The following is a 72,089-nucleotide window of genomic DNA, read 5'->3' as shown; positions in this document are numbered from 1 at the left end:
ACACTCACCAAAATTAGTCATATTACCCCACTTAGTCACAAAGTGCTTGAACGTAGTCTTCATGTGTGTCCAGGAGATAAATTAAATGATTTGGTGAATACTTAGCATTGTATCTGCCACACATTGCCCCTTCTCTCCAAACACACGTGACTCAGTTTGGGGAGGCATGATGACCACAGGAAATATGAACGAACAATGAAGAGTATTAACATTTGAAGAAGTTTTCTGGAGGAAGTAGAATTTGAGTTAGCCATTGAAGGACAAGAAAGATTTAGTAGGTGGTGGGAAATGAGGACGGCTTTCCTGGTGAAGTGTCCACACAGGCAAATGTATAGAGCAGTGAAAACATAGGACGCTTTCTTGTTGGATAATTGAATTTCTGGGGATACTTATACTTAAGACAGATTGATCTAGTACCAAGTACAGCACATAGTCCTCCTCACTAGATAGCAATTAACACATTAATTACCCCTTGCCAGAGGCCCTCTCAGAATTAGAATTAAGGCATACTGATGCCCGGGAGTTGGCATTACATTTAGTGTAACTACTTGTCATTTTAACATGTATTTTTCATGAAAATGCAGTATCTTCACATGCACAACCATTAAATAAGATGACTTTGCTTACCCCGCTTAATATAATTTTGGCAGGCAACTCCCTCCAAATACCTTTCTATGTTTCTGTCATTGCACCCCCTTCTGAATGCTGATTGCTTCATAATTTAAGCTTATCGTCTCCTTTAGATTTTACACTCTTTGAAAATGGAGTTTTGGATATCCTAAAGTCCTTAGCACAGTGCAAGAAACTTAATAACTGTTAGTGACTTAATAGTGGTTCAAACAAGAATTTTTTGCTATGTGATTTTTTGGATATTTAAACTCTGACATTGAAGTTCTTTTGCTTCTCTTTACTTGGGCTTTTATACCAGAAGAATAACAAAAACCCTGATTTTTTTCCTAAAAATCTTTCCATCATTTTCATCCTTATATTAGACAGTAAAGGAGCAAAGATCTAAGCTGAAGTGATTAGCACTAGATATAGTTCAGTTCTGGTCCCTATAATACATCTTCTGAGGTAAAGTGCAGAATTGAACATTAGCAAATGACTTGCTCATACCACACCAGCAACACATAAGCTAAATATTTTAAACTCTGATACTTTATTCATACATTACTCTGCCACATTTGACACTCTTGATTGACTTCTAGTTCTGTTACCATCCCTCTTTGCCCAAGCGTTGGGGGAAGTATGATTACTACTCAGGATCTTGTCTGCCAAGCAGGGAGCTTCAGTAAGCAAAAAGAAAGCAAAGGAACACCACCTCAAAGTCAATTCACGGCCAATCAGGGTGCTTCTTGGAAACATATTTTAATAAGTAATTTCAAATCTACATTAAATTACAGCTTAAATCGAATGATGGTGTAGAGGAATGGATCAATCTAAATTAGAAAAGAATGCAATTAAACTGATTCTTACTCCCTAACCTGAAATGTACCCTCTCTGATACTCAGAATTGTTCACCTTGCTTCCCCTTCATCTTCATAGGGTTTTATTATTAAGTATTTTGAGAAAATACAAAAAGTGCCAACTAGTTCTCTATCTTAGGTTGAGTCACCAAGGCATTCCACTGGAAGACCTTGTCTTGACTTCTGGGGTCAGTTTCTGAGAACCTATCATGTGGATTGGGGATCTATTTTTCCCTTCCTAATGAAGAGTGAAGATAGAAGTCCTAAGAATGAGATAAATAAGTGGTGGAAATGTCAGCCTTGCCAATTCAAAAACCAATTATTGTTCTAGGCAAGCGGAGATAATGAAAAGCCTGTAAAAATAGGGGCCCCTTGTGGGAGTAGAGTCCTTTTAAACACCACACTTTTTCCAGAAAACAAAGTTTTGAGACTGCTAGAAGAGTTTAGGGAAGGACTGTGCTTGAAACACTCCCAATGGTTTACCTGCTGTTTTTATCCCACTTCACACAGAATAGAAAAATATTCACCCAGCCCAGACATATGAAATCACATCTTAAAGTCTTAATGACTTCTTAAAGCTATTTCCTCTCTTCCCTAAGCTCAGCAGCTATATTCTTCAGTCAGTCAACTAAAACTCTTCAAAAAGGTCTGAACCTTACAGCAATGTTGCAGCCACGAGTCTCTGTCATTACTGCTTCTTGGCAGGCATTCCTGGGAGGTGAATATATGCATTAATTTTAGAATGTACATAATGGGTAGAATCAATTCTTTTAAGAGTTCAACTCCTCTCTGGGCATATTGAGCTGAACAATGAATTGACTGTCTACAAAGTCAAGGTCAGGAAAAACATGGCCATGATAAATAGAGGAAGATATAGGAGAAATAGATAAATTGAGGATAAGTGGAAGACTAAGGAAACAGCAAAGACACTTCCTGAAGCAAGGAACCTGAGGAGGGAGCAGAACATTGTAAGACCTGTAGGAACTATAATAGCCTGAAATTTAAAGGTAAAGAAACTGAGAATTAAAAGCTTATCAGGATGTCTAATTCAAAAAACATTCTAGCCAAGAAAATGATAAGGATAATAATACAAATGGTCAATATTGATAGAATGGTTAATTCAGAGAAGGCACGATTTTACATGTTTGCATACATTAACTAATTTAATCCTCACAATATATGTGTGAGGAGGATGCTGTTAACATATCTGTTTTACATACAAGGAAACCAAGTCTCAAGGAGGTGCAGTAACTTGTTCAAGGTTATCCAAGTAACAAATACATACAGAGCTGAGATTTGAACTCACAGTAGGTTAATTAAATACCTTACTTTTGGTGGCCAAAGAACCACTCAGTGCAATTCTGTGAGGGAAAGTGGGGAATCAGAAAAGCAAAAAAGCTAATGTAGCTATTAAGAAAGAAAGAGAAACAGTGGGATCAGCATATCACCTGGTCTGGTGTCATTCCCCTCCTCCAACAACATTTCTGTCCTCATCCAAGAAGTGGAAGTTAGAATACAATTCAGGGGAGATAAACTCTAGATTTTAAACCTAGGTCTTTCATTCTAGTACCAGCTCAGATCTTGTTATCCATAGATTTTGCTTTCACACAGATATTTCTCTTATCCACTTTCTTTCTCTAACTTTTATTATTTCATCCATATATGAAAACTCACGCAGTCCACAGATTGTTCTATCTCTAAATCAACCTCTGTCGTTCATTGAGTCTTGTCTTCATTCTGCTCATATCTCTAGAACTCATTTTAGCTGTGCAATTCTGCTTTCTTTTTAGTAGAGTTTTTCATCTTTTCTTCTTTTCTCTGATTAACACTCTGTCAGATTGTATTACTTTTAGCTAAAGCATATTATGACACATATATAACAGAAGAGATTAAATTTCAAAGAGTTTTTGAATAATTTTGAATATGAAAATATGCAAATATTCCCCAAAAATTTCAAAGAGGAAATTAAAAAACAAAACATTACATGTTGATTTAAATTTAGTCCCTAAAATAAATTTAGTATATTTTAAGTCATCGTTTCAAAGGAAGGAGATTTATATTCACTTCTCTGTGTAAGATAATACATAACTCACTTTTCCAAAAACTGATCTTGCATGGATGTCATTTTTAAATACTACACAAAATATCTGACATAGACTAGGGTACATAGGGCAGCAAAAAAATTGTGTGGTAAAGAATTCAGTTCAGAAGGTCCACAATTCAGATTAACTGGGCTCTCAGAGTGAGATGGAGTATCTTGTTTAGTCAACAGAAAAGACAGGCTGGTGGAGAGTTATGAGTCAGTAGTTAAGTCACAGGAGGCAGAATCTGCCATGGTTTTCTAAAAGGTCATGTGTAGAACACCTATATGAAAATTATCTGTATGCTTTTAAAAATTGGAATCCAGAGCCCCATCTCAGATTAACTCTTTCTTACTACTTGGGGTGAGTTTTTTGCACAGCTGGATACAGAAGCTCAAAAGATGTTTTCTGGGTCTGTTTTTTCTCCCTCTCCACTTTTCAGCATTAACTCAGTTAACATCTTCTCCAGTTAACTCTGTCTAGAACACTCTGCCTCTTTGTCACAAATTGGCTGCCAGGCATGCCTAAAGCTATAGTCTCTTGAATTCATATCCAGCAGAAAAAGTGAGTCTGCTCCCTCCACAGCTCAAATAAAAGTCCAGGCCTTTAAAAAGTCAGTGCAATGAGCAATGGGGAACCCTGCATCTCTTTTAGCTATATCATTGACTTCATTATATTTTGTGATATAGAAAGATGACTGATGAGAATTTGAAGGATGGGCTTGGAAGAAGGAGAAAATACTGGAAATTTGTGACTATTGAAATAACTGGGTGAGAAGTGATGGAAGCCTGACCTAATAAGTGGAAGTGAGAAGAGAGAGCAGACAAAGGAGTCAAGTTCAGAGGAATAGTTGACACCATTTTGTGGCTGATTGATTGGATTTAGGTGCAGCAGTAAAGGGACATTTCTAGATTCGGCAATTGGTGGATTTAATTTCTGGGTCCAATAGTTCAGATTATTTCATCAGACTTTGTCTCTTACATCTCCCAGCTCTGCTTTCCAATCTTTTTCCTTCTAGAGATGGTTCCCTATCCAACAGCAACCATAGCACTCCTGGAGATTAGATTCCTTAAACTAATGATTCTGGTGTAAATTGTTTATGTCCTAAACTAATCCTTCAGTGAAAATTGTTTATGTCTATTATGTCGGTTCCCCAAAATGAGTCTAATACCATCTTTGAATAAAACACTGTGCTGAGGGAGAGGGTGGTTATAGTGTACTCTTCATCAGTAAGTGGGACCATATGATTGAGACATCCACCAAAATTACAAAGAACAGAGGGAGCTAACTTCAGTAAAGAGATTATAAATTCCAGAGCAAATCCATTCCAGACTTTTATTCTAATAATTGTCTTTGTGCTAGAGCTGGAGAACTAGAGTATAGGAAGTGTGGGTCAATGAACCAGGAATATAGAATGGAAAGGATAGATATAATCAAGGCTTCTCAATGAAATATGGAAGCCAAAAGGGGATGCTGAAATTAGATATCGGGATAACCTTAGAAATAAAGATTTATGTCAGATAGCAGTCAGGATTTTCAAGGAATAGACATACATAGATGATCTCCAGTAATGGGGAAAGAGCTATGTTAAAGTGTGCAGAAATATGTGGTATAAAAATCATTTTAACAGGAAATCTGGGTTCCTGTGCTCTCAGGAATGGATTCTATCGAGACCTAAAGAGAACTAGTAAAGATACAATATCATTTGGAATAGGACTCAAGCTCAAGTAACCGTCCTTCTCATTGGTTTCTTCAATGAGTTTATTTTCTGACAGAGAATTTTTGATTGAATGTTTGATACCACTTAAAATTGAGCACTAACATTGGTCAGATTTTCACACCAAGCCACCTTGAGTGTGGCTGGCTACCCTCATATCCAATCCATGTATGATGTCCTTCAGTTCATGTTTCAGTCCTGGTTCAACTGTTTGGCTAGAGTGGCAAGATTGGCTTCATTCTTTGGAAATAAGCTGTGTATACTGTAGGAACTCACTCAGGAAAGATTAAGTTAGGGCTAATTTCCTGAGGCATCGAGGACTTATCCTATAGAAAAATCAATCCTAGGTCAATGGGAAACCAAGGTCAGTGATTAATGATGATCATGAAGTGAACGTTAACATTTGCATTTCACTTTCTATCCATCAATGCTCTGTGTTAAGAGTTTTACAAGTTTTATCTTAAGAAACATTCACAACAGCCCTACAAAGTAAATGCTACTATTATCTCCACCTTATAGATGATGTACTTGAGACACTGAGAGATTTAAAAAGTAGCCCAAGGGTATAAACTGAGACAGTACCAAGGGTAACAAAGTTGTGCTGAGGTAAAAAGTCTAGTTCTAAAGTTGAAGCAACTGAAGATTTCCGAGTTGAATAGCAGCAACATGACTTACAAATCACAGAAGTAGTTTGCCCAAAAAGTAGTTCATATCCTCGCAGGTGATCATTTTAAGATGGCTGACTGTCACAAATCCAAAAGGGATTACATCCTGTATGGCAATGGGACTCTGAGGAATCCCATCGCCTATGGCTATGTGTGATACCAGCACTCTTTTGCTGTAGTTGAGTGACATTCAGGAGTAGCTCAAAGATGAAACGTTTCAAAGATGAAATATAAATCTTATTAAATTCCTTTAAATGGTGGTGTTAATTGGAATTTGTATTATCTGATTGAAGTGTCACGTATTTTCCAATTTTGCTAAGAATGGCTTAGAACCTCTCCCCACCTTACATGCTCCATCTTTAAATGGCATATTTGATAATATTGTAGTATTTAGGGTGCTCATAAAGGCACCCAGGGAAGTTAAAGTTTTCTAGCTTTTATCTGAGCTTCCATTCCTCCAAAACCACAAGATACAAGCTTCTGAGAAGCGGCATCCTTCGGGTGACATGTAGCTCAAAATTATATTCCAAAATATTTATATTTCTGTGGAAAAAGCTTTTAATCAAATATATATATAACACTCTGTGTGCCTAAGTGAACTCAGGATTTGACTTCTCCATAGACAATTTTAGCTGTGATTTTTGTAGTTTTGGCTTTTCTAAAATATTTCATCCTGTTTTTTGTTTTTTTTTTACATTTAAATTTAAACGTACTATTTTATTTCTTAGCCTTTTTATTTTAAGGTAATTGAAAATTCACATGCATTGGTAAGAAATAATAGACAGAGACCCCAAGCACTTTGCTCAGTTTTACAAATGGTAACATCCTGCAAAACCATACCACACTATCACAACCAGGATACTGACCTTGATACAAAGTGTGGAACATTTCCATCAACAGAAGGATTTCTCATGTGGACATTTTATAGCCACAGGCACATCCCTCCCACTTTCACCATCTCCTTAAAACCTGGCAACCACTAATCTGTTCTCCATTTCTATAATTTTGTCATTTCAAGAATGCTATACAAATGGAATCATACAGTATATAACATTTGGTTATATTGGCATTTTTCACTCAGCGTAAATCTCTGGACATTCACTCATGTTGTTGCATTCATCAATAGTCCATCCCTTTTTATTGCTGAGTAGTATTTCATGGTATAGATATACCACATTCACCCATTGAAGGACCGCTGGGCTTTTCCCAGCTTTTGGCTATCACAAATAAAATTGGTTTGTTTTAAAAACTCACTCTGGTGTTGAGTGGAGAATGGATTACAGCGAGCAAGAGTGGAAGCAGAGAGACCAGGAAGGAGGCCATGGCACTCGACTCTATGATAACTCCTAGCCACCACAGTAGGGAGATTCTTTAGTCTGGATCTGGTGGACACAGGTGATCAGCCAGGCTATGTGGGATGTATAATCTCTCCCCAGCCTACTGTAATTAACCACTCCTTTTCATAATTTCCTTTGTGCAACTATTTTCCTCGAGGGGGAAAAACACAGGCAAAGAGGTCTCTTAAGTTTCCTTATTCAAGGCAGACAGGAAACTGAAAATCAAAATGTCTTATGTTTAATGGCCAAGATTAATGTTAAAGACAATAGCATAAAATTTGTAGCAATAAAAATAATTCCCCAAAATCAAGGACATGAAAATGCCAGCTGGCTTTCATAAATATGTTTTGGATCATGTATATCATGCTAAAAAATGAAATTAGATTTGGGGTCTTTCTGAAGGAAGGCTGGAGTAATTACCAGTCACAGAAAATTATTTTCTCTCTCGAGCTCTAGGCAACTATTGCTGGAAACTGTAGTTAGTCTCTCCTGTATTACATCTGAGAAGTGTTAGGTCAATGTCTTAGCGAAATAAATTTTAGGAGAGGCCATCTCTTCTGCCTAATACATGTCTTTTGTTAGCAATATTATGCTGGAATAGTTTAATAGCAGTTATTATGGAGATAATTCTACACCTCTTTTCTGGTTGCTAGAAAATTGGAGTCTACTGTCTTTGGAAAATTATTTTCTGATATAATTTTTTTCTTTATCCCTGCTATGGGGCTTTTAAAGTATATTTGCAGCTACATTCATCATGGGATATGAAAAGTCCGTATTTTAGAGTTATTTTCACCCTCCCCGTAGGATTTCTCGTCATTCTTTATTGTAATCCTTTGAGTTTAATATTATACATAAAATAACTCTGAAACAACTTAAACAGCTTCTTAAGATTCCATTTGGTGTTTTGATGGAGATAAAAGTCTTTGCTATGTTTTCTTCTTACATGTCATCCCAAGGTCAAAGCAAGACATCCCAAGCATGAACATTAATTGATTAATTAAATGTTGAAAATCTGTATGTCAGGCATAGTGCTATATTCCAGACAGACAGTGATGAACAAAACTGACTTCTTTTAAAATCTCTATTACTTTTATTTACTTATACTGCTTTCAATCTCAGAGCAAGTTTTGAATATTTTACCGGTGGATATGATGCTTGTTATAGACCCTTCCTTTGTAGTTTCCTTTATCACATGAAGGAAGTTTCCACTATTCTTAGTATGTCAAGCATTTTCATACAAGTGAGCATTGAATTTCACCAAGTAAATTTTTGTATTTATTGTGATAATTCTACATTTTATCCTTAATTTTGTTAATGCAGTTAACTAAACTGATTGACTTTTCAAATGGGATAACAATCTTAAATAACTGGAATAAAATCTACTTGATCATAATGCTATATGAATTACTGTTATTAATTGGTATTATTTAATTTAGCACTTTTGCATGTGAATTTGTGGGAGATATTGGCTTCAAAGTTCCATTTTCAAATAACATTGAAAGATTTTTAAATCAATAGTATGTTGGTCTCATAAGATCACTTGAGATGTATTTTGTCTTTTTCTACTCTAGAAGAGTAAGTGTAAAATTGGTATTATTTCTTCTTTAAATATTGGTGAAAATTGTCCTGTGAATCCATCTTGACTAAGAGTTTTAGGTTTTGTTGTTGCTGTTGATGTTATGTTTTTAAGTTTTTTAATTATGAATTTACTTCTTTTAACAGACATATAGAGCTATTCCATTTTTTAAAATTTCTTCATTTGTCAATTTTGTTCCTTAAGAAATTTGACCATTTCATATAGGGTGTCAACTTTATTGGCACAAAGCTGTTCATAATATTCTTACATATCTTTTTAATGTCAGTAGAATCTATGCTGATGTAGCCTTTCATTCATTGGTTCTACATGCTTCTTATACTTTTTTCCATTATTACATTATTTTTTCATTATTTTTCTGTGTTTCCATGTGCAAATTTTATGTTCATCTGACTTTGTTTGCTAATCCCATCTTCTATTTTCCTATCGAATCTAACCAAGGAGTTTTATTTTCCAATCTTTTATTTTTTCAGTTCTAAAATGTTCATTTAATTCTTCTTTATGGACAGTGATTCTCTATGTAAATTTTCTACCTTTTATCCATTTGGTCCAACCATCCTCTATTTTTTTCAACACATTACTCATAGTTATTTTAAATTCCTCATATGCTAACTCTAATATTTGAGTTATCTGTAAGTCTTCTTCTATTATGCTTTTTCTTTGTCTTTATAATCAGTCACATGTTTTCTGCCTCTTCTGCATCTAGAAATATATGTATTTTTTTATTTTAAGGCAAAGATTGTGTATAATAAAAATGTAGAGGCTCTAATGATGTCTTCCTGCAGAGATAGCACCCCTCTCCTCTGTTAGCTAACATGAGAGTCTACTCCCCCTAATCAATGTGGAATATATTGCAATTGTCGTAAGATTCAGTACACGTCCCGTTTGTCAGTATTCCTTATGCACATCCCTCCTATCTTTTTGACTGATAACCTGATGAGTCTCAGTCTTCTCATTCCTGAAAGGCTGAAGGAGTTTCAGGTATGCTCTTCTGATGTTTTGACATTAGCTCTTATTTTCTATCCCCCGTAACTTCAACTCTGGTTAATATCCCAATGACAATATCAGATGCATGTCTGAGGCAGACATCTTCCTCACAGTGAGAATTTGCCTATGACGTTGGCAAGATTACGGGAGACTTACTCTGCTTTTAATGTGGCTCCACAGTATTCCATGCACAGACCCAGGGTGGAGCAATGGTTGCTGACTCAGCTTCCTCCAGATTTTAGATTGTCACCTCAGATGTACATGACAACCAAATATTTGCTGGTTTCTCGTTCCTTGCATGCAATATGTCTCTTTGGGCTGGATCTGATCCTCAGTCCATGCATAGGATCAGTAAATGCCTTCAGGAAAGAAATCAGCCAGAAATGTTCAGCTGTCTTTGACAAGGGTCTCTCTTGGATTCCAATTCATTTAATCTATGTTTCTTTCATCATTGTCTATTTTTTAATTATGATTTTTATAAGTTACCCAGCGTATATTTGTTGCACAATGAATATTCAATGACTTCAGTGACCTGCTATACCATACCTAGAGGAAAAGTCCTCTACTTGGACTTGAGGGCTGATATTTCTTAGAGCTTAAACTAATGCCGTCTTTATATTCATTAGTTTTTTTGTGTTATCTCTTCTTCAGACTCCCAAATTTATATTTCCAACCCAAGTCCCTTTTGTAAGTTATAGATTTTTATAGAAAACAGTTTATTTTGCCTTTGGACTTGGATGTTATAAAAGCACCTCAAATTTTCTAAGTCCAGAACTGACCTCATGGGTATTACCACTCAAACATGTCTTCTTCAGTTGTCTGGGGAATGATACCAACATTAAGTTGTGTGAATTAGAATCATAGGAGTTATCCTTGCTGTCACTTTGTACACAGTTCTCTATATCTCGTGAACCGCCAATTGCTGATTATTTTACCGTCTAACTATCTTTTGAATCTATTCAGTTCACTATATCTGTATTGCTGTCACTATTATCACTCACCTGGAGTGTTGCAGTAGCCTCTTCGTTCTTGCTTTCCTTCAATTCATTCTTAAGAGATTGACTATTTTTCACAAAACTAAATCTAATTTTGTCACTTCCCTGCTTAAAACTTTTGGATGACTTCCCATTTATTATGAGTATGCCTCAAATCCTTAATAAGATTTTTACATTCCCATCTATATATCCAGCTTCTTCTTGAAAGTCCCCTCTCCTTCATCCTCTTATTTTCCATCCACAGTGGAACCGAGATTCTTAGTTCCAAAAGAGATTAGAGTAATTATCCCAGACTGTTTTGAAACAAATACCAGACGTCATATCATTTCCTCGATAAATATGTCAGTATGAATCTCTAATTTATGTCTCTTTTAAAAAAATCACAAAATTTTTTTCAAACCTCAAATTATTAACAATACTCAATATTTTCTTAGTAGAATCAAATATGTACTCAGTCTCTCTCTCTTATTTGAATTAGGATCAAGATAAAGTCCATGCATCTATTGAGACCCTTTTAATATATTATTCCCTATACTATTTTTGTCATTAATTTTTTAAAGAAATCTAGCTTATTTTCCCTGTAAATATACTATATTTAGTTATAGAGGCTTTTTCAGATTCACCTTCAATTTCTGGCAAGAAATGTATTATAGCTGGTTTTATGTACTTCCATTGGGAGATATGTAATTTCTAGTTGTCTCTATTGTCAGAAGAACAATATCTTTTAATTCTATATGTGATTATTGCTTTAATGCTAGTTTCACCCGTTAGATTAAAATTCAACATGTGCATGAAATAGTTCTGTACCATTTACCACTGTAACTAATGCGACTAGCATAGTATCAGGCACAAATGATATTTTCAATACATATTTAATAAATGAATAAATGAACCTGTATCCTATAGCTTGCATTGTTATGTATTTAGGACTCCAAAAGGTGTGCTGCCTTAAGAGCTCTGTGCCTGTCACTTCATTAGCTGGGTGTGAACTGCAGAATCTTTGGCATACAACATCTCTGTTCAAACCTCTGCATCAAGAGAGGACCAAACGCTAGCATGGCTTCTAGAAGCATAAGGCAGTGTCCCAAGGATGACCCCAGCCTCCCATTAAAATGCCTGCCTGAGAAAGCTCAGTGCTGCCAAGAGAGTTTACTGTTTGTTCTGGCCAACACTGGACAGTATGCCCTTGACCCCCCTTTCTTAGAACATTTACTAAAAAGAGCTTACTGTTATGACTACTTCTTCTGTCTCTTTGAGATATACATGTATCTCCTACGGTTCGGGAGTGTCTTTCTCAAGGATCTGAAAGTCATTCCTTTGAAATATAATCATCAGGAAGGATAGGGCCTCTGTCTCCCAGTCTCTGTGGGAGGACAGGCTCCTAACTTTGATAACTGCCAGCCAGCAGAGTCACATTTACACTGATCAACCCTTTGTAATTTTTCTCTTATCTGACTCTACTGAGCCCTTAATCATCCCCCTTCCTTCATTCTCCCTTTAAAGGACCCAGTCACCTATTCACAAATTGGAATGGAGCTCAACTTTTTCTCCTACTGTCAGTAGTTACCGAATAAAATTTGTTTTTGCTATTTTAACTAATGTCTGGCTGTGTTCATTTTGGCATAGGCTAAAATTGTGTCACAACGTATGTTGATAAACTTGTGATAAGATTCTAAGTTGATACAATTAATCACGTCATTTCATGCGCCACAGAGAGCTATGAGCTAATGAAGTATCTTAAAGCTTATAAAACTCTGCAATTTCGTCTCCCTGAAGCTGATTGTGGAGATATGCTTCTTAGCCATAGCATTTTCTACCCATTCAAACTATACCAAAGATCTTTTTGTTTTTTAAGTCTGCCTAATGCTAACCTGACTATAACTATAAGCAGAATGTGGCCTCTTAGAAAAACGCTTATAATATGAGAGCCACATTGTGATTCGAGTTACGTAAGCTCAGTTAAGTCTAACAGTGGTTTTTCCCTTTATTCAGCAGACATGAATCATTTCCATAAATGCAGATTTAAGTCAAGTTTTTGTATCTTTATTGCTTTTACTTTATTTTCTGTTATTTGAGCCACATACTGTCAACTTACACAAAACTAATTCTTTCCTAACTTCCAATTGGAAATGGCTTATACTTTTGCCTTCATTTTCTCAGCCTACAGCCGAAGGTTCCCATACAAAACAGGCCTAGTACTATACAACTGTGGGGCAATTCTACATTAAGTAGATAAATCATTCAGGCATGTCTTGACATGAGTACAGCCATGTTTGGCCGCTCCATTGACCTACAGCCACCAGCACAAAAAAGAAATACAAGGCTGCTTTCTGCGTGGTGGGAACTGGCCTTTTCCCGGGAACTGGCCTTTCTCCCACGGAGAGAGTTGCAAGTTGTAACATTTCAAGGCTCTTGGAGCGTCCTGGCCCGGAATGGACTGGCCATCTGTGCCGGGCTAGGACGATAACCAAAGAGAACAATGCACGTGCGCAACTACTGGGCTGGGACGTTAGCCAGGGGGCTCAGTACACGTACGCCACTGATAACCATTTGTGCATGGGAACACTAAATGCTTGCTCTGCAAACTCTGTAATTGCTTACTCTGAAAATTACTGATGGTATAAAAACTGCTGGAAACTGAGCCTGTGAGAGAGTTCCACCTAGAGAGAGTTCCACCTGTGGAAGGGACACCTTGCCCAGGACGTGTGATCCTTGCCCAGCCGCGTCGATTGACAGAGCTCTCCCGGCAGTGGGGCGTGGATGTTGTGAGTAACTGATTTGATGTGAAGTAATTGATTTGATATGAAGTAATTGATTTGATGTGTTCTCTTTTCGGTTAACCTGGTGTTTCTCTTTCTGGTTGATTTGTGTCATTTCTCTTCAGCCGATGTGGGTATTTTCCCTTTCCAGTCGGGCTGATGTTTTTCCCCTCTTAATATTTGACCTATTTGGATCTGTTTGCAGACTGTCACCTTTACTATCCTCTATATAATAAAATATACCTTCAGTCCATTTGTTTGGAGTGGAAAGTGTCTTTTACGTCTCCGATCGAATCCCCGAACCTCTGATAACAAGGCAGAACTCATTTATCAAAAATACATTTACTCAAATCAAAGTTGCTTTGTGTGTGTGCAGAGGTACTAGGTTGGTTATCCAGCAGTTACTAAATAATTTATCTAACCCAGATTTGTTTGAATGTGATGAAAAACAGCCCATAGGAAAATGAAATGAAAGTCTCTATTTCTGGGAATAGTACATTGGAGGAAATGGGATTGTAGCTCATCATCATATCATCGATGCAGAGTTCAATAGTCAAATATTTCTTGGTGTATGTCAAAATACACAAGATATAATAGACAGAATTTAATACATATTTTGTTATAACTCTTGATTTAAAAGTGTTTGGTATTGTCTACTACTGCCCATACTTCCTCCCTAGATCTTTTTTCTGCTGATGAATAGAAAGTAATAACTATCTTATATGATGGTGACAGAACTTTTGGTTTTGACCTGAGTTCTTAACTGAACTCTAGGACCTAAGACAACACTACTTTCTCCCTCTCTCCAAATGCTCCAGTATTCAAAGCAAAAACAGTTCCTACAATTGGTGAATCATGCACAGAGTCTCAGTTAATACTTAAGAGCTAAGACATGTCCTGATTTGAATTAATAGATAGTAATAGGGATCATTCTGCGTTTGGACCTGTGGGCTGGTTCTTTGTTCTATCCCCAGCAGATGGTGTCCCAACAAGTAGAGGTGGGCATTTTTTAGGTACAGTGGCTGGGCAATCAGGCTGCAGAGTTGGGCTGCTCCACCTAGTATGCCATCCTTCTCACTTCCTAGCTGAGTGAACTTGAACTTAGAACCTTTCTATATCTCTGTTTCCTCATCTTAAAATAGGGATTATATATAATCTCTCTATATAAGCCAATAACCATTAAAACTTGCTAGATAGGTGTTAGGCAAGTTTAGCTGAGGTTGTTCAACTAGATTAAAACATATAGTTAAGAGAAATATTATTTTAGTCTATAGCAGCCTTAAGAATGCTCCCTGCAGACTTCCCACTTGAGGGAATGTGGCTGGACAAGAGTCCTGGCTGCTGCTCTCTGAAATCCATTCCTCTGTTTGTACTGAGGCCACACTTTTTGGGATCTTCTCCTAGCTGCTGACAGAACACAGCAGGTGTACTAGGGCAGGCCCACTCCTGTGAGACATTGGACCCCTCTGAAAGCTGACTTTTGGCTCAAGGACTCATAGATGGCCTTGCTGGGCCTTCCTAGGACTATCTAGGCCACTTCCACCCAACCTTCTCTCTGCTTCACTTAGGGACAGAGTTACAACTCCAGGCTTCCCTGGTTCCCTCCCCATTTTCCCATATTTTTTTCTCTAAAACCCTTACATGCTTATTCTGGTCTTGGTGTCTGCTGTTAATATGTAACCCCTACAATACTGTCCTCTCTGAGCTGGAATTATTGGGTCTTCCTACCTTCAGGTCATGCCCTGCCTACTTTCTGAGACATTCCTGCCCAGGATAGGAGCTTCACCAGCAGTTTCCCGACACACCAAATCATGGGTCCTGGGATGAGTCTTGGTGCCATAAATCTGACGTAAGTTTTGCTTATTATGTGGTAAATTTTGGACTGCCAATCAAATCAAGTTGAGCTTCCTGATATGGGTTTGGTCTGTATGACTGGTCCCCTCTATTGGTTTTTCTGTCATGGACCTGGATTTCATATTGAAAGCAAAGTCTTGCTCTGAACCCGGGCTTACTTAGCTGATTCTTGACATGCTCCTTAGCCCTTGCCATCACCTCCTTCTGCAGAGGTGAATTTTGTTCCTGAATTGACCTCCACAAACTGATGCCTTGTGACACATGGATGGATTACTCAAGATTCACGGTGCTTCTTCTCCTTTACTAATGAGCTCCTCTTGTCATTTCTGGATTGAATCTCTATGAATATCAGAGCCAGACTAAAGCTTGTCTGAGTTGATCATACACAGTGGGTCAAAATGCCAGCTAGGACCAGAGGTCAGCCTTTTAGACTGGTCAGTTTTCCTGGACCAGTCAAGTCTTCCTATTTCCTGCATTGGGCCACTTTGATTGTGCCTCCACCATACATTAGAGCTAGGTCTATATGTCATGATTAAGTTAACGCAGAATTTTGAATTTTTTTCTTGTTATCAAGAGAGCTTTGGGGATGGGGCCGAGGAGAGACTGGGAAGGCTGGAGTCTATAAAACTCAGCTTTTGAGACTAAAACTAATGATAAAAATTTGTCTGAATCTTTTACTTTTTCTCTTTTCATCTGTTCTGCAGAATCTCCCTAGCAATGAGATCAAATTGTCAGAGTTTAATTTTACTTTTTACAGAAGCTGTCAGCATTGAAACAAAAACAGCAGGTGCATGTTTCTTCTTTTCCTGGTTTGACTTTTATTTGCAAATAGAATGTGCATAATTCGATAGTAAATTAGTTGTCATAACAAGCTCAGTTACATTTTATTATGCTACCATGACTTCAAAAAACAATCCCGACCCAGCCCTCATGGTCTAGTGGTTAAAGTTTGGTGCTCTCACTGCTTCAGCAGCCCAGGTTTGTTTCCCAGTTATGGAACCACACCACCCGGCTGTCAGTTGCCACGCTGTGGCAGACGCTCACATAGAAGAACTAGAAGGGCTTACAACTAGGATATACAACCATGCACTAGGGTTTTGGGGAGGAAATTTAAAAAAACACAGGAAGATTGGCAACAGATGTTAGCTCAGGGCAACTCTTTCCCTGCAAAAAAACCCAAAAGACAAAAAAACTGATGCCTTCTATTGTCTAAGTAATTGTAGGTGAGAGGGTGCCCCAGAATTCATTTGCTGCAATACTGTTCTCTGTCTCACTATCTCTCTATCACCTCCCTTCTACATAAATACTCTTTGTTCCTATTAGAAACTGCAAGCACTCTAATGGTTATTTTTTTGGAGGCATCATCTCTGATCAGGAATCCAGGTGACAGCTAGAAAGGATCACATGGATTCTACAGGAAGCCTGGGGCAAAGGAGAGTTTGATGTGCTTACCTCAGAGCCAATGACACTTTTAAGTAGGTTATACTATACATTCCCAGAGAAGCCACTGGGATCTTCCTCTGAACAACTATCATAAAATCAAAAATCAGAAAGCTCCCGAGTATTAAAGGAAGGGAGAATAAATGCCCTGAAAAAAAGTTTGATCTGAGGGATGTGCTAACAAACCTTGCTGTGAATACAATTATACCGACTGTAGGGATTTTGATGAGCATATTATTTTTATGAAAACCATGGGAAAATTTTCTCTCAGCTTCCACTGTGAGACCTGCTGCTATTTTTCCCTATCAATTATTTGTTTTATTATGTTATAAACTCTTTAGATTTTGTAACTAATTATACTTTACTATTTGTTTTGGCTCTTAAGCAGATCTAAGACCAATTTGAAGCCTACCTGTAACACACTAATTTTGAATACTTGCCAGTCTTACCTTGGACCTGGGCTTTGGCTTTCAAAAAAAGAATTATGGCTTTTATCAGTTAATTCCCTCGTGTCTTACTGAACGATTATCAAAAATATATGCTCTAAGATTTCATCTTATTTAATTGAATGTAATCAATATCCTCTTTTTTTCTGATGATATTGATTTTATTTATTCTAATGTCTTTGACAATTTGTTCTCTACGGTCAATTTCTTTGGGAATCACTTTGTTTTCTTTTTTTTTTTTGTGAGGAGATCAGCCCTATGCTAACATCTGCCAATCCTCCTCTTTTTTTGCTGAGGAAGACTGGCCCTGGGCTAACATCCATGCCCATCTTCCTCTACTTTATATGGGACGCCACCACAGCATGGCTTGCCAAGCAGTGTGTTGGTGCATGCCCGGTATCCGAACCGGTGAACCCCAGGCCACCGCAGCGGAGCGCGTGCACTTAACCGGCTTGCACCACCAGGCCGGCCCCCACTTTGTTTTCTATTCATTAAGTTCTCTCTTTCATGATGCTGATTGTCCTCAGTGCTTGGTGATTCTTGGTCATTTGATCACTTCCAGAGCAGTCTTCTTTTGAATGTTTTCCCCAGCTCCTTTTCTGATTTCTTTTGTTGTGTATCTTTTGGCCATTCCTTATATTCGGATCTAGAAGTAGAAGTTATATTTCAGCATTTTTTGCGTTTTCTTTTTCTGAAATATGGTGTGATTTTAGGAGAGATGAGTGAGACCCATGAATTTAGTCTCTCATCTTGATTGACTCTCCTTTACTCATTGATTTCATGACTCATGTAAGACAGAGTCTATCACTTGAAAGTCTCTGACTCAACCTGAGGGCTATGAAAAAGGGAAAAGATAAGAAGCCCAACAAGCTCATCAAAACCAATGAGCTGATCTCTGGATGTGCAAAACTGTAAGTAAGAAAACTAGGGAGCCATGGCAGGCGGAGCAGGTGCGATTGGCACTCAGCATGAGGTCACTACCTAAAAATGGGTGTGGTTAACTGCATGTGACTCTTAGGGGTCAGTGTAATGTCATGAACAATTTGGTCAGCTGTTCCTAAAGGCTAATAGCATACCCTAGCCATTGAGACTGGAGTATCACTCTATGAGAGTTCAGGAAAGACAATCCCATTGCCATCACTCTTCTCCCCCCAGATCCTGGAGGATTTGCTCTCATCAGATATGCTCCATATTGCTGGTCTGAAGTGTGGACTCTCCCAGAGGTTAAGCAGGCATTTATAGACGGGTTCTCATATGAAGCATACTGACGATTTTAGTCTTTTCCACACTGCAGAGGAAATGAAGAGTTTCTGTCATTCCTAGAAATTAACTGAGGGTTGGTTACTTAGAAGACTTTTTAATGTGTCTAGTATAGACAGTTTGAAAAGACTAAGGATTTTCAGGGTGTTTGGGCTATCAAAAATGAAGATTTTATATGGATAAAATAATAATTATTTCATAAACTGCATAATTTATAAAATAACCTATCTGAAAGCCAAAGCTCAGTTCAGGGTGAGTTCTCAAACATTTTTCCCACTTTTATTTTAAAAGTTATGTGTTTTCTTAGCTGATTTGAATATTCAAGACTCTCCCTGTTTCCAATCCATAATAATAGGCGTTTTCTGGCGCAAGTGTTGAAACTCAAACACGTTATCTATAGTGAGGAGGCTGCGAATTTGTATGAGACAAAGTAACAGCATCACACTTCCCTTTAAGAATGTTAAGGCAGAAATAAAATTATTCCTTTCAAATGACTCTCTGGCTTGGATCCCAGTCAGGAGCAGTTAAAGTAAAGTGAATTTGAAACCACATTCTTAATCATCGAAATAATGAATTTAATCTTTATATAGTCCTTTGCAACTTGTAGAACTTGAAAACATGTAAGAAATAAATTCTTCCCTGGGAAATGGAAATTAAAGAATTTCAGAAAATCTCCCAGCAGAAGTGAAATTAGGAGACCACCAGGTTTTCTGAGAGATCTGAATTTTGTCAGTGTTCTGGCACAGCTAAGACAGACAAGTGTATTATTTGTTTCCTTTTTAGACCTAACAGAACACCATTTCTTTTCACTTTTTAACTTTTTTTTAAATCTTCACATGCCTCCATTTCTGTTCACTTGTATTGACAAAGCCCAAGGCGTTAATTAAAGAAAAAGTATCTTAAAAATCTATTAGTGAGAGAGCATTGATGTCAATGTGCCTAAACAATGATATACTTTCTTAACAGCTTTTTTACTGGCTATTCTACCAAAATTAAAGCATATTTGAAGGCATAAAAAAGGAGCCTAATTGTCTTTTAAAAGCATGGTTTAAGCTAATTTTTAACACGGTCTTTATCTTCATTATTTCTTATTTGACATGAGTTATGATTAAGAGGGGATGTGGTGGTGGAGTAACTTCCTGATGCCTTCCTGTTGTAGGAAAGAAGTTCCCCACTGGGAGCTCACCAAGGGCACTCCTATTGTCTCCTCTCTAGGTTTGTCTGCCTTCCCTTCTGTCTAGGCTGGCTGAAAATCCCACGAGCATTCTCTGCCCTTGCAATTCAGTCTCTCCTGAGACTTGCTCCTAGGATCCACTACTTAGAAGCATAGTTCTAAAATGGTAACACAAGGCAATGATGATTCATATTAAATTCAATTTTTGAAATTATATTTAATTAAATGTAGTGATCTTTATTTTTTCAACAGATAATGCATTTATAGTGGTCAAGATTCAATAGGTACAAACGTTATAAAGCAAAAATTCTGCCTCTCACTGCTCACCTCCAGTTCCAGCCCTCCAGTTTTCTTCCCTAGAGGAAACTATTGTTATCTGTTTTTTTTGTATCCTTCAGCAGATATCTTTTCCCCCCACTTTTAGAGACATTTATAGTGATTGTATTTTTTTTTTCAGTTAACAGCACATCTTAGAGATAATAACAATATACAGAATAAATCCTCACTTAAAAAAAAGCAGTATGGTATTCCATTATGTGGATGTGTAATAATTTATCTAGCTCCATTAATGGGCGTTTATCTCTTTTAAAATTTTATTATGAATAAAAGGAATGAAAAATTAACCTGGAAAGGTAACATAGGGTCAAATCATAAGGAGACTTGGCTAAGGATTTTGCAAGTCACGGGGAAATATTAATCATGTTTGTGTAGATGAAGAAAGGAATAAAATTAAAGTTCTGTTTTGTGAAAATCAATTTAGTGACAAATTGAGAATATTGGAAATCAAATAATTGCACCAGTGCTTGCTCAGGAATCTGTCATTATTTGGGTACTATGATACAAGGATGACATTCTTCTACTTTAAAGAGATTTCTAGACCTTGGTGTGTGTGCATGTGCGTGTAAAAGTGAGAGAGAGAGAAAGTGAAAGAATGTGTGTATTGGAGGGAAGGTTTGCCAGCGAAACTGAGTCCCCTCTTTAGAATCTTATAGAAACAGAACTCTGCTACTCTTGTGGTATTAAAAGTACCAGCATGCAACTAGTGACTTTGTTTTTCAATTAGATTTTATAATTTTATACATCACATAGCTAGGCAAGATTATGCCAAAGATCATGATATTTCTTCCCCTCGTTAGGGAATATTGTGAAAGTGAGGAACTTGCACTGACTCCACCATCAAAATTAGCCCCAGAATATGCTTTGGAAATGGGATGGAAAGGCAAGGGCATAAGATTTTCAAGAGAGAACACAGAGTACCGGCTTGGGTATCCAGGATCCTTGCCTATCTTTTCCTTCCAGAAAACTCTAGAAAATATCTGGCCACTAATACATTTAAAAAAATCTATAATATAAATTTAAACTTAAAAAACATCTTATGAATATATGACATATATCAAATTTTAAGCAGTTTTGTTTAAACTGGCATATTTAATTATGAGGACCAGGAGGAGACAGTGGAGAGCTGCCTGGAATGCTTTTGGCATTCTGTCCAGCACCTGCACACCTTAGTCTTTATTCCTCCAGACTGAAATTTATAATTGTGCCATCTTATTCATGAATTCTGGGGTGAGCATTGATCATGATTGTCTTTGGATGTTTTGGCCGCTAAATTCAGAGTTGACATTTTAATTTAACAACTGAGAATCCATATTTGTTTATTTTCATTTGCCACAGATAAAATATCCCTCCTGTGAGAATGGGGTATTCTAGAGCCCTCTGAATTATAGATGACATACAGGCAGACATACAGACATACAGACAGACATACAGGCAAAAAGTAGATCTAGGATTCTTTTTTTTTTTTTTTTTTTTTTTTACTGAGGAAGATTGGCCCTGGGCTAACATCCATGCTCATCTTCCTCTACTTTATATGGGACGCCACCACAGCATGGCTTGATAAGTGGTGTGTCGGTGCATGCCCAGGATCTGAACCTGGGAACCCCAGGCCACTGAAGCGGAGCGTGAGCACTTAACCGCTATGCCACCGGGCCAGCCCCTGGGTCTAGGGTTCTTAACTTTATGCCAGCAGTGAGCAAGAATGGTACCATTCACATTTGCCAAGTTATAAGTAGCTCATAATTTTATATTTGGTAATATGCAAATAAAGATATAAAAAAGAAATGGAGAACTTCTTTTCTGGTATGGTTGAGTAAGCTTCTACTGGATTGACCTTCCTAAAGATAACAACTGTAAACTCTGGAAAAATTTTAAAAGTCTAGATACACAGGAAAGTGAATCCAAAAAGGCAGGTTAAAATGAGGGGTGGGGGCTAATACTTGAATGAAAGTGTCAGCATGTAGTGAGTTTCCAATTTTTTTGTCTTTTGCTCTAAGCGTAGGCCACAATTGGTGTGATAGAAAGCAACTAAAGCTTTAATTAAAAAAAAAATGTTTTCTAGCTTGAAAAAGCAGAGAAAGAGTTTGTGGTAACTTTAGCTCATAGCCATGGAACATGAGAGGAGAATCCCAGAGACAAGAGAGTTATAGAAAGAACAAAAGCTGAGAGAATGCAAGATGATGGTGTAGGCAGACTCTGAACTCACTTCCTGCCATGGGCACAGCCAATTTTTAACTACTCGTGGAAAAATTACCCCTGAGAGGGAACTGAAAACTGGATAAGAGGAACTCCTGCAACAAATGACAATCTTAATTGAGGTGGAAGAGGCAGAAATTCCCTTATGGAGAGAAAAAATGCCACCTTCACAAGCACCGCAGTGCTTCATGGCCACCGGGGAGCAACCCAAAGGTACACAGCCCTCCCTGGAGGAGCGGGACCCTGAGCCGGGGAGCTCCCCCACTGTAAGCATTTTTGGACCCAGCATAATCAAGAAAAGTGGCATAATAACTGACTCTGCCTGCTACTAAAACATTAGGGAGTACCCCCAGAAAAGCTGGTTCACAAAGAAATTAAAACCTGCTCTTAAAGGGCCCATGCGCAAATTCACCCATTTCAGAAAGCAACCTAAAATCACCAGAAAGAAAGGTGCACAGTGCTTTGGTGAAAAGAGACTTACCTGATAGGATCTGAGTGCATCTCAGTGAGAGGTGAGGCCTCTCCAGGGACTGGGACATTGGTGGCAGTCATTGTTGTGGCCTGGTGTAGGCATGCTGACACAGACACTGGCAGACTCCACTGGAGTTCTCCCTGGGGCCTGTTAGCCCAGGGTCTGCCCCACCCACTAGAGCAATGATTTAATCCAGCTCAGCCAAGGCAGGCAGCCCACACTAGGGACTGGCCCCACCCAACAACAAGCCCTCAGGCAACTTGTGGGCATGCTAAGCGAGCTGTCTGGATTCTTTGCAGCCTGGCAAATGGATCCACCTCGGTTGGGCAGGGTGTATGCAAGGAGAGGGTGGAGAGTGTAGGGCGGTTGTGGAGTGTGTGGGGTTCCTGCCTTGAAGAGACTGGGTACACTTCAGGAGATCAGGGCATGCACATGGGGCAGGACTGTGTTAACTGTGTATGTGGACCTGTGGGTGGCAGGGCTTGTCTTCTCAAAGACCCACATGGCGGTTTGCCCCACCTTCCAAAGCCTGAAACAATTGGGTGCTCCCATGCCTGAGGCCAGCCCCATCCAGCAGCAATCCTCAGAGAGTAGACAAGAGACCTAAAGGCTGGAGGCTTATAGCAATTGTAAGCCCCTGAGCCTAACAACCTGCCACGCTAGGGGTCTACTCAATTAAAAGAAATACTGCAACACAAATGTGCTATTAGAACTTGCAGCCAACTGTGCTGGGGCTCCTCACACCCAATAAAGAGACTGAAGGGCCCACAAGAACTACAAGCAGCTGAGCATTACAACAGCTGGCCAGGGGCATAGCTCAGCCTCCCTAGGCACCTACAGGGAGAGCAACCACGCCACAACAGGAGGACACATGTAGCCCACATAGGGGTCACTCCTGGAACATTCAGAACTGAGGGAGACACACTGCCTGGTCTCATAAGGCATCACTTATATAAGGTCACCTCTCCAAGCACAGGAGACGTAGCCGACCTACCTAATACATAAACACAAGCACAGGGAAACAGGCAAAATGAGGAGGCAAAGGAATACATTCCAAGTAAGGGAACAGGACAAAACCCCAGAAAAGGAGCTAAGTGAAACAAAAATAAGCAACCTACCCGACAGAGTTTGAACAAAGAGTGTTAAGTAAGCTCACTGATCTTGGGAGAAGAATGGATGAACTCAGTGAGAACATCAAGAAAGAAATGGAAGATATAAAAAAGAAATGAAGAATACAATACTGGAAATGAAAAATTCACTAGAGAGATCAAGAGCAGAGTAGAGGATGCAGAAGAACGCATCTGCAAGCTGGATGAAAGACTAGAAGGAATCACCCAAGCTGAACAGGTAAAAGAAAAAGGAATTAAAAAGAGTGAGGACAGTCTAAGGGACCTCTGAGACAACATCAAGTGCACTATAGTTGTCCCATAAGGAGAAGAGTGAGACAAAGGGGCAGAGAATCTATTTGAAGAAGTAATAGCTGAAAACTTCCCTAACCTAAGGAAGGAAACAGACATCCAGGTACAGGAAGCACAGAGAGCACCAAACAAGATAAACCCAAAGAGACCCACACCAAGACACATCATAATTAAAATGTCCAGAATTAAAGATAAAGGGAGAATCCTAAAACCCACAAGAGAAAGACAAGTTGCATACAAAGGAAACCCCATATGGCTATCAGCTGACCTCTCAGCAGAAACATTACAGGCTAGAAGAGACTGGCATGATATATTTGAAGAGCTAAAAGGAAAAAGCCTACAGACAAGAATACTCTACCCAATAAAAATGCTACTGAACAATGATTGGGCCAATGAAGAAATCACAGGAGAAATCAAAAAATACCTGGACACACATGAAAACGAAAATACAACATGACGGAATTTATGGGATACAGCAGAAGCGGTTCTAAGAGGGAAGTTTATAGCAATACAGGACTATGTCAACAAACAAGAAAAATCTCAAATAAACAATCTAACAATGCACCTAAAGGAACTGGAAAAAGAAGAACAAACAAAGCCTCAAATCAGTAGAAGAAGAGAAATAATAAAAATCAGAGCAGAAATAATGAAATAGAGACTAAAAAAACAATAGAAAAATTAATAAAACCAAGAGCTGGTTCTTTGAAAAGATAAACAAAATTGACAAACCTTTAGCTAGACTCATCAAGAAAAAAAGAGAGATGGCTCAAATAAGTAAAATCAGAAATGAAAGAGGAGAAATTACAACGGACACCTCAGAAATACAAAAGATTATAAAAGAATGCTATCAAAAGCTATATGCCAACAAATTAGACAATCCGGAAGAAATGGATAAATTCTTAGAATCATACAACCTTCCAAAACTGGATCAAGAAGAAATAGAGAATTGGAATAGACAAACCACCAGTAAGGAGATTGAAACAGTAATCAAAAACCTCCCCAAAAATAAAAGACGGCTTCCCTGGTGAATTCCACCAGACATTCAAAGAAGACATAATACCTATGCTTCTCAAACTCTTCCAAAAATTGAGGAGGTGGGGGATGCTCCCTAATTCATTCTATGAAGCCAACACTACTCTGATACCAAAACCAGACAAGACAACACAAAAAAAGAAAATTACAGGCCAATATCACTGATGAACGTCAATGTAAAAATCCTCAACAGAATACCAGCACATGGCATACAACGATACATTAAAAAGATTATACACCATGATCTTGTAGGATTTATTCCAGGGATGCAGGGATGGTTCAACATAGGCAAATCAATCAATGTGATACATCACGTTAATAAAATGAAGAATAAAAATCACATGATCCTCTCAATAGATACAGAGAAAGCATTTGACAAGATACAGCATCCATTTATGATAAAAACTCTGAATAAAAGGGGCATAGAAGGAAAGTACCTCAACATAATAAAGGCCATATATGACAAACGCACAGCTAATGTCATCCTCAACGGTGAAAAACTGAAAGCTATCCCTCTAAGAACAGGAAACAGACAAGGATGCCCACTCTCACCACTCCTATTTAACATAGTATTGGAAGTCCTAGCCAGAGCAATCAGGCAAGACAAAGAAATAAAAGGGATCCAAATTGGAAAGCAAGAAGTGAAACTCTCACTATTTGCAGATGACATGATTTTATATATAGAAAGCCCTAAAGAATCCACCAAAAAACTTTTAGAAGTAATAAATGAATACAGTAAACTTGCAGGATACAAAATGAACATACAAAAATCAGTTGCATTTCTATACACTAACAATGAAGAAGCAGAAAGAGAAATTAAGAATACCATCCCATTTACAATTGCAAGAAAAAGAATAAAATACCTAGGAATAAACTTAACCAAAGAGGTGAAAGATCTGTAAACTGAAAACTATAAAACATTGTTGAAAGAAATTGAAGATGACACAAAGAAATGGAAAGATATTCTGTGCTCTTGGATTGGAAGAATGAACATAGTTAAGATGTCCATACTTGCTAAAGCTATCTATAGATTCAGTGCAATCCCTATCAAAGTTCCAACAACATTTTTCACAGAAAGAGAACAAAGAATCCTAAATTTATATGGAACAACAAAGACTCCAAATAGCTAAAGGAATCCTGAAAAAAAAAGAACAAAGCTGGAGGTATCACACTCCCTGATTTCAAAATATACTACAAAGCTATAGTAACCAAAACCGCATGGTATTGGCACAATGACAGATACACAGATCAACGGAATAGAATCGAAAGCCCAGAAATAAACTCACATGTCTATGGACAGCTATCTTCCACAAAGGAGCCAAGAACATAACAATGGAGAAAGGGAAGTCTCTTCAACAAACGGTGTTGGGAATACTGGATAGCCGCATGCATAAAAATGAAAATGGACCATTACCTTACACCATACACAAAAATTAACTCAAAATAGATTAAAGACTTGAATGTAAGATCTGCAACAATGATATTTCTGGAAGAAAACATAGGCAGCACATTCATTGACATCGGTCTTAGCAACATATTTTCAAGCACCATGTCTGACCGGGCAAGAGAAACGATAGAAAAAATAAACAAATGGGACTACATCAAACTAAAAAGCTTCTGCACAGCAACGGAAACCATCAACAAAATGAAAAGACTACCTAACAATTGGGAGAAGATATTTGAAAAACATACATCTGATAAGCGGTTAATCTCAAAAATATATAAAGAACTCATGCATCTCAACAAGAAAAAAACTAATAACCCAATTAAAAAATGAGCAAAAGACCTGAACAGACATTTCTCCAAAGAAGATATAGAGATGGCCAATAGGAACATGAAAAGATGTTCAACATCGTTAATTATTGGGGAAATGCAAATCAAAGCTACAATGAAATATCACCTCACAACCGTCAGAATGGCTATAATTAACAAGACAGGAAACCACATGTGTTGGAGAGGATGTGGAGAGAAGGGAACTCTCATACACTGCTGGTGGGAGTGCAAACTGGTACAGCCACTATGGAAAACAGTATGGAGATTCCTCAAAAAATTAAGGATAGAACTACCATATGATCCAGCTATTCCACTGCTGGGTATCTATCCGATGAATGCAAAAACACCAATGCATAAAGATACATGCACCCCTGTGTTCATTGCAGCATTATTTACAATAGCCAAGACTTGGAAGCAACCTAAGTGCCCATCAAGTGATGAATGGATAAAGAAGATGTGGTATATGTACACAACAGAATACTACTCAGCCATAAGAAACCATGAAATCCAGCCATTTATGACAACATGGACGGACACTGAGGGTATTATGCAAAGTGAAATAAGTCAGAAGGAGAAGATCAAATACCGTATGATCTCACTCATTAAGTAGTAGATAATAACAAACAAACACATAGAGACAGAGATTGGGTTGGTGGCTACCAGAGGGGAAGGGGGACGGGAGGAGGGCGAAGCGGATAATTAGGCACATGTGTGTGGTCATGGACTGTAATTAGTATTTGTGTGGTGAAATTGAGAACATGTTGTAATCCATGCAGAAATAGACATATAATTATGTACACCTGAAATTTATACAATGTTATAAACCAATGATACCACAATAAACAAAAAATAAAAAAAAAAGAACAAAAACTATCGCCTAAATTTCTCATCCACAAACATACGAATGTGTAACAAATAGCAAAAAGACCAGCTAAGTATAAAAGAACCGATTGAGATTTGAGCTGTCCAAAAGACATTTTGAGGTTCAGTACAACCAGTTTATTGCCTAGAGCACACACACACACACACACACACACACACACAGATTATTCAAAGGCATATAAAAGAATAAACACATTTAATATTCACAATGTGTATAATATAATACCGAATTACTCCAAAAGTGAAGAGAAAAATGTACCACATTGTCGCAAGTTAAGTCACTCAGCAGATAGTGACCCTGAGATGACTGAGATGTTGGAATTAACAAAGATTTCATAAAAGTCTACTATAAATATGCTCAATGAAATTAAAGATAATATTCTTGTAATAGATGAAAAGTAAGGAAAATCAGCAGTTGAATAAAAACTGTATAAAAGAATCCAATAAAATGAATTGAAAAAATTAAGAAAATATATGAAATTAAAAACATACAGGCTGAGGTTAATTTCAGAAAGAACATGAAAAAGGAAAGAGGCAAAAATCTGGAATGCAAATCAATAGAAATTATCTAACTAAAAGAAGAGAGACAGATATAAAAATGTTAAAAAAAGTCAGACTCATAGTCCTGTAGAAAAATATTTAATTGTATAACATATATATGGTTTGAATCCCTGAGGGAGATGAGTAAGAGCAAAACAAGGAAAAAAAAATAGATTTGAAGAAATAATAAAACTTTACAAATTGGAGAAACATAAATTTACAAAGTCAAAATGCTTATTGAAACCCAAACATAATAGTTGTTCTCTGAAAAACAAACACAAAAAGAAAATCTTGAAACCAGCCAGATAAAAATGACGTATTACATACACAATGACTTGAAACATTCCTGACCTTTTATTAGAAACTTTAGAGGTCAGGCGACAATGGAATAATCACTTTAAAGTATGTGTGAGGGGAGCAGATATTGTCATTTCAGATTTGTATATCTAACAAAAATGAAATAAAGATATTCCTATGACGATTTTTTTTCAGAATATCTGAAGTGCAGAAGTTCAAAGAAAGTTACTCAAGATGGAGACTCAGAATACCAGAGGATATCTCAGTCCTTCAGATAATAAATGAAGAGCATTAGATATGGTAAATATATCGTTGTTCTAGTAGTATGTGGTAATGGTCTTGAATTAATTATCAAACTAGGGAGATCTATACCTAAAATAAAGACACACATAAATAAGGAAAAAACTTTATGATGTGGATAAGATTTAATGTTTTCTCTTCTTCTGGTATAACATATCATAGAATTTAATTGACTATGAATGGCATTGTTTTATGGCTAAAGGTAAGTATATCTATCGGAAAAAGTCAGTTCAACCAAAATAACCCATCACTAAAGAAAACACATAAGACTAGAGGATGGGGCCAGCCCCGTGGCTTAGCGGTTAAGTGCGGGGCGCTCCGCTGCTGGCGGCCCCGGTTTGGATCCCGGGCGCGCACCGACACACCGCTTCTCCCGCCATACTGAGGCCGCGTCCCACATACAGCAACTAGAAGGATATGCAGCTATGACATACAACTATCTACTGGGGCTTTGGGGGGAAAAATAAATAAGTAAATAAAATTATAAAAAATAAAATGAAGTTGAGCCTTTAAAGAATTGCAAAGCAGTCTCTCCTCTAAAAAAAAAAAAAATAGAGGATAGTGAAGGAAAACCTTTCTAAGTTGACTACATTATTGTGACAAAAACCTTGTTCTCTGAGGACTACGTTCCTGATTTAGCTTCCAGAAATTCACAAAATATATCAGACTGTGCATTCAAGGTAAAATAAAGAACAAAACATAAATAAATAAATTATTTTAACCATATGATAAGCCAACTTTATAGTAGCTTTCTGACAGAAAGTCTTTGAATTTCATCCAAGGCAGAGACTGTAGAACAAGTATGGGGTTCCTAACTTAAGTGAGGATATACAGAAACCTGATTCATTTTTGACCACCAGCAGGGCCTTCATAAAGAAATTAAGTGCTCAACAACTATTGGAATACATGATTGATTGAAGAGAAGTGAAGAGAAAAATAGAATGAATAGTATCAGGCAACAGGGCTAATGTTCATAGTTTAGAACTCTAGGACAATCATTTAATATCATGACTTTGATGCATGAAATTGGGGATCATACTTTGGCCTATAATATTGCTAACTCCCAGAATTTGGCTCCAAAAGGGATTTGAGGGATCATGCAGTCTAATCCCCCTGTTTTACACGGAGCATGTGTTTGTATAGAAGAGCAGTGGAAATGTCAACCCTGTTAGTAAACAGCCTTGAATTCCAGGCTATTGAGTCTGTGGGGGATATTTGAAATTGTCTGGGTAGGGAATTAGTGACGGCCAAAGCCAGATTCTGGGTCGATTAAGCAGATCACAGAGACCTAAGTTTCTAAGAATTAAGATGTTTCTATTTCTAAGGAAAAACCTTGAAAAAAATTTTTTTTTCTAAACAATGAAGAATATTTTTGCTAGCTAGTAGACGCTGTCTAGATGACCTCTTGTGAATGCATTGGTTTTCTAATTTTGATTATTCTCCCATTTTGAAAAATATTGTCAATATTTTTCCAAATAACACATGCATTTATTTTTTACTTAGCAAATCTACATCTAGTATTTTCTCCTGCCTAAATGATAGGTGTGCAAGGTTATTAACTGAAGTGCTGCTTGTAACTTCCAAAAACTACAGGTAGTCCATATTTTCATCAATAGGATCTTGTTAAGTAAATTATGGTTCACCTAAATGTTACAGCAAACATTTTGTTAAAAAAGAAATCTCTCGATGTACTGAGAAAATTTCTCCAAGATATATAATTAAATGAAAGAATAAAATGTAGAATGTTATGTAACATGCTAGCTTTTATGAAAAAGGAAAGGGATTATTTTCATTTATATATGTTTGCTTTTGCATAAAGAAACTTCAGAAGGGTACAGAGAAAGTAACAGCAGTGCTTAAACTATGGGAGAAAAACATAAACCAAGTGGATGAAGGAAATATATAGAAGCAAGACTTTTGGCTGTATTTTTTTTCTTTAGCTATCAGACTGTACTAACTAGGCAAATATTATGTATAAAATGCCAGTGAGCAAAACATATCAAGTGGGGGCTTGAGTTGTTCATGAGGCCGGGCTCTGATCCACAGAACACAAAATCTCAGTAAGAAGAGGCTGAGGAGTGTGTGCATTCATGCATACTGTGGCCTGCTTAAAGGTTCTAATCCTTTCAAATCCCTTCAGGAGAATCTGTGTAAAATTCGTACTCCTCACTCTCAGGAAAACCAATTGTTCTCCCACAACCAAACTCATGCCTCCAGGAGTTTTTGACAGTGGTGAAACAGGATGTGCTTACTTGACCAAGATGTCATTATCATGATGCACTCTCCACAGTGTCCAGCCCTCCTAGATCAAGGAAGCAGATAAGCCAATGTCAGGCAGTGCCCAGAGCTCAGCAGGCACCTGCATTCGTTATTAAAGAACTTCCCCTTCTTTGTGTTCTAGTGGCAACGAGAAGAGGAAGATGTCATCGTTTAGCACTGCCAAAAATAATTCAGAAGTTACCTCCTTATCTACCCTCTGTAGATAGCACTTGATAGCCCTTTGCCTTCTTTTCCTCTCAACTGCCTTATATTGAAGGTATTTATGTGTGTGTGCTCATGTTTATGAAGTAAAGTATATCATGATAGTTAAATAACTATGTTCAAATTCCAATTGGACACCTACTGGAAAAATGACTGGGGAATTTATTTTATCTCTCTAAACCCCATTTTCTCACCTATAAAAATGGGTAACAATGTCTACCCAACAGATGTTGTTGACACAAATTGAGTTAATGTCAAAGGAGCATCTTCTTTTTTCCTGGATTAGTAGCCTACCTTAACACAGGGGTTGGTGCAAACTGCATAGTCTATATATCTAAGCCTTGGGTCTTCCATTTAGGTGCCCAATCACATTAAGGGAACTTGTCATATCAGTGACTATACTTTATTGGATATATGTTTAAAAGAAAAAAATATTAATTTAGTTTGGGATATTGTGTAATCAGATGAGAGAGCCATCACTTCTTCATTTAAACCTTTGGTTTAAGGCAGCTAACCCTGCAAAAAGAGATGCGCTTCCTTGAAACTCAAGGAGTTGTCACTGTCTTCCTTTATTGCAACTAAACTAAACACATTAATAAGAGTTATCCATTACTTTTCCTATTAAAACCATCCAAATTATATTATAATTTATAAAGGCTCTATCAAGCATTTGCTGTTATTTTCTCTATTTCACAGAGGAGGAAGCTCAGGCTTATTTGCCCATGGTTACCAGCTAACAATTGGTTAGGCTGGGAATCAGTTCTGACAAATCTGATCCTAGAGCCCTTGTCCCTAAACCACTGTATTTCTCTATTGCTTCTAGAGAAGATCTGACATTTTGGAGACTCCAGCAATATTGATTACAAATCAAATATTCTGTTCTCACTTCCTGGATCAGTCCTGGTTCTGTAGACATAACGTAATGGGGAAGATTTACCAGGCCATGTGTCGGGGTTCCCTGATTAACTTTGCTTGACTCCTGCTCCTGGTAAACATGGAAGCATCTCCCTTCCTGTGCCTACCCTGAGTTAAGCCTAAGAAAGCATATTGGAAAAAGTATTGGAAATTTTATCAGTTGCATTCAGATTATTCTTTGCCTCTGTGGTGCAGGTTGCAGCAGAAAATGTGAGGGGACATTTTATCTGTTAGAAATTGATGTGGGAATGGGGAGGAGAGTTGATCTTACTTGAGGCTTTATTTTTTTTAATTTTATTTACTTATTTTTTCAAGATTTATTTTGGGCCGTCATTCTCAGATGGAGAAATAGCTTTGCACTTAATGAGTACCAGAAAAGAGAGAGAACCCATAAAAATTCTGGATTAGTTTCCCATTCTCTAACACATCTACCTATCCAAAGTGTCTGGAAGCTAAATGAATGCCAATTACTACCATCATCTGTGTAATCAGTTTGTGATAAACCTGTATTCTAGCACATGGGCAGCATCTCCTAACTCTGACTTGATATGCTCCAGCCTCTTACTTCATTTCCTGTGTTGGACATTCAGTTTAGGAAGGGGAAATTCACAGTCATACACACAACACTGATGCCCAACATAGGGCAGAAATTCCAAGCAAAAGGTTCGTGCTGCTGCATATTCATGGTTGCAAATCAGGCCCCACAGCTACAGCACTTGGCTCTGAGATTTCAATCTTGGTATTAACAGGGATTCCTGCAAGTTTCTATGAATATTAACCTGAAGGGGGTTAGCAAACAGGTGGTGAATGAATGTAGAAACTTTCCTTCCAGCCTATTTGAAAAGTGCAAGCTTTTGGTAAGAAGACGCCCCATCCTCCCATTTAGCTTCTTTGTGACATGGGACAGTACAGGGCTTCACCAGTGAAAGAAAACTGGGGAACCCTGGGCCATGGACTCCTGCAGAGTCACCAGGAGTCCTGGACTGTAAGTGCCATGAAGGCAGGGACCATGGCAGTCACTATTGTATCCCCCGCTGTTAGCACAGTGCCCGGCTCCATGTTTTAGTTCCATCTATGGCTCCATCTATTGCTACATAACAAATTTCCCCCAATACATAGACACTTAAAACATCAATATTTATCATCTCACGTTTTCTGTGGGTTGGGAGTCTAGGTGCGACTTTGCTGGGTCCTTTAGCTCTGGTTTTTCCACAAAGCTACAGTCAGTTCAAGGCTTGCCTGGGAAGGATTCACTTCCTAGGTGGCAGGATTCAGTTTCTCAGGAGCTGTTGGCCAGTGTCCTTATGGACCTCTCCATAGAGCATTTCACAACATGGCAATGTGTTTCATCAGAGTGAGCAAGCAAGAGGGCAAGGGAAAATGTGCCAGCAAGAGAGACAGCGCTAGCAAGAAGAAAACCACAGTCATTTGGGTGGGATACAGTTATATATTTTGTCTACAGTTGTCCAAACTCATCAAATTGAAAACTCAAGGCCAATTTTTTAAAAGGCTTATATGAGAACTCTCTGAACTATCTTTACAAATCTTCTGTAAATTGAAAATTATTCTAAAATAAAAAGTTTATTAAAACAAATATTATTTAAAAGGGAGAGTGAGTAGAGACTTCAAAACTAATGGTAAAGATTCTTGAAATGTGACAACGAAATTTTTCAGTCTCACTGAATCCTCATGCAAAACTAGACAGGAAAACTAGATAGCAAACACAAAAATCCGTGGATAACATTTACAAGCAAACTAGGTGATAAGGTAACTCCACAAGCTCCAAAATACAGGTGCTAATCATGAACTCAATATACAAGTACTAATCATGGACAGCCATGGGATATTGGTGTAGGTGTGTGAGGAAGAGGAAAGAAGCATCACGACTGCCACTAACTAACATGAGACTGGGAGCATCCTAAAATATCCAACAGGTATTGACTGGAAAGCACAACAGGTCTATTTAAGAACAGCAACTGAAACTGGGAAGGGTGTCACTCTCTCTAATACTGGCTGAGGGCAAGGGACATGCCATAGAAAGATCTAAAAGGCCTGGAGCCTTCTCAGAATTGATGTAACAGAACTCCTAGGACAGGCCCCAGGAGGGAATCAAAATCGGGCAGGTTAGGGACTATATACACAAAGGAAAGAAAGGTCCAGAATACGGTCAGAGAGGTGAACAGATACAGGACATCTCAGAAAACACCCCCCCACACACAAAAAAAATTATTTTTAACACCAAACAAAAAAACAGACGGGAGAACTCTGTGGAATTGGAAAAGCTTTCCTAAACCAGGCTTACTTCTAAAAGTTCAGAAAAATTAACCCTACAGAAAAACTAGTAAAGGAAAGTGTTAAGATCAAATCTCATACAAAGTTGTCATAAGAAAAGAGAAAATATGGATCAGAATAGGATCCCTACTGACAATGAAATCCTATAAAATCTATAATCTATAATTTTAAAGTCTGCTGAAGGACATTCAAATTATATAATCCATGAAAAATCAATATGATTAGAACTGGGAAAATTCAGAAAAGAAACAGAACTCAGGAGACAATTAGCAAAAAATAAAAATGTTTTCAGAAATGAAGAGAAATATAGAAGGAACAAGAAAAATATTTAACACAACTGATACCGCCTTTAGAGAATAGAAGTTGAAAGAGAGAAAATAAAAAATAAATCAAAAAGAAGTGATGAAGGAGATAAGAAGGACTTGAGATAAAGTGATACATATAGAAGATAGGCACAGAAGATCTACCATAAGGATAACTGAAGCCCTGGAAGTAAAAAAGCAAAGCAAGGGAACAGAAAATTCACGACAAATTTCCTGAATTTGGGAAAAAAATTACGTCAAGCTACATATCAGAAGCATACTGCATACCTCAGAATAGCAATCCCAACTGGCCATCATCAAGACATATTTCAGTATAATTACTATACTTGAAAGAAAAAAAAAACAACCTTTCAAACAACTGAAAAAAATTAGGTAGTGATTTATAAGGCAAAAATAAATTATCAGAAAAAAATAAATTATCAGACTTTCTGACAGTGCTGCTTTATGCCAGAAAAACATTGAGTAACACATCTAAGATTATCAGAGATAGGAAGTGTGAGCCAAAGATGTTATATATAGCAAAACTGACTCTCAGTTATAAAGGGCACAAACTGTTATTAACAGCAAGGAATCAGAGAATATATTTTCCATGAGCCTTTCTTGATGAATCTGCCACGTAACGATCTTCAGACCACTAAAGTGACCAGAGAGACCATTGCCCCAGGGCTGGTGGTGCGGTAAGCATGAAATGCATAGTTACCTATAGAAGTAAACAATAGGAATCTAAGAGGGTAACAGTACAGTATGTTATGGCAACCTGTTCTGACAGTATCAATATCATACAAGTATAAGAGGTATAAGGAGCATATGCAAAATAATGTTTTCAGGAATCATATTGGTGTTTGTGTTACTACTACGGTAATATGAATAATAGTTGTTAAAAATAAATAAGTTATGAGCTACTTTAATTATTAGCATTTACTATGTCCCTGAGAATGAGGAATACTGGTGTGGAAGAAAGAAGAGACAGATCCAATACAGAAGAGGTGAAGTAAGAGCTCTATAGTTTTGAAATTGAATTGAAAGCATTAATGTAAGTTTATGTCGCTGTCTCTATAGCTATGTATGTGTGTATGTATCTCTCCCTCTCTCTCCCTCTTCTAGTTTTATTCACTAAAAATATCTAAAAACAATGACTAATTCAGTACCAATATGCATTCCTATCCCAACCATATTTTGGCCTTGAAATAACATCCCTCACTGAAAGAAGCCAGAGATTCTTGGAGAAATGGCTGATTGCACCTCTAGGAAGGGGATGTTTGAATTTAGATACTCTGGAATCATTTTTCTTTTTTTTCTGATAGTAGAAAGGACTCCTGTTTATTCTTTGGGTCACTGTCAGAGGGATTCTGTTTGGAGCTATTTCTTCCAGAGGTTGGGAGGGAGTGTGGGAGAAGGATGAGGAATATCTATCTCTGGCTGCAAGTATGTATTTCAAAAATTTTTGTGTCTTTTACTAGACTTAGGTTTTTTCTTTTTGTTTTTGTTTTTTGAGGCACCAGGGCTCCATTAACCTGGCTTTTTTGGCTGGAAGATTAGCTGGGCTAATGAGAGTAGAGCATGGTTTGTAGCAAGGGCGCTCTCACTGTTCTCCAATACACGGCCATTTATGATATCTCTATATGCTGCTTGATGAGGCAGGTAAGGTTGATAAAATAAAATAATAACAATAATGATAGTTATTATTATTATAACTATTAAAGTTAAAAACTTTAATTTAATATTACTTATCCTATGTCCAGCCCTTGGTTTAGGATTTAATATGCACCATCGCATCAAAATCCTCATGTCAGTCCTACAAGGTGGGCAGTGTTATTTGTCCTTCCTAAAGAGAAAGAAGCTGGAGTTTAGGGAGGCTGAGTGCTTTCCCAGGTCACAGTGCTCATCCGAGTTTAATCCGGTATTCAAAATCAGGCTGGGGGGCTCCATGTAAGGCATGTAATTCTAGCCACTATTTCACTTTTATGCTACTAAAATCTCTTGAGTCTCACAATCTGGGGGAACGTGTGCAGGTGTTTGAAAAGAGAAACATATATGGGCTGTTTACAAAGTCTTAGTACTCTCAAATTACCTTGATAGTCAGAGTTGAAAGCCAGAGAATTGCCCTCAGGACAGGATGCTTATTTTTCTGTTCTCATTTCTTTTTTCTTTCTCTATTTTTTCCCATCAAGAATGATGGCCAGAGCTTTTATATTTTTCTGTTCAGTTTGGAATTTTGAGTTTTCTTATCTCGTAACGTAGCTCCTGGTACCCCACATTGTAATAGCATTTACAGTGGACTTGGCAGCATTTTTATTTCAGCACACATTTGAGAGACTAGGAGAACATGTGGCAAGCAGCCATCTTTTTTTATTCTTAAAGAATACTACACTTTTGGTGACTTGTGGAATTCTGCAATATTTAGCAAAGTTTGTGCATGGGAATCCCTGCCTCTTTTTATGTGCCCAGTCTTCTACTCCCTCATCAGCAGGCTCCCCAGGTTCCCCAGAAAACTCCTTGCATGTAGGAAAGAGACCCAGGCTACTGACTCACACAGAGATGTTACTAACTTAATGTTTTTCCCATTTAATATGTACTTACTGTCAGGCACTACACTAATATCTTTCCATATCATCTCATTTATTCCTCACCTTGGCCTTACATAGTAGATGTTTTTACTCCATTTTAGTAATACTTAAAAAAAAAATCTATAGGTCAGAAAAAGTTAGCACCTTGCCTCATGGGGTTTAAATCAGGTCTGTTTAGCTCTAGATAATCACTACCGTTTGCCTGGTGCAGGACATGTGTGATCAAGGACTGGAGGCATCACTCAGTGCCTCCCTACAAGGCTGCTCTTGAAAGAGAGTTAGCTGGGATCTCCCCTCATCACCCTGGTGATAATGTTGCCCTACCACTGGGTTGGCTGCTTATGAGTATTGAAGTGCATACAGGATGATAGGGACTCCTGAACCTTCACCCTTAGTGAGGGAAGATGATTCTATCAGAGACTCAGAGAATCCTCAGGCCCAGTTCTTCTTTGGGCAGAATTAGCCATTTCCCTTCTACCAGACTCAGTAGAAACCCCTCAAAGAAAGGACCAGAATGCCCTACGTGAGGAAGAAGGGGGCACCATTTGGTTGAGAACTTCGTGTGTGTCAGGCAATTTGTAAGACTTTTTCAAACTTATCTCACAGGACTCTTATTCCAATTTTCCTTTATTGTGCCAAACCACTTTTTAGAGGTTGAGGTAGAGAAAGTAGATAGAAAAAATAGACCTAAGGTAACTCAGTTTAGCAGAACTTTAAAAATTCTTGTTTGTTTTCACGATTGTCACTACTAAATGGAAGTTTTCTCTGAACTTGATAACTTTTAAACACAGATTTGAGAGCCGCCGACCCTGGAAACAGAAATATTTCCTCTGGTTGGTCTTTTGGATAATACTTTTCAACCAATTTTCAGTGTTTACTTAAGGAAATCTTTTTACCCGTTGTGTTCCCTTGCTTTGAGGATGAAAATCATACAGTTCTGAGTTCTTGTATTTCCACCTTTCCTGAAAATTGTAAAAAGAACATGGGGGATGAGGCAATTGTCACAGGGTCCTGGGGTTTGTGTCACTCAGAAAATTTGTAAGGTGTGCCCTTCATAAGGAATCAGTGGTTGCAAATAATGCCTCCATCCTATTTCTAATTTGGCTTGTATTAATTATAGGAGACTTTCTGTCCTCCGTGTAAAATACCACTTGGGAAAGTCTGTGTCACTTTTACTGCTGCTCCTCTTCAAGGCCTTAGACCACTACGGTCTGTAGCATCCAGTCAGATTGAATAAGTTCCTCTCAGACAGATTTAAAGTCCATCAAGTCCTGGGGATGTATCTGAATGAACTTAAGATTAACTGATTTCATTGTCTTCAAATGAAACAAGTGAACATTTCAACAGAAGGACTTTAGCTGGTTATAACCCATAAATCTGTCAGCAAAATTTATCCTCCATGTTCATAAAATTAGGCAAATCTTTTTTCCCCCCATTTAATGTCATTTTGAATTATGCACTTTACATCATGCACAGATCAACTGTTTTTCGGCTGGTGGCTTATCTTTTGGAAGTCTGGGTTGTGTTTTCTTTGCATGTCAACCTATGTCTGATTTGGTATTTAGGGTGAATCTTGTCAGTTATCAGGTTGAAAAATTAATCTAAAATAGGTAAGTGTAAACCACTCTCTATTATATCCAATGAGATGTAATTGGTTTTTTTGACAACTCTGAACTGCACTGATTTTCCTAATTAGCTGAAACCCTTTTTGATTCCTTGTTTATTTTCGTCCCAACCACTCTACCAGTTATGTAACTTTCTCTAAGGGAAAATAATGTTACTTTTAACTTCCTTAAATGAAGCTATGTTGTTTTCCTGATATAAATCACCCACAACAACATGATGATAATTGCCACTTACTAAAGACCGCATCTTCAGGACCATCATGCAGTTGTATCGTACACCAGAGCACAGAGCTGAGGGGGTAAACAGAGCCTGAAATTCAATCTACACTCCACTTGACAAATTGTCAAGCAAGAGAAAGGGCTAAATTTGCTAAATTCATGACAGGAACTATATCGGAAGCTGTTTAGACACTGTTATATTTAGCCTGTCCCAAACCTGTGCAAGTTGGTTGTTACCATCTCCATTTCACAGATGCAGAAACTGAGGCTCAGAAAAGTGAACTGGTTAGCCCAGGATAACACAGCCAGTAAGTGGAGGTGTCAGATTCAAATTTTGGTCTGCAGGGCGGCACAGCCCCTGCTTATGTTCTCTGAGCCACAAGGCCTCTACTGCACCAGAGATACGCCCTCCTGGGAAAAGTCATCGTGTCTTCCCTGAGTAGGACTAGCTTCAAAAAGGCCTCCTCATGACCATCCAAGGTGTTACGGATACTTTTCCTTATAGTTTTTCCAGATCGTTTTCATAGCATCGACCATTATGAAATAAAAATTTAAGAAAACCAAGTGTGTGTTTAGTTGGCTTCTCTAGCTTTTGGTTTGCAGAGTGAACATGGGGTTTCTCTTCTAGTTAGACCTACTTTTATGACAAGTAAGACAAAGAAGCTCAAATAAAAGGGATTATTGCATGGTAGGAGAGTATTCAGGACAGTCTGAGAACAGCTCAACAATATGCCTCAGGAAGATCAAGAAGCAAATCCCTAGAAGGACAGTTCTGCTATGTGTTCCTCTCTTAATCTCACTTTCTCTGTCTTCTCTTGGTAGACCTTCTGCACATATGCTCTTAATGCTCTATTTCTCTCAGTCTTTTTCCTAGATTCTACTCCTTCATAACTGTGTGTCCATATAGACTGGTAATGGCAGCCTCAATCTCAAGGTCATAGGACTTTGAAACTCCACCATCTGAAATTTCATTCTGTGTCTTCTGGTTCAAATTTCCAACACTGAGGTCTAATTGCCTTTGCTCATCTTTCTAAGTCAAGGAATTGTCAGTTTATGCATAGTCCACCTTTATTCATCTGTCTATCCCTCATCCAGTGAAGGTGATGGGAGTGAGCCAAGGGAAGTTAAATGTTATTACTCTGCAGGAACTGTAGGTGGGAGGAACCCATTAGGTGCATGGGTAGCAGGCACCTAAAGTTCATCTCAAATACTTTCTAACCACTCTGGCCTCAAACTGTGCTTGTCTTCTGATAATCAACTTAGCAAGGCACGCTAATAGTCCCAAAGCATGGCCAAGGGCCCAGTGACCATAGTTCTTCTCCAAGGAAGAAGTAATTATGATAAAACGTGATGATAATTATGGTTATTAAATACTTTTGCTGTTATCATTAGCTATAATTGGTGATAATATTGATCTGAAATAGTTAAAAATCTTCATATATCCATGACTCCCAGGTAACCTCACCTTTTAAACAGCGCTACAGGACCTTTCTTAATTTATTTTTTTCCCCAAAAAATGATCTTAAGTGAAATTTCCCTAGGGACTTCCTGAAGGTCAGGACCTGCTCTGTAGGAAGTTGTCCTCCTCAATGAGTCAGGCCAAGAACAAGGCATTGTGACTGCATTAGATTGGACCCTGGATCAGCAAGGCAGAATCTGATCATAGCCTACTTCAGAAATCCAGTCCTTGCAGAGACAACAAACTCACTGATATCCAGCAGGAGAGGGCCCATCTTGTTTTCTTTAAGCAATAGCTCATTCATAATTGATAAGGTCCAAAAGCATCCCCATGACCCACTACCCTAATTTAATAAAATATCTTGTTAATTAAAACAGTGGTGTGTGAAACAGCTTTTGTTCTCAACTTTGTGTGGCAGAGTAAATAGGCGAGAAATTTGACTAATGAGGTGAATGCCCAAGCATTGCCTGTCCTTGTTTATCCAAGGCCTAGGGTCTCAGTCAAAGTAGCTGGTCATTGACATTCTAAACACTAGCAAATCAAAAAACACTCCCAGTGAAACCTCTGCAAAGAGGGAAGGAAGCAGCTTCTCACGTCTGCCCTCTGTGGACTTACTCTATGTGGATGGGCACGGAAAGGGAGGGGCAGAGTTTATCTATGTGTTGCTTGGAACTTACTTGAACAATCAGATGACAAGCCTGGGGAAAAGCAAAATGTTATTGCTTCAATGAGTATTTAGTCGAGAAATCCCTTACAGATAGGACAGGTGACCAGAGGTTTCTGGCTGCCAAGATTGGGTATCAAGAATATCTGGAGGTTACTTTAGCGTGGATGGAAAGTCCTCCACAATTGAACCCTGTAGCCTCATCTTTCACGTGATCAACCTGAGTCCTTTGCTCCAGCCACCCCATGTTCACTTTTGCCTCTTTGCTGACTCTCCTCACTCAGGAGCCTCATTCACTCCTCTTTCTCCATCTGACTCCTCCAGCCCTTAAAGACACTGTCAACTTCTTCTCTGACAGTGTCTCCACTTGCTCTAATTCATAAAGACCAATGACATTTTCCTCCTTTAAACCTATGGTATTTTTGATGGTTAAATCTTGTGGTAATTAAGGGTGCAAGCTGTAGATCCAGTTGACCAGGGACAGAAACCTGACTGTCATTTACTAGGAGAGAGACTTTGGGAAAGTTTCCTAATCTCTCTGTGCCTCAGTTTCCTCATATGAAGGAGAGATAACAATGGTACCTATCTCATATCATCATGGTGAGGATTGGAGAGCTCATATTATTTTCAGGGAAGTGCCTGACAAAGGTAATTTTACCTTTATGTAGGTATACTTTTTAGTAGATGGACTGTACTTCATTTTGGGGTAGTGATTGTAACTTATATGTCTTTGTATCTTCAGAAACCCTAGCAGTTGGAAGACACTAAAATAAATATGAATTGATTTGCTTATTCATTACCGAGTGATTGTGATGAATTGTGAGTTAGCTTTCCTTTCTTTAGCCAATCAACATTTTTGAGCACATAATGTATTTCAGGATTTGGGGAAATACAGCGGGTCATGGTCCTGCCCTCAGGAAACCACATAAATAGACCCATGAATGGATGATTGGAATGTAGAGAGAACAACGCTACGACATGGCTAACACAGGATCAATGGGAGGACAGAGAGGGGCAGGTGACATAAAGGAATCCCATAGCACACAAGCAGAGCATTTCTGACACGGGTGTTTTCCATCCAGTACTAAAGAATAGATGGATAGTGCAATTAGATGACTTGAGAAGCGCTCTAAGCTTTAAGGGAAAAAATTCATTTCAGAAGAAGACTGTATTGACAGTTTTCTTGAGATGCAAGAGAGGTTCAAGTTTACTGAATTCACTGTGGTATTGTTTTGCTTTGCAAATACTCATCAAAAAAGGCAAGGCGGAGAAGAAACTATCTTTATTTGTATAGTTGGGATTCCTATGTACCTCCACACCTGTACAAAAGTTTGAGTGTATATTCAGAACTGCTTTAGCTCAATCAAATAGTTTTGTTTGGTGCCAGTTCAGGCAAGAACCAGGCAGCAAGCCACTCATGACTTAATTGCTAGGTCATATTAAAAAACATCAATTTAATTGCAATTAGTGCTATAATAATTTATTTATAAAATGCTGATGTATGCATTTGTATTCGACTATCCATTTTCTTTCAGCCTGGTACTGTGTGTTCCCCATTAAATTATAAAGCGCAAGGTCATTAACCTGCAATTCCACTTGTGATCATCTTATTAAATAGCATCCTGTCCTTTCGCTGGTTGAGACAGAATTGTTAGATCATTTATCTGTAACTATTTAATTTCTCTGTGATCTTGCTAAAGCTCTTATTACTGCTAATTAAGCAGGTGTGACCTGTGCTGAAAGCAGCTGGCACTCCTTGAACATCTGGCCAGGATCCAAAATTGGGTCAGGTCTCTTTAGTGCCCTCATTTTCCTCTTATTTGCTTTTGGTCATTAGCGATTATGGCAGCTCAATGCATGTTTTCATGTTCAGGATCATTAGGGTTTTGGAGACTTTAAAGAGAGCGTTTGGCACGTGACCAAGTACACAGCGGATATACTGTGGAAGCAAAACACTCCCTCCACTTCTGAAGCCAAGGTAGCACTTACTGTTGAGCAGTCAAGCTGTTTAGCTCAGCTTTATGGATAAAGAGTCTAGGATTTGTAGAGTGGAGCTTCCAGGTAGGCTCTTTCTCATAGATAAAACCTATGTTTCATGAACACAGAGTACCTACCCTCCTGTTCCAGACCAGATCTCATGCATACTCGACTGGGTACATCTGAGCCAAAGAATGGACAGCCAATCTGACTTTACTTCGTAACTTTGGCAGAGTAAGTAAAGAATGAAAGAAAAAAAAAAAGAGCTACTATTTGTGTTGCTCCTATTGATGTGTTAGTTAATTTATTGAATGTGAAAGCTCTTACCTCATGCTCAAGTAAATTTCCCTATAATGCTCACAGAAAGGTATTACTATAAACCTAATTTTACAGATAAAGAAATTGGGGTCTAGAGAGAGAAATTTACTTGCCTAAGTTTGCACAGTTACTAGGTGGCTGAGATACCATTTAAAGTCAGGTCTGCAGAAACACTTTGTAACAAACCCTGATTCAGTTACCTGCGAGTACCACCACGTGCAGAGTAACTCTCCGTTTCCATGGGTCGAGGTGTCCTGTTGAGGATTAAGTGTGTTTGGTCTTTATCTTCCTCCTCTCTTTTGCTGACTCTCTACTGACTAAACTATCAGTTGCTAACATTTTTCACACTGAAGGAAAGAAAGATCAGCCGTAGAAAGTGTAAGGCAAATGTAGTCAAATTTCAAATAATAACCTTTGATCAATGAAGCAGCATGCACATATTTAAGACCCAAATATGAATGAATGAAGAAAGAAGGAAGGAAAGAAAGAAAAAGGAAGGAAATAATTTTTTTCAATAAAAATAGTATACATGTAAGGTGTACAACGTGATATTTCATATATATATACATAGTGAAATGATTACCACAATCAAGCTAATTCATATGTCCTTCTCATATACTTACCTTTTGTGTGTGTGTGGTGAGAGCACCTGAAATCTACTCTCAGCAAATTTCCAGTATTCAATATAGTTTTACTAACTATGGCCATCATGCTTACATCGGATTTCCAGATTTATTCATCCTACGTAACTGCAACTTTATATTCTTTGACCAATATCTCCCCATTTCCCCCAACTCCTCGCCCAGTAACCACTATTCTACTCGCTGCTTCTGTGTATTTGACTTTTTTGGATTCCACATATATGTGAAATCATGCAGTACACTTCTTTCTGTGTCTAGCTTGTGAAAGATATGTTTTTAATTAACTTCTTTTTCAAATGAATACCCTGTTTAACAGAGCTGTTTATACATACATACATATGGACGTATTATATTTGTACTTGTTTTCTTGTATCTCCTCTGCCTCCACTGTGACACCTTAAATGCATAAGGGCAAAGACTTTGGCTCTTTTGATCATTCCATAATCTTCTCTTATCTAGAACTGTGCTCAACACATAGTCAGGTGTTCTGTGTTGAAATAGTGAATTAACATTATGACTATTGCTAATTATGTGGAGCAGTATGTGAGTGAAATCCTCCACTGTTTTAATGTATAGAACTATTTTCCCACTTAATATACACGTTTATATTTTCCCTTTTGTCTCTCCTTTTGGTAATGTCTCTCTGTATGTTTTTTCACTTCCAGTTGTTATTGATTTAGTTTTCTGACTATGCCTGCCAAAAGTAGATACTTTCTGATTCTAATATCAAGGATGGAGTGAATTGGGGAAACAGATACCAAAACTTAAAAAACTGTTACATTAGTTTGAATATTAAATATAAGAAAGGGATTGAGGGTTTTGTCTATGAGTTAGCAAATCTGTTTTAATGAATCTATTTTGTATCATTTGGTTTGGGTACTCCTAAGACTAACTTGTGGTGTTAGTCTTGACGTGTTTTTGTTTTGTTCTCTCACTCCCACTCTTTTCCTGGATAGAACCAGCCAGGCCTTGAGTGCTTACCAACCCATGACAGTTCTCAAAGGGCACAGTGATAGAGCTCTTCTTCATAAATCTAAGGCCTTGCTGCTATTGTGATTATTGGTCTTTCCAAAAGCCTCTCCCCAGTGACGTGTCTATAAACTTTTCCCACTAATTTTGTACTGTGTCCTCCAGTGTGCATTAAACAAATGAATATTACAAGATATTTTTCATAAACTTCAGGCTATTGAGGGAAGCATAAAATCACTGGCTGATGGAAGTGAGTGTGTCCAGGACAGAAATGGAATATCTGACCCTGCAGAAGGTCTTATTGCAGCCATTACTCCTGCCTTAATGAACCTGGCCCTCAGTGGAAGAGTCTCATGGCAATAGATTAAATATTGAGGTGTATTTTCACAGGCTTAATATAGAACTTAAAGACCAATGAATGTAAAAGATCAGTTTCTCAACTCTACACACAATGAGTCTCTGGGTTATGCCCATAAATGCCAGCCAACAGTTTTCTTTTGTTTTAAATCCTATTGTAAGTTAAGCAGATCAATATTTGATGATTACTAAATAAAGTCCCAGACCTGAACCCAAAGCTAACCTGGGGTCAGGGAACTGTCAGTCTGGCCGGTTAGGGAGCAGACAGTCTAGTACTTTAGAGGCTTGATGTTTCTCAGGAATTTTCAAGTTATCCTTAAAGGTAGTATTATGGGAAAAGATTAGTGTGGAAATCAGGATGTCTTCATTGAAGCCCTGTCTCCAACCCTAGCTTAGTCATGTGATCAAGCACTTTCTTTCCCAGAGTCTCAGTCCTAGGACCGACCAGGACAGAATGAGGCAAGCGATGTGCCGTGGGCACAAAATTTAAGGAAGCCTTTAAATACACTAACTCTCATGATTGTGAAAGAGCAGTGTCAGGCCTGAGAAAGAGCGCCTCCTTAAATTTTGCACCTGGGGCACCTCACTTGCTTCACCCTAGTCCAGGCCCTGCTTGGTTCTCTTTCTTTGAAATGAACGATTTGGTCTCTGTCAGTGGTTCCAAAATGGGACACATAGAACAAGAGTTTTTTGACTGCTTCAGAAAATGAGGTTCTGTTGGTGGTGGTGGGTGGGGCGCGTTGAGTTTAGGAAACGTAGTACACTACATCCCCATCCTGGAGATTTACAATACCTCTCATAGTATTGGCTCTAATCTATAATACCCTACAGAATCTACTCCTGTTTAACTTGACGTAATACATTGTTTCTAGTCATTGATCATCAAAACTTGTTGCTCCTCCCTCTTTAATAACTGAAAAAATGTGTCATTTTAGAAAAACTATACACCATGAGCTCTACAGGCAATTTCTAAATTAATCATTGGAACAACCTATGAGGGGGGCGCAATTACTATCCACATTTTACAAAGGAGGAAACAGACTTAGAGATAAAGTAAAATCAATTGAAGAGACTTTCGTGCTTTACCAACTTGCTTGCATGTCATGTTGGAATTCACATTTATAGAGAATTTTTATTGTGTTCTTGATTTCTTTAAAAAATTAGAATAACAAATTTATTTTCAGATTATGAAAACATTTTTTGTATAAATGAAGTAGCAGCTTTGGTCTAAGATTGGCTTTTTCTTTTTTCTTTTTTTTTTTAATTTCCTGTCTTAACTAACTTGTGATGAGGCTTTTACTTACCTCTGAGCCCCCAGCATTCTGATCATTTTTTTTCAGCATTGATTGGCTCAACAGGCTTTCACAGACTCCTAGATGATGTGAATTTCAACTCCAGAGCAGTGTAGTTTGCTAAGGGATGCCTAGATTTGCCACTAAGATAATAGAAGGTAAGATGGTGGTATTGAATAGCACTGGGTATAGAGTTGGCTAACCAGCATAGGATGAAGGAAGTAGATGACAGAGTGAACAGCTGAAGACCTTTCTGTAAGGGAAACACCACTTCTGCACAGTGTCATGATCTACACTGAGTTCATTATTGAGCATCAGTGATATACCAGGGACTGTACCAGGTCCCAGGCATTCAATGGTAGAAATGATATATATGATCCATGTTCTCTTAATGACTATAATCTGATAGTCTCGTATTCTACACGTATGGCCAAGTAAAGCTAATGAATAAATTATGAGTTGAGAAAATCACTTCTAATTCTTGACTATTCAACACTTCTCTCCACTTTCCCTTGTGATTGGCAGAACACATCAAGTTAAGGGGCTGAGAGATGCTTCAGCTATAGCCCCAGTGAGTTATTGTATTTATATTTAGAAACTCAACCCCTTAGCAGCCCTTTCAGATCATGACCTGTGGATTCAAATACAATTTCTATTAGTCCATATTCAAGGCGGTTGAATACACACTTTGGCTTCAGTGACAGTGACAAATAAAATCCCCTCAGGACCTGAAATGACTGCTGAACTGCAGGACTTGGTGTTTGGGAGAAACTAGTGCAATTCAAGTTAACTACACTTGATACAGATCCCCTTTTTTATGGGTCCATCAGAGAATTTTGCTGACTTTCTCTTAGCAAGTGAGTAAATAATTGGCCCCAACACATGTCTGCTACTAGGCTATATTTAGAGGGCTGGGTCAGCTCAACATTTTGTCATATTCTGAATTCCTATTTTGGAATGAGATTGCAATCTTGATTTTATGCTCTGTCCTACCATTGGCATTCATATATGTAAGGGCATGTCTCACTGACTGGTGGGACAGCTTGCCAATTAGTTATCTATATATGGGACCAAGTTGCATCATGGAAGAGAACTCATTCTCAGGGACATGGAGATTTTCTTATAAAGCCTCATCATCCGGGGAGAGAGAGTTGATTACCAGCACAGCATGGAAGGTTTAGAGCATGCTCCTATTAGAGTCCTGATAATTTTTTCTCTTTCATCTCACTAGATTTTAGGAGCTTGAACAATATAAAACATGTATTACTCATCTTTAAATCCTTTCTGTCGACTATAGTACCTGGTCCATAGTAGGCACTCAATAAGTATTTTTGAAAAAATAAAAATTTCAGGATTAGGGTTAGGCTTAGGGAAAGGACTGGAATTAGAGTAGGTCTTTCTGTGTGCTAGGCAATGTGCTAAGCAGTTTATATTCATGAAATCTTTCAGTAGCTGTAATAACTCTTTGAAGTAGGTGGTGATATTATGTTTATTTTTCAGATGAAGAAATTAAGGCTCAGAAAAGCTAAGTACATTGGCTAAGTTCACATGGCTGATAATGAAGTGTCTAACCCCAGGATTATGTGGCACTAAATCTCACGTTGCCTCCTAAATATTCTTGTGCTGACTTCAAACTGAATTTCCAGCTGTCTTTAGGGCACAGTACAAAAGCAGACAATTTGCCAGACTCGACAATATTTCAAACATTGGTATAAAATAATTAACTCAAAATAATATGGCTATGAAATACCTTACATGCTGGATATTAGTATGCTTAGAATCTTAGAATCTGAATTGAAAGATGAGAACAGGTTATAAAGATCATCTAGTCAACTGCTATCTTTCTTCTATTAGATTCTAGGACATATCTAAGCATGTTGCTGCTGTTGATGTAATAGTACACCTCTCTGAGCAATGAGGAGTGAAAGAAACCCCCTTAGTATTACTATATTATTTCAGTGTCTGAATTCAAATGTGACTGAAGATCTACCTCTAGATTTCCTTTGAGTTCCTATTTTTGTTGGGCATTAAATTAATTTCCTTTTGTTATTTTTTTTGATTTGTTTGTTAAGCTACTTTGGGTTGGATTAATTCATTGTAAATAATGAGAGTTCTGATAAATACAGCATATAATCTACCTACCAGTTCTAAATCTATGGTTCTCCCAAGACCATCCAGTGAAATAGTCTTACGGCTGGGACTAGGAATGCATACTTTTCTATGTCCCAGTCTGGAATTGACACGAGTCTTTCTGAATTTGAATTCTGTAGATTGGAACTGGACTCTGGGCGACTTAATTTTTTTCCCCAGGTTTATTGAGGTATAATTGAAAAATAAAATTGTAAGATATTTAAAGTGTACATTACAATGATTTGATACATTGTGAAAGGATTCCTCCCATCTAGTTAATTAACACATCCATCACCTCATATATTGATATATATATATTTCAATATATATTCAATATTGAATTCAAATATATATATATATTGGTGAGAACATTTAAGTTTTACTTTCTTAGCTAATTTCAATTATACAATACAGTATTATATAGTATAACAATGTTACATAGTATAATCAACTATCGTTGCCATGTTATACATTAGATCCTCAGACCTTATTTATCTCATATCTGAAAGTTTGAACCCTTTTGCCAACCTTTCCCTATTTCCTATACCCAATTAAATTTTTACTTGTGTTCAGATCAAAGATCTTGAGTTTTCTCTACGTAATGACCACATCGATCCCTTACGTTAAGAGAGTAACTAGGGAAGACCTAAGGCATCTGTGGATTTTAATAACTGAATTTTGCTGCACCAGCAATTATACCAAGACTTAGCCTCTGTCTCATGAATTATTTGAACAGCTTCTTCATTGATAATGCCTAAGGATTCAGCATCCACTGGGCTTTCTTATTGAACATGTTAAGAAAAATATATTTTTTTCTGTTCTATTTATGTTTCTATTCAAGAGTTTTCTGACATTTATGTGTCTGTTCAAGAGTTTTATGACATTTGGATATATTTATTGATAATAAATATATTTTGGATCTCATTTATTTGTCCTCCAGATACTTCTCACAGTTTTTGGCCTAAGTCTATCTATTCTAGTGAATTACATTATATATTCTTATTGTAGAGCATAATAAGGCTGGTTTTAAATGAGAATATGAAGTCACTTGTAAACACTAAACGTTAAAACATTTTAAAGACCCTTTATTAGGTTTTGGAATGTTGCTGAGTTCAATTTTTTTTCTTTATCTCTCTTCAGCAGATGTGCTATGTTTTCATGGTTAATTACATTAGCTATGTTTCATGATTCAGTGAAATTTTAATAACATTGTAGATGCACAATCATTTATCACCCAAGCAGAGAGGCACCTCTTTCTTTCTCTAGTTTGCACTTTATCAATTTAATATAAAACCTAACCTGATAATCTTTCCACTTCAAATATCTTGGGATAAAAAGTTGAACTCAAATCATCTAAGCCCTCGATATGGGGATCATATTACCCACACTAAAAATAGAATATTCCAGGTGATAAATGATTTTTGTTTGCTGATTGGTAACTGTATTTATTAAAAAGTTTTATTAACTTCATGGAAATGAATGAATTTAATGTAAACTGTTAGCTATACCATAAATGTGAATATTTATTTAATTTGACTTAGATGTTTGCACATTTCCTTCTGGTCTTTTTTTTCCTAAATATTTAAGGTAAACATATTCAGCAAATACCATAGTTAAATGCACTAATTTAATATGCATGAAACAACTAGAGAAAATTTAAGATAATTATATTTCACATACATATGTTTTCTGAATTAAGTACCAAATGTGTGGCCCAAACACTAATTACATGGAGTCTTGAGCTGAGGACCAGTCGCAGGGTTCTTAACCTAAAGCTAGAGTAGGCTGCAGTGAAATTGTACACATATGTCTACAGTTATATGTACATATACTTTCTTCTGTTAAATGATCATGGTTTTCATATAATTCTCAAGAGTCTGTGACTCATACCAAGTTCTACTGACATCAGAGTTTCTCCATTAGTTAAAATCAAAGACAATGGATTTTATTTTTCCTAAATTTCATTCCACCACTCAGATTCTTATAATTCATTTTATGTGTACAAAATAACCATCCTTCCTTCTTTCTTTCCTTCCTTCCTTCAAAAATATAGTCAATCATCTCATTTTATATTAGAAAATACATTCCACTGAGGAATAGTAACTCTCCAAAAGTTGTGTGGTTTGTCTCTCCTTTGTTTGGGAGCTGGATGTTAGGATGTCTTAAAATTAGGTTTTACCAAAGGAATATTTTATATAAAGGTGTTGACATGGAGTAATGAGAGTAAAAATACACAGACAAAAGGTGAGGGTCATGGCTGCCGAATTGACGTGGGCAATGAATTCACTAAGCCAGAGAGAGAAGTGTGCCTTTTTAACCAAGTAAAGGACTAGAAAAATTATAGGGATCTAGGAAATGGAGGCAGAAATTGTAGCGTAATAGACATGATCAAAGTGTAGAGGGTCAAGGCAGAAAATGGCACAGGGCAATTGGTTGGAAGAGGTAGTATGGCATGCTGTCCCAGGACTCACACAAATCAACTGTGTTAAGTTGCGTGGGAGAGCCAGCTGCATTTAAAGGGCACAGCAACAAGCCCGAATCTACTGCTCTGCCATCCCTCTTCCATCCTGCTTCTCACACACAGGTTTCTCTCTCTGTAACAACAGATTCAAAAACTACTTAAGAACTGGAAGTTTCTGAGTGCACTGACATAAAGGAGGGAAATTGGAACTTTGGTGATGAGAGAGCTTTGGCCTATCGTACCAAATGGAGAGAAGAGATGAGATTGAAAATTCAAGTCAGGAGCACACATGGTGTTCACTGAGCAACAGCTTCAAGCCCAGCCCCTCCTTTGCACACAGTACAAAGGGGGGCATATGTCTGAGTGATCTAGTCTCTGCTTCCCTGTGAGTTACCTCCATCATGGAACTGCTCTTATGTGGCATTCAAGAGCTGCTCACTGCCTGGATAGATGAAATACTGAGAGGTAAGGTCTTTGACTGCTTTCTTGGGGAAATTCCCACCACCGAGGTTTAGATACATAGTCTGAGATCATTAAGTAAATGAAAAGAATAATGTGGGGAAAAGGGCATGGGATTTTGGAGGCCAAATGACACAAATTAAGTCAACTCAGTAATTTCATCACCAAGCAGTTTCCCCATATGACAAAAATGCAGATACATACACATTGGATTTGGTTCAGAATTTAATTAGGTTATGGATGTGGCATAACTTTGTAAAGCACTTTACAAATGTTAGCTTACTTATTTATTTAAAAGATAAATATATGTCCCTGGGACTTGCAAGTCCCAGGGACCATTTGGAGGTTAAGCATGCATACAGTAAACACATCAGTGCTCAAATGGGGCACAGTGGGAACCTCTCTCTCTGCTGCTTGTCCCTGCAGAGCAGCTGGAAGCAGCCAAGCATCCTGAACTAGCTCCCAGCATGATGCCCATCAGAACTTCTCCAAAGCTGACCCTTTCTCTGTAGGGAGATTTTCCAGTGATATGTTCCTATTGTAGTTTCCCTGGGCAGGAAGGATTGAAAGCAGGAGGAAGGAAAGGCTAAATCCAGGATGAGTCAACCGCTCGTGAGCCTGGTAGTGGAGCAAACATTTGACCTCCCACGCTCCTATTTTGAGTGGAGGAGACAATTTAGCTTCTTTGAGAAAAAAAAAAACTAGCTAATGTCAGAAATCTCAGAACCAATGGGAGTCCCTCTGTTCACATCTCTGAGCAGCATGATGTGGCGGGAAGAGATCTGGACTTGGAGGTATGAGGTTTGGTTTCCAGTCTGGCCCCTCCACTAACTCACTTTGGGATCCTCAGGAGTTCATTTGACTTCTCTGTTTTCCCATCTGTAAAAATGGGATATAAAAATCTGTCCTATTTTCCTCATGAAATTTATATGAACAGCTTTTAAAAGTTACAATATTATAGACAGGTAGGTATGACCCTCCCGCCCGCCCTTATATTGTTTATATTGTGAGGACAATTCAACTCTCTTTATTTATGAGACTCTGGATTACACCTACTTCTAACCCAAAAAAACAGCATTGCAGAAGACATGATTCCTGAAGTTGTGCTTTGGGTTGATGTGTAGGAGTTGAAAGAGTGTGCACTTTAGAAGTAGGTAGATTTGGGCTTAAATCTCTGCTCGTTCATTTACTTGCTAAGCAGTCTTGAATGATTTCCCTTAAACTGCCTAGGATTAAGCTGCTTCATCTGTGAAATGGTCATAAGGATGCCAGAATTGGTATCACAGAATTGCTGCAAGGTGGAGAATGTATGAGAGACCTCTATACAATATCTGGCCAATGGTAGATTCTCAGTGGTTATTAACTCCATTCCACCCACTCTGTACAATATTAAAATGGAACTTGTTAGTTGTGAGAATGTAAAGCTCTTTATCAGGCATCTGGCTGTTTCTGCTGTTCTTTGGGTTTTTGAACTGAACAAAGTGCATAAAAGTGATTTTACTTGGACATTTTAAGAAACAGTTAAGAAAATAAAAAAAAATAAAGACACATTAAAGAACACATTCATGTGTTCAAGTGAGAGAGGAAAAATTTCCTTGTGAGGATTTGCTTCTTCTTAGATTTAGGAACATTTTAAAATAAAATGAATAGAGTAACAAGTATATCTGCAATAGGAAATGTAAAAGGAAGATTAGTAACAGAGATACATTTTCTTTTTTGTGTAATGTGACCCTCAACATGTCATGTATTTATATTACGCCTCAGTTTTCTTCTTCACAAAATGCTGCAGTTCAGTACAAGGCTCTTTCCAGAACTGACATTTTTTAGTTGTATGTTGCACTGACCATCTTTGCCTTGGATTAATACATCCCTGAAAGAGGAAGCTTGGAGTGATCACTGGGAGCAGGCAGAAGGGGAAGTTCATGTGACAACATGAATGAATGACCATATATCTAGCCTCACCCCTGTCTCTCTGAAATGCAGCCTTGCTAATGGCCCCCTCTTCAGGACTCTGCTCAATGAACTGCAGCAGCTCATTGCACTGCAGGTCAACTAATCACCTTCCCACAGGCCTGTGTCTCTTTCAGGGAGGGGCTTGTTTTATGTCTTTCTCTTGGTTGGAGTTAATACAGTTGAAACTCATCATAATCTCAGTGCTGGTCAAGAGAAAAAAAGACACTTTGCATCATCAAGAGCGGGAGGGTGAATTTAACTTGATGCATAATTGGTCTTATAAGGCACAGGCTCTAGTATGGGTGTAGCTAATAGAGATTTCTTTTTTATAAAGGTGTTTCAGTGTGCTGTGGCAACCAATGTGGAGGTAGAATGTGGGTCGCTTTTTACCTGGACCTAACAACTAGGGTGTGGGAGACTCTTCCACAGCTCAAGGGAAAAATGCCAGAGTTGTGACAGTTTTCTTGAAAGCAGAGTGGTTTTAGTTCCCAGACATCAGTGTGGGTGCTTTCTCTCTGTTCCTTCCTTTTATCTGGGTCAGTGGTTCTTTCACTCCAGGGTACATGTATTACTGTGCACTGCTGTGTATTTCCAACTGCATACATTATACATTATGGGACACTCAAGAGACTTTCCAGGATAATTTTGACAGCATGCAATTTTTATGTTACGGGCTGAGTATAGAACCTGACCCTAGTAGAAGAAGCAATTCCATTTCATTGTTTTTTGTCTTAAAGATTGACAATTCTTAAAATTTTTGATGATAATAAGTTAACCATGCTTGGCTTGGATGTGGGCTCTCATACGCTTTGGCTCAGAGTCCCAGCAAAACATTTCCATAAAGAAATTAATCCGTATCTATCAACTTTAAAAATGTGCAAATTGTTTGACTTAATAATTCCACTTCTAGCAATTGTTCTTGAAGCCATATTTACACATGTGCACAAAGATGTATAGAAAGATGTTTATTGCAGTGTTGATCATATTAGTGAAACAAAGCCATTAATGGACATTCTTCCTTAGAGATCATCCTATTGTACTTTCAATAAAAGAGTGATGCCTTATCTTGATCTACGAGACACTGAATGATTGGGCTTTTGGTTACATCTCCATCCTTTCCTTGTTTCCTTTACCTACTTGTCATCTAGACAACAACCACTGGGCTTTTTCTAGCAACACCACCAAAATGGAGTGGATAATAGATTATAATACATCTAGACAAATAAGTTTTTAGCCAATTAACAAAATTGAAGCAAATGTACCTGTAAAGATGAAAAGATCTCCAAGATAATGTCATACTATAAAGAGGGATCTAGAGGTGTGTGTGTGTGTGTGTGTGTGCGTGTGTGTGTGTATGTGCATGCACGCACGCATGCAGCCTTTGCTCATCCAGAATTCTATAGCATAGTTGTGAGCCTGCTCCTTCAGCTGAGCTAAGAGGAAAGCCTGAATAAACTATTGAAGCTACCACTCCCCTGACTTACTCCCTTCCTTTCTTTCTTCACAGAAGTTTAAAAAAACATATCCAGATTACCTCTCATTCTGGTCCTGGAGAATGCCCTCATAAGTCTGCTCTAAACTTTATTATTTTTTATAATAGCAAGTATTTATCAAAAGTGAATTTGTGAAAGGCCTTGTACACAATTTACATGCATTCCATTCATGCCTTGCTCTCAGTAGATCCATAAGGTAAGCAGTCAATATCCTTGTTTATGGTAAGGACCAGCAAGGTTAAATAACTTATCCCTGGTCACACAGCTAGTAAATGCTAAAGTCAGCATTTAGACTGAAATCTATCTGATGCCAGGGTCCATGATTACAACCACTAAACTGGCTGACAATAGTGGGTAGACAGTAAAATTTGTAAACTTAGAGCTGACTGACCACACCTTTTCCCCAAATCCCACACTAGGTAAGGCACTTGAGAGAAAAAGGGACAGTTGGCTACATTGTTCTTAAAGATGCAGAGAGCTACTGCCCTGCTGTTCCATGCCAGGGATGACCAGAGACTCCTTGAACATCACAAGATGTAGCTCAAAGGCATAGAAATATGTCACTACTCTCCTTAGAGCAGAGGTGACTTGACCTCCTGACACTCCAGTCCAGTCCCTTCAGAATCACAAGGCCAGAAAAGCAACACAATGCAACTCACCTTTTATGTCTACATTAGTTGCCAGGCACCTGAGCTCACAGGGAAGACACATAGTGCAGCTTTATTATTTCCCTTTGTTCCAGAACTGTGGTGTCAGGATTAATAGCTACAGAGACAGACCTATCCATGATTAATGGCCTCGAGTCAGAAGGAGCATCTCTTAAACTTGCACAGGTTGTTTATTTTCTTACTTTAAGGACCCTAATTGCAATCCTCACCTTTTGGTTCCAGATTTGGGCCATTTTTTTTATGGCAACATGGATCAGCGTTGTCTTTTTGGCTGTGATTTTGCAAACAATAGTGTTAAATGGAGACAAAACTCTGAAAAGGAGGAGTCAGGAAGCCTCAGAAGCCTATGGGAAATATCTGGGCTGGACCTCCTGATCCCTTGTCTTGATCAGATCACCAAGGAGTTATGGTCCCTCTGGACTTCCCATTCCACATCTGTAGTAGCTTTTGTTATCACGCTCTCTGGTTTGCTAGGGACATTCTTAGTTTATTCCCACTTTCACTTGTTTCTGGATTGCAAACTTTATTTCATGGGTACCCTAACAATGGGGAGAATGCTAGTGTCTACTCTTCAGAGTTTTGGTGAAGATTAAATGAACTGCCCCAGGAAGGGGTGTGACCTTGAATGAGGGGCTCTATGCAGCTGAGGACATGCACTTATCTTTGGGATATAAAGGAAAATAACTTACTTAAACTAATTTGCCTAAACAGGGTAGGGGCTAGGGTGGGGATTATTTTAAGGATAGAGTGCTATTGAAGATCTCATGGATGTGGAATCTAGAAGCTAGAAAACTATAAGGAGATAAAAATAGTGTCTCCTGCCTTTCTGTTTGTCTCTGATCTTTCTTTGAGTATCTTAATTCTATCTCTTTTTTCCAGTCTCTATCTTTCTCTGAGTATTGGCCCTGAGCTAACATCTGTTGCCAATCTTCCTCTTTTTGCTTGAGGAAGATTGTCCCTGAGGTAACATAACATATATAAATTCATAAATTCAGTTCTTTCAAACAACATTGCAATGACCAAATCTACTTCATGGGTAATTCTTACTCTAAGACAGTGTCTCAAGCACTAGAGGAAAGGCCTAACAATGCTTTCTACGTAAAAAGACACCATCATGCCTCTGTCAGATGATGCCCCTTTGATTTTTTTTGTCATTGTTATTTATTTATATGTATAAACATACATATACATATTTTTCCTAGTAGTTGGGATGGTTTTCTTTGTGTGACCCATACTTTGTGTCCTGACCTTCTCTGTGACTTAAAGGGGCTTTGGATGGGGTTGAAATAGAAGGACTAATTGTGGAAAAAGCAAATTTGTATTCCACACAGGGATCACATCTATAACTCTGGCCTTATGAGCATTGCCTTCCCAGCAAATGAACTAATGGAAACAATAAACACATACACAAAAATGGACATACACACAGGCAAGCCATTTCAGGCTCTGTCACAGAATCTCCAAATGGCTTCAGCAACTTGACCCTTTTGAGTCTGGTCGTGCCAATGGCTGATCCTGGTTATGAATATTTTCCAACAGCAGGTTGGGACAAATGGACGCTTTGTGTTTGAAAGTGAATATCTTCTGGTTGTGTCATCTGTGTGAGGGAAAGCTAAAGCCTCCTTTGGGCTGGTGGGCTGGTCAATGGATCCATGGCAATAGTGGAGTGTGGGTCATATTCACTCTTTGTTCTTGCCCCTGGCCGAGCCTTCCAACCAAAGGGCAGCCAGCTGCCGGTTCTGAGACCTTGCCTTCCAAGCTGCTCAATAATCTGGTATCTGATTCTGCATTCTCACATTGCTAAGAAATAAAGAAGCTCATCTTTCATTTGCTCCTGCCCTCATCTGGTTCATAACAGCCATCTAGGAGCTATCTGGCCTTCTCTCTTTAGAACATCATTAAGATCTAATGGATGTTTTGCCTAAAGTAGAAGGCTAGGAGAGGAATTAGCCATTGAGTTAAGGCTTAACCATTAAGTAAAGGTAAATAACAGCGTTGAAGGCTCAGCTCTATAGGAATAATGCCTGGCTGTCGAGGATAGTGCAGGGGAGCGAAAAGAAAATGGACTTGGGGGCTTCCAAGGCAAAATCTGGACCAAATACATCTCTTTCAATTACTAATTGTGTGGACTTGGGGAAGTTAATTACACTCCTTCAGCTTCAGTTTATTTATCTGCAAATGGGAATGAAATATTTTTGAGATTGACTGTCTATACCTTTGTGGACACAGAACTGAACCTCGGCCACAGCTGGAAAGCACTGGTGATTGCAAACAAGGAACTAAGCCTTCAGCGCTTGGCTTCAGTTTCTTTAAAGAACCTCTGTACTTCTACTGGTATCCACTCAATCATTAAAAAAGTGTACATTTCCAGCATAAGGTCATGAACTTTCCTATTGCCTTTTAGAAAACCTCATTCATAGAAAAAAATAAGTAGTCTAGGGGAATGAGAGGGCTAATTATCCATCTTAAAGACATTAAAGTAAATTGGTTAACAATTTTTTTTTAATTATCACATGTTACTCAGGGAAGACTTTTATTATCTAGAACTATATAGTTTAAAATAATTTCAGAAGGAATAATTATTGTTCCAACTTCATGTTATAATTTATACCTTATTAAGACCCATCATATCCTTTGACTCCTTAAAATAAGTGTTATTAATTCCACATTCCAGATGAAACAAAAAAATGTCAGTTCAGAGAATTTATGACTTACCCACCATCAAGCTGTCATTTGGACCTTGTTCAGTTGGTTCCAAACTCCATGTTCCTTCCATTGTTGCTGGTTTGTGTCTCATTAATAATACTAGTTTTCATGATGTAATAGCAATAAAAATGATAATAATGATATGCCTTAAAGAATTTTATATTTGAAATTTCTGTCCTGATTTCTGCAGAAAATTCCCTCCTTTACCTCTAAAATAAAGGGGTAGATAAAGACTATGTCTGATTTCGTGATATAGACCTTTGCTTACATTCCCCATCATGCTGTCCCCCTTTACCCCATGAAATATTTTTCAGTACTGTGTTATTGACATTAAATAAAGTTACAAAAGGAAGTGTTCAAACATAAGAATTCTAATTGGATTCAAGCATAATACAGTAACCACATTTTACCCTTATTATTAGAGGAGTTAATTGAACCTGAACTGCCACCAGCTAAAAATTTTGTTTTATGTGGGGCCGGCCTCGTGGCTTAGCGGTTAAGTGCTGGCGCTCCGCTACTGGCGGCCCGGGTTCGGATCCCGGGTGCGCACTGACGCGCCGCTTCTCATGCCATGCTGAGGCCACGTCCCACATACAGCAACTAGAAGGATGTGCAACTATGACATACAACTATCTACTGGGGCTTTGGGGAAAAAAAGGAGGAGGATTGGCAATAGATGTTAGCTCAGAGCCGGTCTTCCTCAGCAAAAAGAGGAGGATTAGCAAGGATGTTAGCTCAGGGCTAAACTTCCTCACCAAAAAAAAAATTTTGTTTTATGTAAATGGTGAATATAATTCCCTTCACATATAATCTTCTACAGTAGCAATGCAGAAATGGAGCAAGAAGAAGGGATTCTGGGGTGAAACTTCAAAAGATGATTTTGTTTCAATTATCTGTTCCTTTCTACATAGAGAAAAAAGCACTACTATGTTTTTAAATGAAAATATGTGTGTATATGAACTTCCTTTCCAATTGAAGGAGGTAAATAAATTTTTTAAAAAGACAAATTTGGCAGGATTGTCAAGCCCAGCCAAAAACTATAAGAATGGGCTTCCCCAATTCCTACTGGAACCTCAAAGGGTCTCCACGACATAGGACATGTCTCTCTGAACTACAGGAATTAATCCAGAAATTTGCTTTTGCCCTTGAATTTTTACTTTATTGGCATGTTATACCAATCAGCTCTCTTTTTCAACAGCAATATTGAGGTATAATCTACATGCCATAAAATGCATCCATTTTACATGTAACGTTCTGAGTTTTAGGAAATTTAAACAGTTGTGCAACCATTATCATAATCCTGTTTTAGATAGTTTCCATTACACTCACAAAGTTCTAATTCTCTTTTTAAAAAGGGAAATAGCTCTTTGTTATTCAGATCCCACTGACTTAGAATTACTGGTATTTCAGAAAAATAGGTACCTTGTATGTATATGAAAGATGATTTTAGGCAACTATACAACATCTTTAAGCCTCACTATTCACTTGTGGAAGTGGTTGATAACCTCTGCTTTACTTCACTCATAAAATTTAAATGATAACGTGCTTTTTCCACTTTGAATGAAAGGTGGAAATCTCACTTCCATTTGGATCCCTTTACTCTCCCCACCTTTTAAGTATAATTATCTAAGTATTCCCTATACCTACATTGAGCAACATGTCATGTGGTGTTATAATTTTTGTTTCAACAATCAAATATTATTTAAGAAGCTCCTGAGAAGTAGATTAGGATATTATATTTACCCCTACTTTTGCCCTTTCTGTTGTTCTTTCTTTTCTGAAATTCCATGCCTTCTTCTGTTATTTCTTTTCTGTTTAGAGAACTTACTTTAGCCGTTCATTAAAGGTGGTTATGCTAGCAAAAAATTCTCTTAGTTTTCCTTTGTCTGAGAATGTCTTGAGGACCTCTTCATTTCTGAAGGATATTTTTGCCAGATATAGAAATCATGGTTGATAACTCTTTTCTTTCAGCACTTAAAAAATGTTGTTCCACTTCCTTCTGGCCTGTGTCTTTTCAGATGAGAAATCTGAATCATTCTAATTGGTATTTCCCTATAAGTAAGGAGTCAGATTTCTCTGGCTGCTTTTAAGAATTTTTCTATGTCTTTAGTTTTCAGAAGTTTAATTATTATCTTTGAGTTTATTCTATTTGAAGTTCACTCATCTTCTTGAATCTGTAGGTTTATGTCTTTCACTACATTTGGGAAGTTTTCAGCCATTTTTTCTTTTAATACATTTTCTGTCTTATTCTTTCTCTCTCTCCTCACTCCTGGGACTCTGATGTTATGAATGTTAGCTCATTTGTTACTATAACACAGCTCCCTTATACTCTGTTAATTCTTTTATGGTCTATTTTCTCTCTGTTTTTCAGATTTGGTGACCTGTATTGTTGTCTTCAAGTTCACTGATTCTAATATCTATCATTTCCACTTTACTATTGAGCCTATCTGGTAAGTTCTGTGTTTTTTTGTTTTGTTTTAATTTTATTGCATTTTTCAGTTCTAGAATTTTCATTGGTTCTTTCTTTATTTATTTATTTATTTTGAGGAACATTAGCCCTGAGCTAATATCTGTTGCCAATCCTCCTCTTTTTTGCTGAGGAAGATTGGCCCTGGGCTAACATTCCTGTCCATCTTCCTCTACTTTATATGGGACGCTGCCACAGCATGGCTTGATAAGCGATGCATAGGTCTGCGCCCGGGATACAAACCTGCAAACCCCGGGCTGCCAAAGCAGAGTATGTGAGCTTTACTGCTACACCACTGGGCCGGCCCCTCATTGGTTCTTTTTTATAGCATATTTCTCGGCTTAAGTTTTCTATTTATTCGTTAGTTTCAAGTTAATTAGTAATTATGCATTGAAGCATTTTTATGATGGCTTCTCTAAAATCCTTGTCAGATAATTTCAATAACTGATTCATTTCAATGTTGGCATCTGTTAATGATATTTTCTCATTCAAGTTGTGATCTTCCTGAGTTTTGGCATGATGACTGATTTTTTATTGCATCAAGTACAGTTTGGATATTATATTATAAGATTCTGAATCCTGCATTCCCCCTACTGAGGTGTAACGTGAGGGCAGGTGGACACGCGTGTTCGGCTTTCTGCGGCTCCCTCCCAACACTGGTAAAAGTGTATTGCTGCCTCATTGCAAATGGATCAGGTGGAAGTTTAGCTCCCACCTCTGTTCACTAACACCTTCCTGGAAAAAGTGGGGCATCAATTTCAGCTCCCTGCTGTGACCAGCCTACACCAGGGAAGAGGAAAACAGAGAGCTGACTCACATCACTTTATTGCTACAGGTTGAGGGCTGAAGCTCAGCTCCACCCAGGGCCTCATTGACACTTGGCAAGGGGAGAGAGGAGGCAGAGTTCCAACTAAGCCCATTTCCAGCTTCTTGTTAAATCTGAGTGGGAGTGAAGGCTCAGCTTACTGCTGGCTTCTGTTAGTACCACGCTGGCAGGAGAATTAGAGTACCTCCTGCTTCCACTGTGCAAGAGATGGAGATCAGCTCCCCATTCTGCCCTACTGACACTACTTGGATGTGGGATTTGAAACACCACCCTCTTTCAGTGAGCAGAGGATTGAAGACCAGCTTTCCATTCAGTTTCACTGGTGTGCAGAGGAATTGGAGCTCCACTGCCTGCTTCCACAGGATGCTTCCCTGGAGGTGGGGTAGAAGGTCAGTTTCCATTCAGCTCCTCTGAAAGGGTGGGAGTGGTATGTTTGTATGGTTTTTCTGTTGGTATTTGGCTGGAGTAGGTTGGGTATTGTTAATTTTTCTTAGGCCACCCATTTCTTGGTCGTTTGACTAGAGGCGACAGGCTCTTCTTGGAGGATTTTTTTTTTTAATGTTTCTATGCCTGTCAGCAGTTCTGGGTTGGAGGCTTCTGCAGTGTCCTGTCCAGGATATATGGGAGGCGATAAGAAAACCCAGGAAACTCATTCCCATGTTGTTTCTCAAGTCTTCAGTTCTCTAGGCAGTTCAGCTTCTTTTCACCTTATAGGGTCTTCCTGTGCTGGGTCATTGTGTTATGTCCAGGTTGGGCTAAAAGAAGAAGGCCACTCCATTTGGCCAGAACCAGAAGTCCTCTGATAAGTGTGCTTTTAAATTGTAAAGTCCAACACACATGTAAGAATGTATTGTCAGAATAAATCCAAGAAACAATGATTTAGACAAGTATATAGGGGATAAATTATATTACTTCATAGAATAAGCTCTTTCAGTCTCTCTGGGAGCATTATTTTCATCCTAAAAATAAATACGATAATGACAAATTTTCAGAATTAGTTCATTAAAACAGGTTCTGGCAGCACTGTACCAGAATGACTTTTACAGCATTTTATTATACAGATTGTGGTTATTGTGCCTTTTAATGTATTTTATAATTCTTACTTTTCAGCAATTCAAAATGTTCACCACTTCACTTAATGAACTAGCATGCTGGTCATTTTCAATGCCTGAATTGACAAAGATGAATATCTGTGTTGAAGCCAACTTTTCCTTTGTCTTGTTAAAAAAACAAATATCTCCCTAAAGCATCTAAATTTCTTGTCTTAGAAGATATCCTCTAATTAGAGAAGAGGAGGGATAGACTAATTTTGTTCTTAATCTAAGTTTCAACACAGTATAGTGTTCTATAGCAACAAAGCACTGTCCTTTGTGTTACAAATACTGCCTTTTTAGTCTTCCAGCTTGATACAATTTCTTAGCGTATTTTCAGTGCCTAGAAGTCTAGTTACATCTCATAAAAGTCAGTATCCCTGTTGTTCATTGCCTGCTGTGCTTGCTCGATGTGCCTTGTATAAGTGATGCTAAGCCTCATCTTACCAAGTTCTCTTTCCAAATACGTGTTTACCAAGAATGCATCCAGCATTGTGCCACAAGATCTAACGGATGGACAAAAGTAGTTGTTCATTGAAAATCTATTGATAATGATTATTATAAAAGTTTATAATTATTATAAATGATGGAAGAAGTTTGCAATTGAGTAAGGAAGATGAACTGAATGCACAAAACTCTTAAAGATGTCATAAAATCACAGCCAGACCCACGAGAAGCTCTAGAGCTTCTAGATTGGACCACTCTATTGGTCCAATCTTGAGGCAAGGAGGCTGGACTTTTGTACCTCCAAGTCAGCCACTATTTGTCTGTGGCCCACCTAGTGTTTTGGTGATAGAGGGTAATGTTGTAGGCAAGGCAGCTTCTGTTTGACTGAGAAGAATTCTCAGGGGTAGGGGGCTGTTGTGAGGTGTTAGCAAACAACACTCATGAGAGTTGTGAGCTGGGTGCTCCTGTACATGTGTTATGGGTTACATTGTGTTCCCGACTCCCCGCAATTCATATAAGTCCTAAATCCCAGCACCTCAAAATGTGACTTTATTTGGAGATAGGGTCATTACAGAGCTCATCAAGTTAAAGTGAGGTCATTAGGATGGGCTATAATCCAATATGACTGATTTACTTATAAAAAGGAGAAATTAGAACACAGAGAGTGGCGTGCATAAAGAGAAGACAATGTGAAGAGACACAGGGAGAAGACAGCCATCTACGAGCTGAGGAGAGAGGCCTGAAACAGATCCTTCTCAAGTGTCATCAGAAGGAACCGACCCAGCTGATATCTTGATTTTGGATTTGGAGCTTCTAGAACCGTGAGGAAACACATTTCTATTTTTAAGGCACCTAATTTGTGGTGTTTTTTTTACAGCAGCTCTAGAAAAATCTTACATTCAAATTTAGCTAATGAGTCTGTTTCCTGAACATTTGGAAAATAGAATCAGGAAAGAACTTGAAATTTGCCTCTATCTGGGAAGAAGCTATACACTGTAAAACTGGAGAGTACTTGTCAGTCTTAAGTTTTGGACATGTAGAGAAAGCTAGTCTTTGATAGGAGAGAAAAATGAAGCTAATATCCAGAGAGAAGCAGACACGAGAGAGAGAAGGAACATGCTCTAATGGCTCTGTTTTATCTGAGGTTCTGTTTTAGGCTTCTTTGTATTTATTTATCAAATTACTCTTTCTGTTTAATATATCTTCCCTCACCCACAAGCATGGGCATGTGCATGCACACACACACACACACACACACACACACATACAACCAAAGAGTATTAAAGAGTATTAATTTAAAATTCAGGAATTTAACAATTGACTTCAGGGTTGAATCCATTGATCCAGATCCTGAACTAGCTCCTACATTATCTTGGTTCCAGTTTTTAAAGTGGCACCCTCTCTGGCCAGATTTTGTCCTGTAGCACAGCACTCAGCGCATGGAGCGTGGACTGGATTTTAACTTCAAACACCCCCCCTTAGCTAGTTTCCCTTGTACAGTAATCGATACAAACCATCATTACAGAGAAATTGGGTGAGTCTGAGCCTTGGTGCTAAATTCCATTTTTGTCTAATGCTTCCCTTCTATTTGTCAAACACCAAATCCTTGTTTTTAATCACTCAAAGCATCATGTGATACCAGCCAAGATGTTAGATCACTACCATCAAGCTTATGAATCCTTAGTGTGTTATTAATGGATGTGTTATTACCTCTTCTACCCATGACCTCTCTAATAACGCATACATGGAGAGAGGGTGAACGATATTGAGAGAGCGTGCTAGGAGGAGCAAGTGGCTTGTTTGCCTTGGTCTAGTGGTTTTTATCTTCCGAGAAGAAAAAGATAAGTTAGTTCCCATATTATCGTTTTTTTACTATAATATTAAATTCGGACACCGTGCAATGTTTCCTGGGAAATTGGAAATTGGTTTGTATAATTTTTTTTCTGGAATTAAATAAAGTCATAATGAAAACATATTGCTATCCACAGGAAAAATTATGCCTGGAAAAGGCTGGTCTAGCTCCCAGATCTACATATGTACTGTTCTCCAACACAGGATACCCATCCCAACCCCAGATGAAGGGTTAGGTGGCAAGAGACAAGGTAATTGTAACTCTCAGCCACAGAGACAGAATATTACCCCAAATAGATGATTTTCTCTGAGGTTTGGGAAGATGCCAGGTACATGAAGAGAATCTTCAACATAAATAATTGCCTAATTTGTAAACAATTTTATGAGAGGAAAAATCTAATTTAGAAAGTCAGCTTTGGAAAGGAGAAATGCAACTTATTTAAGAGAGATATACTTAGTAGGTAAGACACATAAAGTGGAGGGAATGAGATTAAGTAGAACATCATATTTCTACAGACTCATATTTTTCCAGTTCTATTTCTAAAATTTAAAGATCCACAAGGCAGGGAGTTTGGGCTGTGACGTACCTAGATGGGGTCTTGTATACACTTGTCCTGGGCTTTAGAGCAGGTGATGCAGCCTCACGCTTTATGGGTTGTACAGGAATGACATGGGATCCTGAAGATGGACCAAAAAAGCTCCAATGTGTATTTTAATATTTATCTATTCTAATGATCAGTCTGCTTTGGAAATCCTCCCTGTGCTCCCTGAAGATGAACTACTTTTAAAAGAACTACTGTAAACATTCAACTGCTTTGTCTTCTGTACTGTCATTTTCCTGGGATTTCATTTCAGGTGGAGTCTCAGAGGACGGCAGTAAAGATTTCAAGTTACCCCTGACTAAATTTATGTTGATGTCATCACTACCTGCAGCACGGAAACTAGGGCAAGTAGTACAGTTAGTATTTCCCTCAGTGAATTATCCCTCTGATAACCTTTCATAATATTCAACTCATGTTGTGTTAGTGGGTGATGGATCCAGTTCTCCCGTGGTAGAGAAGTAAATTCACACAGCATGCTTTGTATCCATGGTCTGATTAAATGTCCATAGCAATGGCAGAAATAAACTCCTTCATTAAAAAGTTTGTAAGAACTTTTAAGCCTTCTTGAAGTCTTGGTATTTTTTACACTGCATGAGATCATCATCACAAACTTCATCATTACCTTCTCATGAACACCTTAAAAATAACAAAAATAAAAATATGTATCTCATGCAAACCAGGCGCTGAGCTGAGCACTTAAATGTGTTATTTCACTTAATTCTCTCTCTGTCTCTCTCACAGACACTCACACTCACACACACACATCTATGAAGTAGGTACTATTATTATCTCTGTTTTACAGATGAAACCTAGGTAGACTAAGTAACTTGCCCAAGGCAACTCAGCTAATAGTGCCAGAGTCAGGATTGTCAGGATCATCTGTTTTTTGGTTTTTTGTTTTTTTAAATAAGCCTGAGGGCTTAACTACATGCCACACCACCTTGCATCTGAAAGCATATCTGCAATCTTTAAAGCAGAGATCTCTGAACCTTTTCCAGACATCAATTAACTTCCTCTTTGCCCTTGAGTGATAACTTGTATTACCCTATAAAGGGTAGGATGACCTCTTAATACGTAAACCCTTTTTGTTTCTTTTTTGCAAAAGATTGTCAGTACAGGGGAAATGAAAGCATTATCATGGCACTTATTACGTGCTAGGATTTTACATAGCGTATTTTAGTCTCAAAGCAATCCTGAAAAGTTATTATATTAATTTTAGAGGCAGTGTGACTGAAGCCTAGAGAGGTGAAGTAACTTCTAATCTAGGGTTACACTAAAACGGGAAAGACTGGATAGAAACCCAAGTCTACTGGGCTAACCACTAAGTGATCCTATTTCTAACACATTTGTCATCAGTCATTGACCCCTTGGTGTGAAAACCTGATATAAGGGCAAGATACAGAGAAATGGGGTGGGGAGTGGGGTGAGAGTACCAAGAGCTTAGCTGGGGAAAAGAAGTGAGGCTAAGGAAAAAGAGAATTGTGAGGGGTCCAGAGGAAGTCAGCAGATCTGTGGGGTGGTGGGCAGGAAGGTGGAAGTAAGAGTTTGGGGGCAAGGGCAGTGCAAGATCTGTTTTCTTATTTATATCAGGCTGTCTCTAGGAATGAAACCAAGAGGGAAAAAAGAATGACATGATGCAGTGGTTGTTCCAGATATAGACTAATGCTTTTGTTACTCCCTCCTTCTCCATTCAGTGGCTTAAGTAAGACTCATCCTAAACCGGATGTGGACATCTCCCAGTATGCCTTTGTTCTTGACTGGGGACTGGAGAGAAGGATGATATGAAGGTTTTGCTTTGGGGAAAGGAGGTGGTGTGACACTGCTGTCTTTTTCATGTTTCTGTTGTTGTCATTGCCATTGTTGCTGCTGATAAACCCTTCAGTACAATTTGCTGTTTCTAACTGCATGTGTAAAGTACTGTAATTAAAAAATAAGAAAACCATCAATAAATCAAAAAGTATACAAGGAAGGTAGCCAGAGGGAAGACAAAAGCCTTGAATGAAATGCCCCTATTCCTGAGATGAGTCTAGGTGAGAGACCATCAAATGAGAACACCTGGGTCGTGACTGGGGTCCCAGACTGTACTGGACAGTCTGAGATTTTTCTCCTTACATCTCGAAGGTTCTAAACACATGGCCACTAAATCGCCCTTGGCTCCTTGAAGGGATATGTAATGCCCAGGCTCATTTCCCCTAGTCACCCAACATATTCTTACCAAACTTTACCCCGCTTCAGTCACATGAGTGTCATCTGAGAATAGGAGTGAATTTTACATAATCTGGAATAAATTCTAATTTGGAAAATGAATTTCTTTAAATAAAGAGATTCAAAACCAAACATAGGCAGTGTTATGATTTATCTGGTATCTATTCTTTCACCAAGTTTCACCAAGTAAACTTAATCCAAAATGGAGCCAATGGATCATAAATCCCATCCACTTTTTAAGAAGGATATAAGGATACTGGTTTTCTTAAAATAGGTATTGGTTAATTGCATAAAACCACCCGGCTCACTTGAGAATGTTTTCTCAGCCCTATCCCCCATCCCAAGTAGTGTGTGTATATATTCTGAAGACAAATTACTTACTTTCATTTCTGCTATAATTTCATGTTTTAAAAACATGAATTTCTTCTAATACGATTGATATATTAGGCATCCATTTGAGCATAACACACATTTTCTGTTTGCTTATGGACATTTTTGTTCACGTGAAATACTAAGTGAACTTAGGAAACTGCACACAGCTGAAGAGAGCTATCTAGAAATATATGCACACACGCACTCATCTCAAACATCTGCCAGCCAGCTCAGTTCACTGTATGTTATGAGCTATATCCATGCACATCTAGTGTTAACTTTTTGTCTGATTTCAGACAAAATCCTACTTCACCACTTTACAATAACTCATAAGCTGCACCCTTTAAGTGTATGCTTCCGCAAACAAGCTTCGGGTCTTTTTAAGGGAAAGTACCATATTTATTGGAACATTACGTATTTCTTAACCATTTAATACATGTAAAACTGTGCTACTGGTTTCTTACGCTCCTATATATATTTTTTCACTCATGAATTCTTGGAGTCTGTCGGGGGAAGAGGGTGAATCCCCCTCTGCCCTTTTCTTTAAGGTTCTTATGGCTGGCCAAATAATCAACAAGACAGGTTAGCAGGAGAAAATAATACCAAGTTTAATAACATGTATACATGGGAGAAGCTCAGAAATGAGCAACTCGCCCCTTTGTCTAAGCTGCTTGCTTAAGTATTGCAGCTAAAGGCGAGGAGCGTGTTGAGGGTGGGTAGTGGCCTGGGACTTCAGAGGGCAGGAGGACAATTCTTTTCGGGGTCATCTATAGATAATGTGGTCAGGGAGAGACAGAGTTTTTGATAAAAGGGGCTTGGTGCCCCTCCCATTGCAACATCCATTCTACACTATCTTTACAGCCATCGTGATAGAAGATCCACTCCAGGAAGGAGCCACCATGTCAAATTCTTTAGGCAGTTAGTGGGGGAGGTCAAATGTCCCTCAGAGAAAACAATCAAAGTAAAGAGATATATTTCAGGGTGGCCAAATTTTGATCTCCCACAAGTCCTATGCCTCTAAATTCCCTTTTCCCCATAAGCTCCTGGCATCTGTTGCATGATTTTGCATAGCATGGAAATTTTTAAGAACACTTACAAGGACAAAGTAAAATGCTCCATTTAAAAAATATCTACACAGAAAGTTACTTTAAGGCTTAAAAATTGATGTTATTTTGAATGTGTGGAATATTATTACTTTCCAGAGATGGGGAGCATGGGTGGTGCTGGCAAACCATGGAAGATTGCTGTGTGATGTTCACGTAATGGAAGTGATGAGCCACTCCAGGCAGTCCATCTGTATGTCACTCATTATTCTGATTCAAGCATGACAACTGCCCATGTAGAAGGAACACTTCTACCCCCACAAATCTTGACACATCATGATACTGTCATGCAGACAACAAACAAACTATTACTGAGAAGCAGACAGAAGATGGGCTGAGCATAGTTTAGAAGTGGACAGGTCTGGAAATGGAGAGAAATTGTTTTGAAAGTAATCTTTTACCCAATGTTTGAGAAATGAAGATCAGTACTTTTGCCGCCACCACCCCTGTCACCACCAAAAGCATTTATGAAGAACCGATACATATTTGTTGAAAGAAAGTAGGGCCAGGAACTATTTATTGCACATGCTGGGCTACATTTCTACAGTTTCTATTTATTTTTGCAATAACCTTATTAGAAATATTTTTATAAGCTCTTTTTATAATGGGAAATGTGAGTCTCAGAGAACTTAAATAACTGGCCTAAAGACACACAGTTAATATGTGCAGACCAAGATTCAAACTCCTTTCTTTCTCCATAATTCTTACACTCTCCAAGGAACCAAGCTAAAAATAGAAGCAAAAAGGTGTGGGGGTGTGTAAGGTATCTACATATATACTTACATGTCTGTGTCATTGTCAAGCTTCTGGTTTCTTGTCTATCACTGTATATTGGTCTTTTACCTTTGTTTTATTTATATTTCTATCATCTTACCGCATATGGGCATCTTGCCACTTACTTACCTTTTTGCAAATAGCAGATTGATATGGACCAATTTGAGAAAATAATGTTAGATCATTCATAACACTTAGTACCCTTGAGAAAATCTTGAAAACAAAGTCCTTGGGAAGGTAAACTGATTTGCCTTCTGAGTGAGTTAAAAGATGGTTTCAAAGTTGGCTTTTCTTACACTACATATCAATATGGAGCCCAACTCTGTGTATAATTAGGAACAAAAAAGAAGCACCAAAGATTAGTTTGTGGCTTCTTAGCAGGAGGAACGTTCGTGATTCATGACAGTATATCGGATTTGTATTTTGAGGTTATGATAATCATACTAGCCCTGTGAAACAATCTCTCCCTTTCTCTGATTTAGAACAAGTCAAAACAGCATTGAAAATTGAGCTTCTTTGCTTACCAAATTGCAGTGACCCTCTGAGCTCTGCCTTCTATTAATATTAAGCTAAAAAGATTTGGTCTTCTCCTTATCCTTAAAAGAAATGCCTTTTTAGAAAGAGAACTGAGATGGCAGGGACATTACAGGAGATAATAAATTCACTGATAAAGTCAAAGGAAAACCATCCAACGATAGTCTTGAATGCTTTATTTATAACTTTATATGATGATCAAAGGCAAAAAATTATGCTTGAGTATACATGTTGTTTGGAAAGCTACAAATGCTACCTGAACATTATTTTAATAAAGATATAGAAGAGCTACAAACTGATCTCCACAGAGGTAGTTTGCATTTTTATCTTAGAGTTGGACAATTTGAGTAATGTTCAACAAACTTTAACTTAAGGGAAAAAATATCTAGTTAAGCATGATACATTAAGCATGATAGTTATTTGTAACATTTTTAAATGTTACATGTATGTCTATAGATGAAAATAACATACAGTAAATTAACAAATTGAGTGAGGGAAGAGCATTCAGTAAATTCATGTATTAGGAATCTGGTTAGACGCTTTTTCAAAAGTTAGTTTAATTATCTAATTTTTTTTGATTAACTATAGAAGTAGAAACTAATTGAGTTGCTGCTGCGAAACGTTCGAAATTATTATACAAGTGAAGAAAAAAGCCCTTTTAAATTTAATAATGTCCATTTATGACTTTAATTAAGCAGACTATCTCACTGACAATAAATGATTGACTTTGTATTTGCTTGTTATTTTTCTCTGCTCCAGACTTTAGTCATTGGTGTCCGGCTGTGACATTTGTGATTTATTTGTCAGGGGCTCTTGTGTTTCAGGAT

At 38.0% G+C, this 72,089-nt stretch overlaps 1 long non-coding RNA gene across 2 annotated transcripts; it reads left to right on the top strand.

Annotated features, from left to right (window-relative positions):
* The first annotated feature begins 13,095 nt into the window (after window positions 1-13,095).
* LOC147916890 (uncharacterized) lies at window positions 13,096-66,999 on the top strand. 2 transcript variants are annotated; one of them, XR_015552579.1, is made up of 6 exons: window positions 13,096-13,607; window positions 15,336-15,450; window positions 28,917-29,021; window positions 61,362-61,440; window positions 62,293-62,672; window positions 66,528-66,998. It is a non-coding gene; the product is annotated as an uncharacterized LOC147916890 (long non-coding RNA). The 2 variants fall into 2 exon arrangements; XR_015552578.1 differs by lacking the exons at window positions 13,096-13,607; window positions 15,336-15,450; window positions 28,917-29,021 and adding an exon at window positions 52,110-52,176 and having other exon boundaries at window positions 62,564-62,672; window positions 66,528-66,999.
* The last annotated feature ends 5,090 nt before the right edge of the window (window positions 67,000-72,089 follow it).

This window comes from Ceratotherium simum, chromosome 6, assembly GCF_057802395.1.
Source record: "Ceratotherium simum simum isolate JZ-2026a chromosome 6, ASM5780239v1, whole genome shotgun sequence".
In the NCBI taxonomy this organism is placed as follows: Eukaryota; Metazoa; Chordata; class Mammalia; order Perissodactyla; family Rhinocerotidae; genus Ceratotherium; species Ceratotherium simum.
The sequence above is the reverse complement of the archived record's forward strand: the minus strand, read 5'-3'. Positions and strand labels throughout refer to the sequence as shown.